The 72089-nt window shown below is 37.8% G+C and overlaps 1 long non-coding RNA gene across 2 annotated transcripts; it reads right to left on the bottom strand.

Moving 5' to 3' along the window:
- Positions 1-15607: 15607 nt before the first annotated feature.
- On the bottom strand, positions 15608-34245 carry LOC113959453. 2 transcript variants are annotated; one of them, XR_003531807.1, is made up of 5 exons: positions 34152-34245; positions 26022-26079; positions 19455-19555; positions 18951-19107; positions 15608-15718 (listed from the first exon to the last, which is right to left on the bottom strand). It is a non-coding gene; the product is annotated as an uncharacterized LOC113959453 (long non-coding RNA). The 2 variants fall into 2 exon arrangements; XR_003531806.1 differs by lacking the exon at positions 15608-15718 and having other exon boundaries at positions 16387-19107.
- Positions 34246-72089: the final 37844 nt, after the last annotated feature.

Raw genomic sequence — 72089 nt, 5'->3', positions numbered from 1 at the left:
ATCTTATTTATCAGATATATTTGCAAAGTAACTTGGCAGCTAAAGGACCATTTCAACCTTGAGCTGCATAAAGCAGAGATATTTATGTCTCTCGTGGAGCAGGAAGATAATAGACCCTATCTGTATGGTGACAATGAAGGTAGAATATTGCACTGAGAGTTTTAGGCACCTTCTTTCTTGAAAAAATGTAGAAAAACTGTATGGAGTTCTGAGAAGAGCAATGGATTATAATCATGAAGATGGAGGGATTGCTGCATAAGGAGATATTAAAAGAAACTCAGCACTCAACTGTAACAAACAATAAAGAACTTCAGAAGATAAATTTTTCCAAACCTTAAGTACAAATATAAACTACCATAACATTCATGGTATTTTCCATTTAGTGTACCAATGGCAAAATAAAAAGTGTTTCTCTGTAGACTGGAAGTTGGACAACAGGCCATTCAGAAACTAATTGTGGGCATCAGAGTAAACTCCAGCAGAAGGACAAGACTTCTTTCCTCCATCACGCCATGTCAGTTAACCTGCAAAGAACTATTACAGTGGTTCAGTAACGACTCATTCCCCGAATGACCTGTAAGCTCCACTCATGCAAGCTATGATAAAGGTCACAGAATCACAGAATATGTTGAGTTGGAAGGGACCCACATGAATCATCAAGTCCAACCCTTAGCCCTGCACAGGACAGCCCCAACAGTCACACCATGTACCTGACAGTATCGTTCAAATACTTCTTGAACTCTGTCGGGCTTAGTGCTGTGACTACTGCCCTGAGAAGCCTGTTCCAGTGCTCAGCCATGCTCTGGTTGAAGTTTTTACACAACGGCTGAGGAGAATGTTTAAATTTGCTTTCTTACCTCTTTTGAAGAGCTAGTCCATTCTTGCTACCTTTGCAACCATAGACAAATTGACAATGGTTCTGAATAGACTGAGGTTTCTCAGGGAGAACAGCTATGTGGGAATTCAGCAAGGTCTGAATTTGAAGTAAAATATGTCCAGAATTACGTACAACTGTATAAAGTTTTATGCTTCATTAGGTGTGTTTTTCCCTAATCTGTTTAAACACGTTTCCAATTTCCTCTGATACATGAGAAAAATTGGAAGATACAATGCTATCTTGCACTGAGTGTCCACACGTAAGCTCACAAATTTATGTAAATGAGCCCTGAATTTAGTAGAAAGGATAATGAACTGACTATTCTTTCTAGGTTTTGATCTTGACATCTGAGAGGCCTAGAGTCCATAACTGATACAAAACCCTTATCTGCAGATTTATGCTCTGTGACATAAATCAGAATAGTTCATTAAATTTCATGAAAGGACACTGATTTTGCATTTGGTTTCTACTGAATTCGGGTATTCAAAATGACAAATGTGTTTGGGAAGTGATTCATGAGAATTATCTAGTGGGAACGAAGCTGTTCACTGCACCTTTAAAACAGAAATGATGGTGACACATGCTGCAGATTCTGTGATGCAGATAAGCAAGTAGGGGAGACTCAAATGAGACAGCAAATCACTTACATCTGAAACTGGGCACTGAATGTAGGGTTCTAGTAGTGAAAGTGGAATTATGTGTCAAAGTCAGTGTTCTGTGCTCTATGCTGTAGCTAAATTGTCACTTTAAATGCAGAAATCTGATTAAATCTGTACTGTCAAAACAGTAGCTGAGGGTGGGTATTTGAAATGAAAAACACAGACTGTTGGTTGCAGGTTTGTTTGTTTCAAAAAGATTGGAAAAAATGCTGTGAAGGAAACAGAGCACTAAAATTTTAGATTTCCACTGGGGACTCTATTACTTGGCAGTTGATATGTTGCTCATCTCCTAGAAATAATTATGTATTCAGGTCCCTCAGTTAAATTGGCACATTAAGATTTCTGACTTAGTGTCATAACTGTAAAGCAGAAATCCTGCAAGCCAATGGGAGGTCTGCCCTTTGGGGTTCTGCCCAAATCAAAATCTCTGCAAGTGCAGTCCCAGGATGAGATCTGTTGCCAGCATCCCTTAGCACAGCTTCTCTGTAATCACCTGTGAGAGACCTGGCCCCAAAGACATACTTACACTTTCTCACTGTTTAGGTGTAATCCTGCAGCTGTTCAAAGACCTGGGGGAGGACACTGGTTGCTGTGCTCCTATGGGAATGTGTTTCACTCTCCTGTTGAAGTCTTTTCAGATGCAATGTTCCTTGCAGGGCCTCTTGGACAAGAGCTGGCACTTGTGCACTGAGCAGGTCAGCTTGAACAGCGGCCTCTGGGCAGGCTGAGAAGCTGTCCTGTTTCCCGCACTGTCTCACTGATCTCAGCATGTGTACCTGGCACTCTGCTGGAGACAGAGTTAATCACATCAAACACACAGCAGGGAGATAATGCAGAGACTGTTGCTCTCACTGGATGAGCGAATAGGAAACAATGAAGCTTTGCCATTATATATTCATCCTCCAGCAGATGCATTGAGAGCAGGGTAGGAGGTTTACACTGAATGGCTTCTGGCAGAAGAGCTCTTTCATGTCTTGAAACAACAAGCAGATAGGGAAGAACCATCCTGCAGAGCAGTAGCTTTGAGGGCCCTGTCGCAGATGCAGCCAAGTCCCAGTATTAACAGTTTGATGCCTCCTCCTCCTCCCCTAGCCTCACACAGCTGTGGAGGCAGACGGTCCTCCTGGCAGCCATCACCCTAGGTGAGAAACGTAGATCTGTGATGCCAAGCTGAGACATGCAAGGTAAGTATGTCCAACGCATTTTGTATCAGCCAGCCATATTTTTGTGCTTTCAGTCAAGGAAAAGGAGCTCTATTTGAGAAAGGGGTAGTCAAGAGCAAGGCAGTTAGGAGCAGGAAGTAGGAAAAAAATTGTTCTGCTGTAGAAAACGTGGCTGAAATGACACATGCATTCCTAACCACTCTCATATCACATAAGGATGTTCTTGAGAAGAAGAAGAGTCAAGAAGGTCTGTGATAAGATAAAAAAGGGATAATGAATGTGTCTCATACAGGGCAACTGAAAGGTTTAGTCCTCTTTAGCCTGAAGGCTGAGAAGAGATATGGTAATTTTTTGTAAGTGCGTCACTGGAGAAAACATCAAGGTAGGAGAAGGGCTAAGAATCTGTAAGTTGGCTGGGAACTTAAATCTAACCAACAAAACTGTAAGGTTCCTGCTGTGGGAATAAGAGGGTAAAATAGGCCCTTCGCTTTCTCAGAAATGAGGGCCAATAAATATACAGTGTCATGCCCACTCTATTAGAGCTCTCTTCTTGAAAACAAAGGAGGCTGGTTAGCTTTCAGTTCACTATTACTGATCACTAAGAAAAGATGAGAGAAAAGAGATGCATGTTGTAGAGCACTATAGTATTTTCTAGGAGGCATCAAATAATCTGAAACTTCCGAGAAATCGCTGGAGCTGGCACAGCTAATGACATTGCAACCTTACATATATGACATGTACCTCTGATAATAACCACAGAGGTTTTGCCTATATGAAGAGCCTAGAATCAGGTCTGTCTTAGTCTGTAGTTGGGTGGAAGGGATGTATTTCTATTGTTTAATTCTTTCTTTGGTTATACAAGTGATTGCTGATTGCAGAGAACATATCAAGTCACCTATGTCACAGTGCAGGTTTCCAAGTTGAATAGAAAAATGAGCATACTGTGGTTTAGGAATCCCAGAATACTATTTCCCTGCTCCCTGTATTTACAGCAGTAGTTTTACTTGAGGAATTGTGCTCTGATAGGAAGATGCTATTTTCTTTCCAAGATTTGGCAATATAATTACAATAGATAGGAGACATTTATTTTCTTTTTAATTAATGTAAGTAGTGTAATCAATGGAACCTGAGTCAGGACAGCAAGTTGGACTTCAGCTGTTTACTAGTGGCCTCAGGGCCTTAGGTTTTAAATGAGCTGTTTTGTGGCTAACACCACTTTGAGCACTAAGGGAGGTGCGGTCTCAGTGTAGTTCAAAGTAACTATTGAGATGTGATAGCTTACACCCCATGAACATAGGCCCGTACTGTTTTGGCATTCAGGGTAGGCAGTTCATACTCATAAGTTAAGGAATATCTGTATAAAACTTCCATTAGTGCCTGCTCGTCATACAAATCCTGCTAATGCCTCTCGATCCACCTGTGTATCTCTGATGAAGGCTGGGATATGCTGCCAGATTAGCATGTAGCTGTCTTGTGTCCTCAAAGCATATCAAATCCTTTAGTCTTTATTCCTTACAGTTCAATAAGGACTACATCTCAGTAAACTGAAGGATTTGAACTCATTTGAACACATTTATTTTCTCTTTAATTTCCTTCTGTTCACTCACTCTGATCGTTACACAAGGGTCTCAGACTAGGTTTCATCAAAAACCATACACAGATGTGTATTGCCAATACACATTTTGATTTGCCATGTGGCTTTTAGTTTTAAAGATCAACATTTTCCTTGTCGTAATAAAGAAGGAGATTCCATGGTTTATTTCATCATTTTATATACTTCTTCAATATCAATCTTCATCACTTCAGGGTCCTTTCACTGACAAATTTTCATTCAGATATGCCTTCATATACAGAAAATTATAGTTTCATTTATTCTCAGGAGATGCCGAATCTCTTCTTCATTCTGTTGGTGACCCAGATGCTACATTTCCATTGTTTTCTTCATTCTGTCTTTAAGTGTCCTGACTCATCCCAGTGCATTTGTCAGTAATCTGCTGGCATATGCTCAGGTGGCCAGTCTCACTAAAAGGCTTTTCATGTCAGTTTTGGAGTTTTCAATGAAATCTCATCATGCATGGGAAGACTTAAAAGAGTAGAAAGAGAAGAAAAGGTGTGGCTTTCTTTCTCAGGCATACTACAGGTTCCATGGGGAAACAGCTTGCCATCTATGGGACAAACACTTGAGATCCCCTTTCACCTGATGAAATGGTAAATTATGGCTCTGATAATGCCACTGGTGCCCCTTATCACAGGTGCTGCAGTCATAACCTACAATTATTTCCCTTTCTTTACTTGCCACAGTAACACAAATACAGTTTTGGAGAGATGGAACTCAACCATCACTGCAGGAGGAAGGAAGATATTTTCTCACAGGCTTTGTCTGGATTGCTAGAAGTATGGCATGGTAGTGGGAAGAAGAAATGATCTATCTTACCAACACCTTATTAGTACAGGTCCTACAGCATCTTGATGCAGAGGGAATAATATTCTTCATACATTAATAGAGTTGGAGATATTAAGAGCTCAGCATTCATCATTTAAAGTGTCACTTGAGGTTCTAAATACAGAAGGATGTTGTGATTATTTCAAGTAGTGGGGTGTTGGTTAAAGAATTTTAATAGTACCTATTATAAGAGAGAGAAAAAGCAGTGACCCATGTTTTTCATGCATAAAAGCAAGTGGAGTGCCTGATAGTTTCCACTGAGAGATCCAGCTGTTGGGAAAATAACAAAGACACTCATGATGCTCATGCTGAAATATACAGAGTCCAAAATCTTCTACCTTATATTCAGTTGCTATAACTTCTTTTAATGAGAATCTCTGAGGCATGAGAATATGTCCAGTGACTTCAATCTTGGACTTAAAAAGACAGCTGAAAAAAAGCTCCTTCTGAAAAATTCTGAAATAAATGTTAACTCTCAAACTAGTCAGTCTTTACATTTGTTGGTACAGTGTTTGCAAGAGATCAAACATTTTCATTTTAAAGCTCTAATCTGCTAATTCATGAATGGAATTAATTTATAGAATTTATAGAAAAAGTAAAGGTGTCTCCTAACTCACCAGCTTAATATCTTCAATAAATTTTATTAGAGGAAGACTGGCTGAGTGCTGGAGAGTTGCAAACATTTTGAGTTTTGAAAACAGACCTCTGAAACAGACCTCTCCAAAATATGGAGGAAATTTTAATGGGGGCTGATAACCCTATCCTACCTATTTTAAATACAACTATTCCAGGTGCAGAAGAGATCCTGTTTTTACAGCTTTGTAAAATATGGCAGTTGCAGACAGTATTAAACCTGCAGCCAATTTGAATCGTAGTATCTTCTCTGCAGAGTACTTATAGAAATGACAACATTCAAGAACTCTTGAACAAGCTGATGTGCAGAGTAATCAAAATGACTGACCTGACGTTAGATCCAAATCAAGATGTATCAGCTTTTCTTAATTGGTTCTATTCATCTTAAGTTGATGTATTTTAATATCAGAAACTTTACTTACATGCTTTGTTTTAGTACTAGACTCCATTTAAATGATCTCCTCTACTTCAGAAGACTCTTAGAGATATATGCATATTTAAAGAAAATTGTGATTTTGTTGAACTTTAGTTTAAACAAGTCTCAGAAGTAAAGTCAAAGCTCCTCCTCAAAAAAAGGAAAAAATTACACAGAAGAAAGACAGGCGTGTTTTTCAACAAGAATTATGTACACAATTACTATGTGACAATATTACTTTTTCTTTCCTTTCTTATAAAATCTGCTGAGTTGAGCCATGGAATTATACAGTTAAGAATAAAATCCTTGTGCCAGTACTCAAACATATATCAGGCGCGTGATTAGCTTGTTTGAGCCAAGTGGAAGCAAGAAAATTTACAAGCAAAATGCAAAACTTTGACACCAGGATAGGAGATCTGCTCAGCTCAGTCCTTGTTTTCCAGGGGGAAAAAGGTGTGGCTAAGATAGAGAGAAGTGCATAAGGATGCAGTAGTTCTAAGATGCTGCAACTTCTTTCTAGGATTATTGATGTTATTTAGTGAACAATGAACAAATTGAATGAAAATACAATAATGTTAATTTCATGAAGTAAAGTAATTTCATTTAGTTATTGGACCAAGGAGTGAAAGAATCATCCCATATAATAGAAATACCTGTAGGTATATCATAGAGCTTGCAGGAGATTCTGAAATTAAATCTTTAAATCAGACAAAATAGAAACTTGAACTTTTTTTTCTGATATTTATTATAGTATAGAGATGGATCTGGAGAGCAGGAAGCAGAATCTGCCTCATATTTTTTCACAGAAAAGGATAAACCAGTACATTCAACACTGGATTTCAGAGCACCTTGTAATCATCGTCCTCATCTTTGCCTAATTGGTACTGTTTTTCAGCTAATTTTGCCTTTTATAGTAATTGGCAAACAGCCAATTGTAATTGAATGGCCCTGAATTTTATAAATAATAGTCACTACTTTATTCACATATCCCCAGGTTTCTCCATACCCATATGCTCCCTTTCCCCTGCTCATGACTAACTTATCTCTTCAGACAAAATGAACAAAACAACAATAGCAAATTAATTAAGTTATTTACTTTTACTATTATTTACATGAGATGTGAAAGGACTCCAAATTTCATTAAGGAGAATAAGCAATTACACGGTATTCTGCTTGGATACTTTCAACAAGCTTGAAGAAATGCACAAAGAACTATCATTTTGATAACTTTAATGATTTCAAGTCTACTGAAACAAATGCAGATTTGTGATTTTCTAACCAATATATTTATTCCATGATGAATAATCTAATATGAAAATCTGATTATAGGGTTCTCTCTCTTCACTGTCGGTTGTGCAGCCCTTGAAATAATAGCACAATGATGAAATAAACTCCTTCCACTGGATTTAAAAGCTGCCTTTGTGCATCTTTGATTGTAATTCAAGTGTGATGTTTGTATTTATATTATTACTGTAAAAGGGCTGGAGCCAAGATGGGTGAATATAGTTGAAGAATATTCACAAAAAACATATTCTTACAAAAATAAGAAAAAACCCCAAACCACAACCAAAAGCTCTTTGATTATGTTAGGAACCTTTTTAATATATTCTCTAGAAGCAGCTTTTTCTACCAAAAATGTTGTGGAAAGCAAGGTTCTTGTATGTACTCACTAATTTAGGCTCTCCCATACCAATTGGTCAATGTGTAGCTCACATCACAACTTTAGAACGTGTTTAAATCCATTTCTTATAAATGTTTATGTGGGACTGCAGGATCTTATTTGTATAATGCAACAGGGCTAATCAGAAATGGAAAGTTACACAAATGCTTAAGAGCTTTTCTGAATCAGGTATGAGACACTAATGCTACACAGGGTTAAGAAAGAGCTGTGGAATATTCCTCCCTCCTACCTAAAAGGACCCTACAGCACAACACATTAAGTAACATTTCAAACCACACTATAACTATTGAATCAACACTCAGATAAATCTGGCTGGTGTTTCTTTGCAAATATCACAGAATAAGAGAGTCCATGCTCTTATAGAATTAATGAGAAAAGTCACACAGAGCTGAGGGTATTAATCACCCTATTCAGATAGTGGGAACTCTGTCCTTTAGCACAGAGCATAAAAGAAAAATTCACAGAACGTGACACTGGAATTAGTAGAAGACACATTTTTCCATGGCATCCTGAAAGAAGAATAATTAGCAATAATGACACCCCATACATTTGGTTAAAAGGTTTCAAATAAACAAAATGTTGCTTGAAATGGTCTTCTAAACTCAACAAAAATATAAACCTTTAAATGACAACAAATATATATCAAACTTGTATTAACAAATATATTTGTCTGCTTCTCTTTCCACTACTAAACTCTTCTACTGAATAGCTACAGAGCAGTAATAGGAACCAAAAATTTGTTGGCAGCATTCAGAACAGTTTCAGCTCCACAGCGCATGTGCAGTGCAAATAGAACAATGTAGATTAATAGAAACTAATTTAGGTATTTACAAACTATCAGTATGTGCCAAATGATGCAATAATCTGTTTTTTTCCTTATTGGAAAGAAAAGAAGTAATGAAAAATACTGCTTTCATTATGTCTTTTAACAATGACTAATGCATTATTTCCTCTCATGTAATTTGAATAACATTTTTTCTTTAATTTAGGAAGCTAAAGGATGCCCACGGACTGTGTATGAGTAAACAGCCACATATCTGGTGTGGGAATAGATACAAAATAGTGTTTTGATTAGTATATCTGATTTGTTTGTTTGAATATAACTTTTCTGTAAGGGTGGACTGAGTTATCAGTGAAACTTGGAATCTATTATTTATTCTGCCATAGGAAGTGGGAACTGCAGGGCTAAATGTATACAAGAACTTGGCTCTCTCCTACCACAGCTTTATTCTCAGAAAATCTACCCTCAAGGGAGATCTCACACCTGTGACTCCCAGTCCAGAGTTCAACAAAAGCTTAGCAAAGGCTTTGGGGAAACCCATTTCCAATAACACCTACAGGGCCAGCTGCACTGCATGGGCAGATTATGGTCCCTTTGGACCTTTGACCTTCCTATCCCTGTTCACTTTTTGTACATTTGGAGGTCTTTCCACCAGCACAGCTCTGAGGAGTGTGAGTCACTTCTGTAGAAACTGTGAAGTGTCTGATATCACCAGGTACAAGCTTCGTATCTGTCCTGCACTGAACAAAGGCATGTCTTGTGTGGATTGCTCAAAATGAGCACCACTGTCAAACTGCACCACTACTGGACTTGTAAGAAATGCTGTATGTAACAACTGCCCAGTGTCGTGATCCAGCTGGGACAATCACATCCTGCAGCAGGGAGTGAGCAGGGGACAGCACAGGTTTACTCCTTTCTAAACTGTGCCAGAGACCAAGTTAACAATGCAACAGTTCTGGCCGTCTCATGCTGGCACTCAAACCGAAGTTCCATCTCTCTGATTAGTTTACTACTGCAGACAAAGACGTAGTGTTTAATAGCCTACAAGTAGATTTATCTTCCTGGTATTTATCTGAATGCAGTTTGAGCACATGTAAATTTGTAGCTTTCAGAACTGATGGGAGTTTTACAGCCAATTTCAATGAGAAAAAAATCAAGCCAATGCCAAATGTCTTCAAATCTCACCATTCATCTTCTTGAATAGTTTAAGAACTCAAGCTCTGTACTTCAAATGGTTTAGAAAGCCTTTTGTTATGTGAGAAACAAACCATACCTGATAATCAGTTAATAACTCAATACTCATATACACAGTAAACTGAATAAAAAAAATAAGCCCAACTATTGGTACGAAAAGGCTATTTAAATGTGTATAGATTTTTAACTAATTGCTAATTTGTCATATGCCATTGGCAGATTATGAGAAAATGTTGAAATTCTTACAGCACATGATATTTTTCAGATAATTATATAAACATTTAGTAGATTGGCATAGATTTAAAATCATTTTGCTATATCCTTTACCATACTTTACATAAAATGAATAGTTATATAATATTTAAAATATACCAGTTGCAATTTGAAATTTGTTAAATAATTACATAAATATTATCTATTAATTATTTAAGCATGCAAAATGCCATTTCATGAATTAATACCATGGATTTAATTTTTTTCTTGTATGTTTGGCCTCTTCAACGACATGACTTAGTAAAAACGTTAGTTTTAAAAAATGTGAGACTACCTTTGTTGTAACAGCTGCCACATTAGTGTAACAGTACAAGAAGGAACCTAAACACGTGTTCAGATATTTGAACAGTCCCAGCAAAATAAATAGAATATCTTTGTGCCTGAAGTTAAGTTGATGACAAAGTGTTTTGCTTGATCTCAGCCTGCAAGTTCACAATTCAATTAAAATTGTTTACATTAAAAAACCCAAGGGTCTAGTGTCTTGACACTAGTTGAGGAAGATGTGCTTGAAGAAAACTCTTACAAGTAGTGATATGCATCTAAAATAGTCTCCTACGTCCCGCCAGTCCATAGCCAACAGAATTTCTCAACAAGAGATGGCGTCTTTGCAATAAATTGTCATTGGTTTGTTTTACTCCATTGACTTTTGTGGTTATTTTTGGAAATTATATAAACTTTTAACTTTGACTGTAAAAGAAAAGAAGGAGGATAATGATATCCCCTTTACATTCTTAAAAACACTGTAGTCTTGAAGGCATTAACCAAGTTGTAAAATGTTGGGAGTTATGTCATATTCAAAGCATTACATCAAAAGATAGAACTAAATTATACAGCAGAAGGAATGCTATGCTATGAAATTATGCTGTCCTTATTTTTTAACAGTGCTCTTTTTATCAGTCTGTCTAGTTTTCCTACTCTTCTTAGCTCTTTGGTGCATAACTGGTCTTGGCAAATCAGGTCCAAATTAGGTTCACAAGTTTCCTTAGCACCTTTTCCTATCTTTCCTCTGAACAATCAAAAGCTACTAACTCTGTTACTCCCGGTAATGTTGAGGACAAATTTTAAACTTCAAGTACTATAAAATGAAGATTTTGTATTTGTATTTGACTGTCCTGTAGTTTTCTGGCTAAAACCCTTTAATACATGCAAGGTGTTGCATACTTTGCAGCCCAATGTTGAAAAACAATGATGTTTTATGGAAGTATTTTCAAAATTGGCAGTTTCAGGAAAAAAATAGGCAATAAAATTCATGTGTATGTGAAAACTCTGTACTAAAGAAGTGGAAAATAATTCTGGATTAATTTACAGATTTTATTGGCTGTGATTCTGTCCACAAAACCATGGCATGAGTTAGTTGGTAAAAGAGATTGGGGAAAATTTTTTATATGTATTTTTTAATGGATTTTTATAATTTTTTTTTTTTTAATTTAAATCCTCTTTGTAGCAAGCTCCCATTCCTCTACACTATGAGTAAGTCACATCTGAAAATTGTTGAACTGGCTATTTTTGAGAAGTTCCCTAGATAATGATCTAATCTAATATATTACTCTCTAGTACAACCTATGTATTTTGACAAGCTAATTATTATCCTGAAATTCCACTTTAGAGCAGTGCATCTCCTCTAATTACCACAGAAGAAACTCACTTACAAAGCTCCTATGAAGGTAACAAGAGCTGAACTTGAAGCATTCCTCTATGCTTCATGTAAAGGTAGGACACACACTGAGGCTACTCAGTGGAAGCATGCCTAAAGCAATTGAAAGACAGAACTGTCCCCCAAAGAACTATTTCTTCTCCCACTTTTACACACTCTAAGTTAAAGGTATCTTTAGTTTTTCCCTTGGTTTGGAAGAATTTCCAGAAAAACTTAAAAGTCCCAAGTTACTCTCACCATCAAATTTCACACTCACAGATTCCTGTTGTTTTATACAGGATTTGCTCTAGGGTTTTATTTAGAGTATATTGCTTTGGCTATTCTTCTCTCACTTTTTGTCCCAGTTCACTGACATGCCGAGATTTGTTGTTGGTTAGATGAGGGAATACGGTTGGCACAGTTTCTCTCAGCAGGGTCATGCATTTTCTAGTCTTTGACCTTGTTCATTAATTCTCTTCCATGATGGAATACATAAAATTCTCTCCATTCCTTGTTATAATAGAGACTATATGCATTTTCATAATACTGCCTTCAGGTAGTATATCGGTGAAATATAAAGTGATGGCAAGACTTGGATGATATACATATATATTACAATGATGCAACCAAAAGATAAATTGACAATGCGATGGTATTTTCACATTAGCCATTTTCTCAGAACATTGGCTGAGCAATGGTTATAGCAGAAACAGAATGTGTTCAGAGAAGGATAACAAAGAGGGGAGAAACACAAAGAAATTCCTTCATATTGCAGGTATGAAGAAATCAGGTTTGTTTACTATAGACAGAGGCACCATTCTCCCTCCATTCCTAGGAAGTAATGTCATAAGACTGAAATAAAAACCTTAAAATTTACTGAGGTGATGACAGGAGAGAGAGGTATTGGTTTTATTTAGAGTACACTTAAGTCCTATTTACAAAGATTTTTCCACAACTGGGACGTGCAAAACTGAAGTTTTTCACGTGATCCTGTAACACGAAAGTTAAAAATAAGGAAGGAAATATCACAAGTATAATTTTAAAAATCATGAAGGATAGGAACATTAGAGTAGTAAATGTATCTCTACAAGAAGAGAAGGGAGAAAATAGGCAAATGAGATTCCACTTCACCTTTCTTGTAATACATGAAGCAGGCTTAGAAGTGGAAGGTTATTCAAAACGCACAAATAAAATTCCTTTCACAAGGAATATTTTTCACAGGAACTCACTACCCTTTCAAATAATAGTATGCAAGGGATTGATTAACTTCACAAAAGAATTAGTCATTTATAGAGAAAAAAGAATATCTAAAGGCACAGTGTATTTTAAAATAAATATAGATTTACTCAGTTAGTAAAAGAGATAGATGGTTATCCATGTTTCAGGACAGCTTCTCAGTATTAAGACTTGAAATAAAACTTGGCCTACAAGCAAGTCTATACATGGTAAATGCTGAAAAAAAAGTATTTTAGTGTTCAGATGTATGGCTTTAGCACACTGACAAGCTGTATCTGCATTTGTTCATTCTCTATGATATGAAAGGAGCAGATGCCCTGAGTAGAGTGATCACAAATAGAGAGTAGGAATAGATTTGGGTCATGAATTGTTGAAAAGATAAAGTCCTGAGTAAGCAATTCTATATCCATACAATATGGAGGTATCGTCGGCTTCAAACAAAGAGTATAAACATGGTTTATTAGTCAGGCTAATTAGCTGTGCAGAAAAATGTCCAGGCTAATTAACTTCGTCAGAGTGCAGTTTGAATATGACTATACTGCTCTGGGAGCCTAGTTACTGTCTCTGTGCTAAGTAATGTAAGATCCGCTTAATATTTATGGTTCATTATTAGCCTTTCCTACTATCTGGTTGCTAAGAGCTTGTATTTTCAGTGAATTTGTTTCACTGCTGTAAGTGTGTGTACTGTGATATGCAGCGTCCAGAGGCTCCCGTTACAGATGACAGGCTGATTCAATCTACACCAGGACCCTCTAAGTGAGGTTGGACTACACAGACCAATTTTGAAAGATCTATGAAAGTCAATGACTAAAGCCAGTTTGATGTCTACTTACGGCTACAAAAATCTAAAAAATTCATAAAGGGGTCTGAATCTTCATTAGCACTCTTTTAGGAAGCCAGTTAAATCTGAAAAAAGTTTAATTGTTCTGCCTGGATTTCAGATCTTCCCACTTGGAAGCTGAACTTCTTTTAAACTTTCAGCACTCCTTCATTCTTAGAATATATTGCTGTAGTTAGAGGTCAGTGGCAGAGGTAATTCTTCAGAACAACCATTACACTAACATAGTGCAATTTAAGACATGAATATTCTTTTTCTTCCTCTGGTTAATATGTGATTGTAGATAATGGGTAGTTTTGTCACTGCCAGACAAGTGGCTTCCCCTCTAGAAGATCTCTCTCTGCTCTCAGAAACTGATTCTTTGAGTTACTTTCTTCTTGTGGGGTGAACCTTAGTAAAACTGAAACTTCAAACACTAGCAAGGAGAAATGGTATTTTATTAGGCACTTACATTGCAGTGACTTAGTAAAACAGAATCAAGTGTATTTTTCGCTGAAGTGCAGATGTTTGGCAACTTGATATTAAGAAAGGCTAAAGATGAATCATAAATATTAAACATTGAATATTAAAATTAAATATTAAATATCATAAATATTAATACCCACAAACTACTATGAAGACAGTAACAGACTGGTAGGTAAGAGCTGGAAAAAAACCCTATATAGGCGTGCAGGTCAACCTTCTGTCAGTACAAAGGCTGAAGAGGCAAAATTTTGAGGAAAGATAATTGTTTACCTATCCTTTTTGACAATAACAGAAGTATTACATTCATTTGTTAGGTCTCTGTCTAGACTAATTTTATGTCTCAGCGGAGTGACCTGATTTTGAGACAAGTTCTACTGAGGCTACCACCAATGGAGTGCTGTAAAATGTTAAGACAAAGGATATAATTGCTTGGAAGTGAGAAAATCTGAATCTTTCCAGGATTACTTTTTCCAAGGAAATAAAAGAAAGAGGTGTGAAGCACTATGTCCTTCCTAATAAGCTGCACAGTGTAGTCATATGAAGGCCACTACTTTGAGGTGGCACAGCCATGGTTATTGTTCAGAATTGCCAGGGATTCCAGATATCCTTGTTTACTTGATTTATAAGCAGGAACTTCTCAGCCTTGGAGATCCTTTGCTACTGGAATCCATAATACAAACATTGTTCCCAGGAAACAGCTTAAGGATGCTCAAAATATTTCTTTGTGATCTCTTTGACAAACATGCAATAGTTTCTGGTACATTTCCATATAAATACAAGAGCCAGTGGGTGGGTAACTAGAAAATATATTATTATTTTCAAAATGTTCTAAGTCACAAATTAAATTTAGCCATTTTAATGACATTTTAATTGAGCAATCTCCAAGAAAATGTACTGGGAAATGGAGAACAGGAGTTGGAGCAAGAGGATGAGTCTTTCTTGGAAAGCAGAAATTCATAGAAGAGCTTAGACACCTCAACATGATCACTTTGTATATTCCTATGGCAAGAAAGACTAATGAAAGCTTTTAGTTTAAATAAAGGGGTAAGATGAAGTAGAACTGAGGCAAAATCATCTGATGAAACCCAATCATCTAGAAGTCAGGGATCAAGCCCAAGCTGGTCATCTTGATTGATAATAAGTAGAGACAGGTAGGCACTTCTAGAGGGCCTAACACAGCATACAAAAATTGAGTATAATGACTCAATGGAATCTGTCAGGGACTGAAGAGGGAACTGGAACAATTATTGTACACATGGATTCATTCATGAAGCTCACCTGTTCTCCATTACCTTCTCTATCCTGTGACAGAGCTGCCAAATATGCAGACTTTATCAGATGTCCAAGCACTATGTGAGATGTATCAGAATCACTGGTTTTGGAGTTGCCAGAGAAAGCAGGTCTGTCTGTCACTGGACTTTAGATTTCTAATTCAGCATAAATGTAGAGACATAAAATATGACTAAGGCCGCATCCAAATAGGATTTTGTAGTATATCAAAAGTACATGATATTGCAACTTCACTCTTGGGTGAATTATAGTGCTCTTGATAGAGCTCAAGCTAGATCACCTGGATGTTCTTTGTATGCTTCAATTCTGGCTAAAAATTCAAAGCAGAATGGCTCTGTTCTTAGAGGTGCTAGAAACATTTTATGGAATGAAACTTTGCTCATTTTGTAGTCTGGGAGGTCTATTTGGTGCGTTAGTGGAATGATAGACATAGAAAACATTAGGCTGCAATCTTTTAGAATTTTTAGCCATTGCCATAAACATTAACGGTAAACACGTCAACAGGTTGGACAGGGAATATGCACTGCTGGGTTTGTCTCTTTGACACATTAGGGAATACAGAGCAAGAAATTAAAAATGAAAGCCAGAACCGTTTAGCAGAAGATTCATTCTTTTAGGTTCAATAAGTAACTCCATTTTAAATGTCTTGCTCTCAATAGAATTCATTTTACAATATACTATCTCAATAAATACTGTTGGCAATATGACTATGCAGCTTTTAGGGATTCTTACTCTTAAGTGAAATAACTTGATTTTTCATTCATGTATTGAATATTTTTATTGATTCCATGAGTTACATTGAAAATACTGTCTCCTCTCTAGACCATGGGAGAAATGACCAAGTATTGTTCTTATTTGGTGAAAAAACCTCATACAATGTATGAAAAATGCAGTAATGAAATATTTCAAAGGTGTAAGATGATTAATAAGGAGAGATATTAAATGCCTTGTCAGAATGATGACATAATATCATTTACTACTATGACCCCAAATAGTAGTGTCAACCACTACAAGTCACTAATCATTTAAAATAAAATTAAGAGAAGGGATAGAATAGCAAAAGGAAAAGGATCTGAATCAGTTTGTAACATAAACATTTATACTGAAAAGCTCTTGACAATTTTCCTGGAGGTTTCAGCAAACAAGCTAGAATAAAATTTTGAAAAGTAGCTTTTTTCCTTTGAGTTTGCTTTTATTTGGTCTCGCTGTAAAGCAAGTGAGAACATATAGACCACTTCAATGAGACTGACTGCAGTTACAGAGGGAAAAAAAGGGTGATAATTAGTAAGCTTGCTGTATTTCAAAACGTGAGACAAATAAATTGATTTCTGCCTTTTGATGGTGTCAGTAATATGCCAGTAACACAACTATTTCCATAATAACAAACAAAGAGATAATGAAAATATGAACAAAAGGAGAGGGTGTATGTGTTGTAATTAAAATGTGTTATGTGGGTGTTGTGCAGAAAGAACACTTATTCATCATAAGTTCATGAGTAATATGACATCTTAAAGCACCAAAAACAAAAGAATCTAGCCTACATGATAAGCGCAAGTTTGTAGAAACATTTACAGATTTGTTAGATGAGAATAGCCAGTAAACAACTTTAACTGTACAGGAAGAATATGAGCTTTTAATAGCCATATTCAGGCAGAGATAATGGGAAAGTTTTTCATTCAGGAGAAAGTGTGTATTATTGTTGTTGTTTTCCAAAAGTGACCACAGCAGGACCCTGTAAGACCATTCTGCGCATCAAAATCCCACTTTGAACCTTCTCAGAGAATTCCACACCCAGACTGGAATACTTACCTCCAACAAAAGAAGGACATGAACTTGTTGGAATGAGTCCATAGGAAGGCCATAAAGATGATCAGAGGACATGAGAATCTCTGTTGCGAATTTAAGCTGAGAGAATTGAGTTGATCAGCCTGGAAAAGGGAAGGCTCCAGGAAGACCATATAGCACTTTCCAGTACCCAAAGGAGGCCTACAGGGGAGTTCAAGAGGGAGTTTTTACAAGGGAATTAGTGATAGGACAAGGGAGAATGGCTTTAAACTGAAAAAAGGGAGATTCAGATTGGATATTAGGATGATGGTTATGATAATGATTATTCTTTTTATTAATGTAATCATTATTTATTGTGAGGGTGGCGAGGCACTGGAACAGGTTGTCCAGACAAGTTGTGGATGCCCCATCTCTGTCAGTGTCCAAGTTCAGGTTGGATGGTGCACTGAGCAACCTGGTCTAGTGGAATACGTTCCTGCCTGTGGCAGGGCATTGGAACTAGAGGATCTTTAATGTCCCTTCCAACTCAAATCATTCTATGATTCCATGATAATTCATCCATGTCCCTGCTGGAATAAGTGACAAAGACATGTACAGTAATGGACTGTGTCAGGATTGCACAGGTAGCCTGTGACAGTCAGATTTTGTAGATCCCAGTCAAAAATTATTCTATTGTAAATGGCCATGCTGAAGGTACAAAAATATCAAAGATATTGTGTGTTACTGTATTACAATGGGACACCTTCTAACCTCACAAAGTATAAAAAGTGAGAGATTACATATCCTATTCCAGTAGGATTGATGCCGTTTTCTTTGGCCTCTCTCTTGCCCCACTGCTATTTAAACATTTTTTTTCAGTCAGTTGGGCATTTACTTACGATGGGAAATGTTTAATATTCTCAGTAAATAGAAAGAAAAAATGTAAATTGGGGACATACTGGAGCAAGACATAAGATGGAAGGGGGTGCATGTTGTGTATCTTTCACTTAAAGCTGCAGAATTGCAGAATTGCCAAGAACAAGTAAGGCTCAGTGGCTGGAAGGGCAGTGAGAAATCCAGTGGGAAAACAGTTATTTCTTTCTTACTGGTCTGGTTATTCGCTAATTTAGTTAAATAGTACAAGACAAACCATATTTATATGGTACAAATTAGGGAAGATAAAATGGTAAAATGAAGATTTGTTTTTTATTTTCAAACCAAAGGCAGGTAGGTTAGCCATATTCCAGGTACTAGTTGAAATACAATTTTACAGAAAATGGTATATCCATAATAGGATAGATGCTTTTTGCCTAAACCCCAGAATATTTTATTCTAGAGCTAATGAGAACTGAAGTGCTTGATTTGGTAAATGGCATAGTATAACATTTTCAGAAAGAAATTTTTGATTTCATGTATCATCTTTTGCTCAAGTTGGCAATGATTTTAGAGGAATTTAAAGCAGCTTAAATAAAACATTTAGTCTCTAATCATTGTACAAAACCATCCAAACAAATGAAGAAACCAGTTAAAAAAAAAAAGCTATAATTCTGTGATTTTCCAGGTCCTATTTTGGTTTGGTCCAAACAACAGAAAAATTTACTCTACCAGAAGATCCTTAGCTTCTCCCAAAAGAAATGAATATTCAGACTTCATGAAATCTTTCAAGAATGCTACAATTCCAACTGCAAAGCAGAAGTATGCATCCTGACCATATTTCCAGTCATTCTGGTGTTGCAGTTTCTGATCATAACAGTTTTACTGCCTGAAAATATAGAGAGTGGTGTTTTTATGTCCTATAAATCATAAGCTTCATCCCTGTTCTGTACTGGATGTTGGCAGAAAGGTGACATTGTACAACAAACATTTTTGTGTAGAAGCTTAGGGTTTCTTAAGTACCCAGAGGTCCCTGCTGAAGAGTTATTGACATTATTTTGGAATTTTTTTTTGTTTGTTTTCTATGAATACCTGTTTTCTTAAAAGTCAGACTGTTCCTTTTGTTCTAGTCAGCAGTTCCTTAGAGATTATAATTAAGTCTACTCCATTACAGCCTGTTAGATGGTGTTAAAAAGCAATTCAGTTTCCTTCCCCAGTCCATGCCAACATAGTTACCCAATTACTTCCACAGAGCTTTAAAGATGAGACTTTCAGAAGCATCAGCATTGGCAAAATGCTGTTTTCAGTAAGTCATGGTCATCCCATTGACTTCAAATCTACAAGAAGCAAAATAGCAAATGTCCAAGTATCTTTAAAAACTCAAAGCTGTCTAAATTATGGGAGAACACTGTAATACATTACAGCAATACTAGTTACTGCTTTTGGTGGCTTCATGTGTCAATATAATTCAATTGCTTAAGAGCCTCTTCCCCATTCTGGTTTTTGGGCAGTAATGGAGACATTTTTATTGTAGTTGACACTGGCAATTAGATTTCAGAGATTACTTTATGAACCTCATTTCTTTTTTTTTCTCTCCTCTGGAAACACTACTTTTGAGAAACAGAAAAACAAATATTGGAACTTATGAGCCTTTCTATCAGGATGGAAAAGAAAGTAGAGAACACGTGAAATTAGTCTACATTTTATAATTCACTAAATATCAGTTTGGAAGGAAAGTAATCAACTAAGACTTCAGTGGTCTTACTGCAAAATATAGAAATCGGATCCCAGATGCATGTTTGAGTGGCAGGTGTGTTGTTCTACTGAACATCCTTTAGCGTTTTCCTCACTTTTTTTTTGTTTCTAGGTTATATACTATTGTGAGGTGTTTTATCTCCCACAGTTTTAACTTTTAATATGTGACGTGTTCCTTTAACGAGAGAATTAAAGGACACCAAAGCTGATTTTTTATATTATGGATATTATTCTTCTTAGTATTTTGAAAACAAAAGAAAAATATTTTTGATAACTAATATTAGAGACTGGACGTAGGTCTGACACACGTAGGATCCAGTATTTAAGAGACAAGATGACCCTCGTGGTTCTATAGCATTTCTAAGAAAGGCTACACAAGGGAGAACAGATTATTATTCTGGCTCCTGGGAAGAAACTCAGAGCCCTCACTCAGCCCATTTTTGCTATTAAGCTTTCCAGAGAGGTACCTCCTCATAGACCTAACAAATACTGAAAAGTCAACCAATTTTTAGTCCTTGTAGAGTAGCAAGGAATAAGCTCTCTAAAGGACTGAAAAGTATTAATCACACATGTTAAGTAAGAGAAGAGACATGTCTCTCTGCTTTGGCTCCATGGCTGATAATCTTGTTCATTACAACATCTCATATCCAAGTCTTGGAATCCTCATTTACCACTCCTTGTAGGCTGGTGTATCAATGCAAAACTGAAAATTGTGGCAGGCTACGCTAGTTTGCTAAGCAGTGAAATGCAGAGACCAACAAACCAACAGAGGAACAATGGCAGCACCCTGGCCCTTGTGGGATGTCCCATGGCAGCTTGGGAGGCTGCTGGCACAGCCCTGAGGTGGGCATGACCCCCCTGCCCAAGCCCCAGGGAAGCAGCTGAGCACTCAACTGCAAGGGACCTGGATGCCATACAACCTTTGGTCATATGTGATTTACAAAGCTGGAAGAACAATCTTGTTAAAAGGAAAACAAGGAAATAAAGACAAAATAGCTACTCAATTTGAGGTACAAGGTGTTAGGCATTGTGCCAACTCCTTTCCATCTGTATTCGGCATCTGTTGACTTTTGCTCATTTTGTTGTGTTTTCAGTACTTTTCATTGATTACAGATTTAGGTGTTGTGATTTCTACCAAGTATGATACCAGAAAATTGTCAAAATATTTGCAGCCAAATGCAAACTCATTCAAAATTTCACAGCCTTTAAACTCCAGAGCTTACAGGCAGAAAAGAAAATGAAATATTGCTTAGATTCATAATTTTCTTCAGAAGAAAAAAAATGGTGGGTATTGCAATGCAATATGATGACTTTTAGATTAAAATTTTTACTGGGATTAGAATTCTCAAAACCAAACTTGTAAAAATGCGTTGTTTCAGATTTTTCAAGGTTTATCAATGAAATTATTTTTTTTTTTCCAGCCTGGAAGGAAGATAAATTGTGGTTTTGTCAACAGGGGAAACTAAGTGAGTTCAGAAACACTTCTTCACCAGTAAAGACAGACAGGACAAAAATAAATTGACATGGTACCTGGATTGCAGTGAATATTAGAGCACTTCGGTGATAAAGCAAAGGAAAAGAGAAAGGGAAGACAGTAATAGACTATGGTGGATAGCCCTTTGCTCTAACATTAAAACCAGGGAGAAATAAAATGTTTTAGATGGAGATCACACACACAGAGATAAAGGAATTACACCTTTTTTTTTTTTTTTCCATTGAAATTTTTTGGTGAATATGCTGTTGAAGGAGACAAACTCTCAGCTTTCTGGGGTTTATTTATTTGAGTAATTATATAAATACAGTAAAAGACAATGCAGAAGAAGCAGGTTGTTAGGTCATTATAGAGTGGACACAGAAATGAAGGATCCAGTACACTTAACAAGGAAGCTCTACAGAGAAAATCCAGCATGATTTTTTTTAAGGTTTTATTTCTTTCTTCTTAAGCTTTTAATGTTTTGTTGCTATTGTTTCCTGTCTATAAGGCTGAGCAAGGGCCTCAGTGAGATTTGAAATCTCTGTAGATTTTCCGGCTGGCTCCTAAACTAAGTACAATATTCCCAGGCTTATCCGGCTCTGCTTTAAAAACCATTTGTAATCTACACAAGAGCAGTAAAGAAGAAACATATACCATATTATTGCTGGGATAATTGCTGCCTGGCTAATCTTGCTTCTGGGTTTTTTTTCTTATTAGCAGTAAATGTTTATAATTTCAAGAGATTGTATAAGTCCTTCTTGCCTCATCTAGCCCCTTTGCAGAAAGAACAGTTGCCCTTGACTTTAAAGCATGATATATTCCACTTCACCTACAATATATCCAAATCCACTCTAAGCAGTCTTTCCATTTCTTGGTGAGGTGCCAGTAATTCTGAACAGTCAGATGCTGCCAGCTATTACTATTGTCAGTAGCCAACTTTCAGCAGAACAGACATGGTGTAAAGCTTTGAAGTAGTTGATCAACTATGCTCAAGTGACTGCTGCTCCCTATATGGATGTAGCTTGGATTTGCTGTACCCACTTTTCATTTCAGTACAAAGATAAAGAAAGAGATCTGAGAAATGTGTATGTTCATCTCCAAAAGCTGAAAAGAAGGTCTACCTTCTGTTGCTTACATATGTGACCAACCTCTTCCAGCACACCAGGAGCTCATGTTTCCTCTTTCCTGAGAAGGGCAGACACTGTGTTGCTTATTTCCCCACCTTTTAATCATAGAATCATAGAATCAGCAGAGCTGGAAAGGACCTCCGAGATCATCAAGTCCAAGCCTTGATCCACTAACACCATGGTTACTAGACCGTGGTACCCTTTCTGGTAAATCTGCATCCTTTCAGGTGAGTCCCTTACCACTACTTTGGAAGCTTCCGTTTCTTACTTTCTAGATCAATTAATATTTAAATATTTTAGAACTGCCAAAGCTTTAGATGGAGGGGTGCCTGTTGCAAGCAACACCATAGCTGCTGGTTGATACATGATCCCCAAAGACAGGACACCACAGGACTTTTTTCAGGCCAAGCTTCCATGTTAGAAAGTGGTGTGTCCCCCCACATTCCTGGGGGATGTATCTGTCATCCACCTGTGCAGATATCAGCAGTATCTCTCAGACGTCAGCAATGGCACAAGATACCTATATCTAGGCACCTGAAACATTTCCTTAAATATTCAATACATAAAGCAATTTTCTGCTGGATGTAACTGCCAGTCATGGAATGTGAGTTAAAATCTCATGGGGAATAAGAACCAAATATAGTGATTCAACTTCCCACATGATTGCTCTAACCACAGTACTATAAGAACAAATCTCCCCTTCCCTCCCTTCCTCTTCCCTTTCCCTCTTTCTCCTCCTCTTTACTTCTACTAGGGTTCAAACATTAGAGTGTTCACCCAGAATTGTCACATTCTTTTTTTTATAATGAAAAAGTGAGAAAGGAGTGTAATCAAATCCATTGTCATTCAGACATAATTGATATTTTTGGCTTGGCAGCTGTCCTCATTAGCTGCAAGCATGCCTGTATTACAAGATGCTGCACTAATAATCCTGACAGATTTCTCATTTCCTTAATTGCATTTAAATGTTCCCTACTGCACTAATAACTCAATAGTGGGGAGTTTAGATATAGTTCAGGAAGTGTGATAAGTATTTACAAATTTTCATGTCTCAGACTGTCCTTCCATCTATATGGAGAAGTGCAGAAAAGTATCTTTTCTACTGGAAAATATTTGGAGAAGGATTGCCTTTAAAATCACAATTTTTGAGTGTTTAGGTGCCTTGTTGTTTTGAAAACAGACAGTAAAAATCACAGAAAATGCATTCCTGAGAGGAAGTATGTCTATGAGTACACTGACTTCTAATCTTTCTCCTTTCTCCTTTTCCTCTTATGCATAAAAAATTCTCAATTTTAAATGCACTAACCAGGTTCTCCATTTCTCTTTTACCTCCTCTGAGGACTAAAGGTTTGTCTATTTTTGCCAGCCTCCTCTAGTGGCAGTATTAATTCAGAGTCCTTTGACAGGATATTCTGAAAATGTGGATGTCAGGGAAAGCTGAATTATCACCATAGATTTATGCAAAATATCTATTGTAATATAAATCCCTATGCCACAGCAATTTTAGCCTCTCATTTAGTCACTTATACAAGATGTACTATAATCATGGTGAAGGCATAACTTATTGTTGCATTGATAGATTCCGTACAATCAGTGCATTGTAAAATATGATGAAAATCAAGTTTCATTCTGGCAATTCAGCACAGAGAATAGAGACACTGCTCCCTTAAATCCTCCACAGTTCTCAGTCCTTTCTTTTTCGACTGGCTGAATCTGCTTTTCCCAGATATTTTGAGATGCAGCCAAGTACCACTGACAGTCCTTTTCAGGAGATGTTCTCCATCTGACTAACAGAGCATCAGCTGGCTCCCTAACTCTTGCCGAGGAATTTCCCCAACAGATTTAACTGAATAAGTCACACAAATACTCCAGCCCATCGTAAAACTATTCATTTTTCCCTTCTGAACAGGGACTACAGGCCACAGATGCCAAGCTAGGGAAGGTCTTCTCTGAGAAGCTGCACATCCCTCTTTGGCAAAGTCCTTATGCTTCTGTCCTGGCATCACAGCAGCCACTGCTGGCTCACACCCGGCTGCCAATTGGTCTCACTCAACCTTCCACCTGAGACTTCCCATCCATTTTCTTTGTATCTCTAAGATACAAGACCAAGACATTTCCCATAACCTCTCACCCTGAAACAACCTTTTTGTGCCAATAAAAAATGATGCATTTTCATAAAATTCCTGACCTTATTTCAGGGAAAGAGTTTGGTTTTGTAGGATCTGTCCTTTGGCTCCAGGAAGACAGACAGTAGCCTTCTTACTGTTTTTAATAAACTTAGGACATTTTGTGATGCTAAGTAACTCTTTCATACTGACAAGTTTTTGGAAAGGTTTCAGGACAGTAGTACAAAGCCCTTTCAGTGAACATGCAGGTGTGATATGACAAATAGAATCTCCTGGAAACATGAACATCTATTTGGAGATGTTACCTTTGTGAAACAAACCAGACTTTCCCATAAAATTTAATAGAGTTTTAAACTAGTTTGTAAGGATAAAGGGACAAAACCAGGCTTTCCAGTGAAAGGCAGTGGGATGGTGCACCAAAACTCGAGGAAGTGAATGCTAGTGGGATCCCTCAATCTGCTCCACGAGGTGTTGGCTACAATGAACCACATCTGAAATGTTTCTATACCTATGCATGCAGTGACTGGAGTGCCTGGGACTGGAGTGCCATGTTGGATGGTTAGAGGCTCTTCAGGAGGAATAGGCAGGCCAGGTGAGGTGGGGGGGTGGGTTTTTTTGTAACAGAAGGGCTGGAGCTTAGAGTTGGCAATGTCACAGTTCAGAGCCTCTGGGCAGATGTCATCATGAGAGTCTACTATGGACTGCCTAGCTAGGATGATGACACCGATGACTTATTCTAAGGAACTAAGAGATACCTCTTAATCATCCTCATGGGTGACTACAGCTAGCTAGAAATTAACTGGGTGCATCACACAGCTGGCACAAACAGATCCAGAAAATTCCTAAAACACCTGGATGACAACTTCATGGTACATGTACTATGAGAGCCAACGAGGAAAGAAGCCCTCCTTGATTTGTTGCTTGTTAACAGAGAGGGTCTCATGAGTGAAATGGAGATTGGTGGCCTTCTTGGCCACAGCGACCACAAAGCAATCAAGTTTAAAATCTGTTGATGGGAGGAAAAGTGCCAGTAAAATTTCAACCCTGGACATGAGGAGAGTAGACTTCAGGCTGCAGAGGGAACTAGTAGGTAAAGTCCGCTTGGAAAATGCTTTTCAAGGTGCCGGGGTCCATTAGTGGTGGTCACTTTTTAAGTATTGCTTTCTAAGAGCCCATGAACAGGCAATTCCTAAATGCTGGAAGTGAAGCAGATGAGGGAGGAGGCCAGGCAGGAATCTTGGAGATAAGGCAAAAATAGAAGATGTATGCCCAGTGGAAGCATGGTCAAGTGATGTGAGAGGGGTACAGAGATGCTACTCACCACCATAGGAAGAAAATTCATGTGGCCAAAGCTCATTTGGAGTTGAAGCTGGCAAGAACTGTGGGGGATAATAAAAAGAGGGGGTTTAGAATGCATTAATGGTAAAAGGCAGTGCCGAAATTACAGGATAAGGATGGTCACCTCACAAACAGGGACAGAGACAAGGCAGAGATATTTAATGCTTTCTTTGCCTCTGCCTTCAACATTGATGACAGATGAAGGGGGTCCCATGCCCTGAGCTGGAAGACCATGGCTGTGAGAATGATAAACTCCCAGTTAACCCTGAAGTTGTGAGGATCTGCTGCTCCAACTAGATCCCTACAAATCTATGGGGCCTCATGGGATTCAGTGCTTAAAAAGCTGGCTGACATCATCAGGATGCATCCTCCACTGATTTTTAAACTATCTTGGCAATCCGGAGAGGTCTTAGTTGACTGGAAACTGGTGAACATTGTCCCAGTTTTAAAAAAGGGCAAGAAGGATGCCCCTGGAAACTATGGGCCTGTCAATCTCACTTCAGTGCCTAAGTTATGGAGAAGATTATTTTTGGTGGATGTTGAAAAAAAAACCTGAAGGGTAATGCAGCCATTGGTCACCCTAATTCATAATGTTAGATGCTAGCATACTGCAAAGGATGTGTACATCTGTATCTTGTCAGAAAAACAGTAAATGTATCTTTATAGTATTTTTTAAAATTCCTACAACTAATTTTTTTTGGTTTTTTTTGTTTTGTTACAGATGCTAAGCCTGAAACAGAGATGATTCAGAACAACATGGAGGTAATCTGCTTTTACAAGGAACTCTGTCTTCATGAATACACATTTCTTTTAAAACAAGACCCATGACAGATGCCAGGTGGAATGATTAAAGCAATGGGTGGATTTTCCAAGTCTCCTCCTTAGCTCTCTTAAAGAATTGACGGACACTACAGCATTCCTTCACAGACTCTACCCTGCTTTTCCATCAATACTTTCACTGCATTTAATTATATAATCCATTGTCTGCTGTCCAAAATAAAAACTTTAGCCAAAATTCAATTCATATCATCATACCTTGCATATTAAACACATGGAAAAAATGTCTGAAGTTTTTCCTACACCCTTTATATTCAGAGAAGCAATTTACATGATGTTTTTTATTACATTATTACTATAAAGTTAGGATAAAAAATAGGTTTAACATTTAACAGTAATGATCAAGTTTGAGGTCATTCTGATCCATCATGGAAGCAGGTTCTAAAATCATGGCCCAGTTGCTGGTTTTCTATACACAAACTTCACTTTTGAGATTGACAGTTGTATTGTTATAGCCATGGGATATCACAACAACATAGCAAGTGACTTCATAATTTAGGTCAACCTCATTGAAGGATTTAAAGATTAACTGAGGACAGTTAGAACATTGTCTAGGGGTGCTTCTTCTTTTTTTTTCCTTTTTAATACTACAAGATGAAACATTGTGACATCAATCATCCAGAAAAATCACACATAGGAGTGTAATTTAAACAGACTAACAAATCCTTCAAAAGTCATGAATTCTTCTGTCACACTAGTGGTACCTAATGATTCAAACGAGTGCTGCACCAAAAAAATTAAAGGCATAAATGACAACTATCATGCTAAGTCAAAAGAAGTCATCTCATAGGGCTTTATAGTATCACCAAGACACGTCAGCAGTATATGCTATACATGCAGTTTATGCCTGGTCTTACTCATTGTGGTGGATTGACCCTGGCTGGGCACGAGGTGCCCACCAAGCTGCTCTATTACTTCCCCTTCTCAGCTGGAGATGGGAGAGAAAATAAGATGGAAAACAATGTATAGGTTGAGATAAGGCAGTTTACTACAGCAAAAGAGAAAGGTTGCACATGCAAGAAAAGGAGGGAAAAAAAATAATTTTATTCTCTACTTCCTATCAGCAAGTGATGTCTGGGCACTTCCCAGGAAGCAGGGTTTCAGTACATGTAGTGGTTGACTGAGAAGACAAAGATTGTAAATAACAAATGATCCCCACTTCTCTTTTCTTAATTTTTATATTTGAGCAGACATCATACGGTATGGAAAATCCCTTCAGTCAGCTGGGGTCAGCTGTTTCAGCTGTGTCCTCACAAGATTTTGCTCATCCCCAGCCTACTGTGCAGGGAAGGGAGGTTGGGGAGTAATGCTGGAGAGACAGTGCTGATGCTGTGTCAGTGCTGCCCAGCAGTAGCCAAAACACTGGTGTGTTATCAACACCTTTCTAGCTATCAATACCAAGCACAGCACTATGAGGGCTGCTATGAGGAAAATTAACTCCATCTCAGCTAGACCAGATATACTAATTTTGAAATCATCTACACATGGAATTTCATAGATTGTGAACAATATTTGTAGCTGAAAATGAAATCTAATATGTCTGTGTGGTTCAGGTCACATCACCAGGAAAAGATATCTTGTCAGCTGCAGACTTTGTTTTCAAGGCAAAGACAACACTATGTTCTAGACCCATTTATGAGGAAAAAAATCCAGTCCTAAAACAAACACATCTGCAGAAACAATTAGAGCCAATGACTTGTAATATATGCCAGGAAAAGGAAAAAAAATTCAAGCTTGTTTTAAATCAAAAGAGTACACTTAAAATCTTCAGCTACACCTGACACAATTTTGTCTCTAGTATTTAAGTCTTTGGTAACTTGATGATACTGTTGTATCATTCAAACAAACGTTCCCTTCAGGCTATTTTTTCCTGGAAAAAAAAAAAAAAAGCTTTAATGATTTGGCTTTTATCAAGATCGAATGAAATTACAGAAAGAGACACCATATGTCCAAGAATCTTGAGTGATTGTTGGGAAAAAATGGCATTTCTTCAAGTTGAGTGATAGATTGTAGGAGGTCAAATACACGGTTAAGCATTTAGAGTTTAGTTGGCTGAAAGAGAGAATGACATTATTGGAGAAAAAAAATCTTCCCCATCACTTTTAATTAATTCAGAACACTTCATTGAATAGTGTGACTTAGTAGCATGACTTGAAATTGATAGGAACATAGATGTTTTAAAGTCTGGTTGAGTTTTTGTGATTCAGGTCCACTAATTTATAATAAAAATGACAGTATTTAGCTTTTATTTATGGTCATTTTAAAAATAGCAAGCCAAATTCTGGTGCTCTGTTTCCATGCCTCTGATATAAATAAGGCAGACCCAGAACAAGTCGCTGAGAAATTTCTGTTATGCGTGTCCCTGAGATACATCCTTTACATAGCACAGGATCAATACTAGTGACTTGCGGAAACAATCCCCAAAACTCACAAAGAGTATTGAAGAAGGTATGTTTATTTATAGTACAGGGTGCATGGGGAATAATTTTGCCAAACATGCCCACCTATTGCCTTTGTTCGGCTTCTTATATGTGATACAATGTTACATATGCATTAGTTGTGTTACATATGCATTAGCTGTGTCAGCAAATTCCTGAAAATTAGGAGGGGAAATCATTAACATACACCACTCCTACAACTCTACCTCGGAATGCCCCTTGGGGGTCTTCATTTGGGGGTCTTTTGGATGAAGTAAGAGCCTTCCTTGGCTCTGAACTCTTCACCTTTGCAAAGAATGATGAGCTGGCACTGGCCACTCACCTCAAAACCGGTTTCATCTTGTCTCTTTCTCTTGGAGCCCCCCTTTATCAATCTTCAAGGTCTCTCTTAAAGCTCCTTATCACAACTCCAAGGTTTTTGCTTCTGCTAGAATCCTCATTATAAAGTTAACCATGTCCTGTATGTAAGTTAGCATAAGCTAGCAAGGCCCTATTCTAATTTAACAGTATTCTATATAAAAATTAGCTCTAGTAAGCAGCTAAGGCTACAATCTTTTATCACTGCTTTGTATTTTGATCACCCCTTGTCACTAGAGGTGATCAGTGGGAGCACGTGAGACTGTCAATGTGTGAAGCCCTCTGAGACACCCTGGACTGCCAAGAGTCTAGGCATCTGGGACTCTCCCTCCACTTCACCTTATTTTTAACACAAGACAATACCATAGTTCTACACCCTGAAAGGCTCAATCATGTACTGATAATTCTCCAGAATATTCTTCCAGAAAATTGAAGTTCACAAAATTTCAAAATCCGGAAGTGGTAGTTTTTTAGGTTAATCATAAAATCATAAAATGGTTTGGGTTGGAAGGACCCTAGAGATCCAGTCCCCCTGCCATGGGCAGGGACACCTACCAGTAGACCAGGTTGCTTGGAGCCCTATCCAGCCTGTCCTTGAACTCTTCCAGGGATAAGGCATCCACAACTTCTCTGGGTAACCTGTTCCAGTGTCCCACCACCTTCATAGTAAAGGATTTCTTCCTAATAAACCAACTCCCAGTTTAAAGAAGAAAATGACCCATTCTCCTATCATTATATCACTTTATAAGAAGTCCCTCTCCAGCCTTCCTGTAGTCCCCTTTAGAAAGAGGAAGCTGCTATAAGGTCTCCCTGGAACCTTCTCTTCTCCAGGCTGAACAATGACCTTGAATGACTTCTATTTCCATGATTCTTCCATCATTTTCTGAACCCATACAAGGATTATAGTTGGAATTTAGAAATAAAACAGATGTGAGTTCTGTTCTGGAGATACAGCCTTGAGAAGAGTTTGCAAATGGCTCCAAGCTACTCTCTAGCATGCACCAAGAGCCACTAAATTCTCCCAAATGTGAAACCATGGCCAGAACAGGAACACATAAGAAACTCAGAATGCTTATTTTCTGACCTGGACTGCAAAAACCTGAGCAGGCTGAATAGGTTTTTGAGCAATATGACCCAAAACACAGAATATGCAGAAATTTGATCTGACATAATCCTTATGCTAACATTTTTGGTAGTGGTATCAATAGTCAAACAAAAAATATATCAAAAGACTGTAATGTTTTGCCATTTTGAGTAGAGAAACATTCAGGAGGTTGAATAATACTGACAATGACCTGGGATTCCATGTGAATAAAGAAAAATTATGTTCTTACCACCTGTACCACATGGTGATATGGATGAAAAATTTTCTTGCGTAAGTCTCTATAGAAGAAAAACATGGTCAGAGAAGCCCACTTTCAAAAATATCTTCATATGTAACACCTTTTCTGTAATTCAATTAAAGCAAGGTCCTTGCTGTACAATGTGGTATGTGCTCCTGATCATTATTCAGTATATTCAGCAATAATCCACTCTTTTTACTGAAGCTTGATTTACATGGAAAGCTAATGTTTTGCTTTTACTAAAGGACTAATTCCTTAGTGACATAGTGCCTCATGTGTGCTCATCAGTGAAACAAAAGAGGAGGATTTTGCTGTTGTCTTTCCCTTCCTTTTATAAAACACAGAAAGAGTGGAATTCAGCCAACCAAATGAGATGTCTACAACGAAGGTGTCCACATCTGAACTCACTCCCTTTTGTAATTGCTGGAGAAAAATAAGCACTTTCTGTGTATCATTCATTTCATCCTAAAGTCTAAAGCAGATGAGGTGCCCCCTAAATGTGTTTGAGGGGTTTTTTCTCTCCATTTATCAGCCTAGTCTGATAAGATATCTATGATGTAGAAATCTGTTATACAAACTGATTCCCACCTAAGATGCATAAATATGTGAATAATAGTGAAAAGTACACCCACACCCCTTGTTTTCAGTCTCATTTAAATTTATAAATTTACAGTTTATTGAAGAAGCCAGAAGAAAGCATGAATTTAAGGTCTGTCCACAGGAAACTGGTATCTTCCTTTCACCACATAGTTTCTAATTTCTGCACTGGATTTTTCAGAGTAATTGGTGATATCACAGTACCCTACTTCTTGTTTATCATTGATCACTTTGAATGTCTGATAGCTAAAACACACTGAGATATCAGTTGTCTCATCCCTCTGTTACATTATTGATCAGACCAAGTAGTAAATATTTGTCTCTCGCTCTGCCAATATTACAACAATTACATCACTGGGCACTTTACTGTAGTAGTACAAACCCAAATAACTATCACATGACAGTAGTGGACAACATTAGGATAGTTTCATCTATGGGATTCTGCATTATATTGAAATTTGTGATAATGCTGGACAAAATGACAAGCCTGAATAAAGCAAGTGATACTCCATGACTAAACAAATTTCTGTTGTAAATTCCATTATTCAGTTAAGATTAAGATTATTGTATGAAAAAATATGCAGCAATTTTCTTAGTATTTTGCAAGAGCATTCATTACTATGTTACCTATTAGTATACAACTTCTTTTAATCCCTGGTTCTAACAGATTTCCTGGGCTAACTTGGGAAATCTTAATTTGTTCATTGAGCATCAACTATTATTTCCCCACAAATAGATTTTTAAGCCAAATAATATTCTAAGATGTCTTACATTTGCATATATGAAGGAGCAATACCTGGTTACTCTTTTCAAGATCAAGGACTTGACTGGAAGATTGAAATTTATCAAAAAAAATTGCTAATATTTTAGAAACAAGACTGAACTCATTTATGCTAATAATATTAGTTTAGTAAGAAAGCATACTAGCAAATTCCAAAAGTAGTCAAAACTATAAGGACTAGTCTGATAAGTGAAGTATAATTAAACTAAATATTTAATTCTCTATCAGATGACTTTCTGTTTTACTAGTACAATCTTTAAATAATAATTTTTCTTTTAGCTTAACTTCCCAACTTAGACAAAGAGTAGTTTATGACTTTAAAAATGTCCCCAAATATTTACAGGTAGAATACTGAATATTTTTAAAATATGTTTTCTAACATTTTTAAAACTTCCTCCACTGAGAAGTAAATTCTCTTTCTTTCTTTAGTGTGATTATTCCAAGGACCCCAAACCTAGTTACTACATTCAGCCACAAAAATACTATATTCTTTTTTCATATACATTTTTTCTCTAGTTAATATACTGACTTTTTGAGCACATATTAAATCTGAAACCTCAGATGAATAAGATTCAGTGCTAAATATAAAAATTCTCGTTCATCTCTGCATATATATATATATATATTTATATTTGTTTCAATTATCCTTGCTAACTTTAAAATGTTTGAATTCTGATATTTTATACCCATATGTTGGGAAATGAGTAGTTCAACTTCCCTTACTGTAATTCAACTTGTGTTTTAAAAAAGATTTTCAACTATATTGATGTAAAATATTTTTAGAGTGCTTTCATAAAATACTATTTGTTCTGTAAAATATTTTGTATGAATCTGATGTGCTTTCTTCCTCTTTTTCCTCTTCCCTTCTTGCTTTCTGCTCTCCACTACCCTCCTTTTGTTGTTTGTTGCTTCAATTTATCTTCATCTACATCAGAACATAGCTCTGTTGAAAATTTGGCCTGTTATCGGTACTGGTGTCTTTTGAAAGTATGCCCTAAGGCACAACTGGGCTATTGCTAATTAATCCTGCATATAATTACATATATAATTAAATTTAAAAAAATTAAAAGAGTCTATTTAATAAATATATTAACTATGAAATTTGTAGTCAAAACAAAGCTTGACTTAACAGAATTAACTACAAATATCTAAATAATTGGTGTTTAACTTCTCTACCACAATTTCAGGGAAATTGATTTTGGTCAAAGCTCATGGTTGTCATGAAGGTTTAGAAACTTTAAGCCTCAGAGGTGAACCATCCAGAACCTATTCTGTAGAATGCATCAGCTGTTCAGGTAATACCAGACAATCATAAAGTCTAATAAACCTCACATGGAACAGGTTGTTATGCCCTAGTCCACTTGGCGGGTTTAGGGGAAGGTTGTTTGATTCACTCTGGGCGGTATGTGGGAGAAACAACAAAATTCTCCGGAGGTTCAATGACAAACTTCTACTTGCAAACTTTAGAACATTTAGGCAGAATAAAGTACTTGGAAAATTTTAAAACAACATTCAGGCTAAATAAGGCGCTTTATAAACTTTAACGTAGCAAACTTTAACCCATCCAGACAAAGTAAGGCACTTCACAAACTTTAACTTAGCAAACGCGAACTTAGCCAATTTTAACTTATCCAGACACAACAAGGGACTTGCTAAGGCATTGACTGAAATTTTTTTAGTCTGGCTTAGAATATATTTTGAGAGGAAGAATTTATAAGAAAGAGAGAGAGAGAAAAAGGATAAGAGTAGAAAGATATTACCTTCTGTGTATCCAGCGATGAGAGTTGATTGTTGCAATTTAGATGTCCCTTGCATTCTTGATCTGTTGGGAGTGAGGGAAGCCCATGAAGCACAAAGTTCAATGGGTTAATATACACTCGGTGGGAATGCCCAGGTACCTCCCCTTGGGGCCGACTTTAACACCTTCTGTTGTAACACTGTGGATCGTGCACAGTCCTCTGGTGGGAAGTAGGCCTATGTGTGAATGTCCCGGTATTTTTACCGGAGGGGGGGGGGGAGTTGAGCCAGTTATAGCCCATGAATAATGTGGATGTCCTGATACTGTACCCGTGGGGGAGTTTTACACCCAGTAAGGGAGGACACTGGTGTGATAAAAAGCACTATCCCACCTCACAGGATCTGCTTCTTATTGGCCTCTTCCCTTATCTGGCTCAAAACATAGCTTCTTGCTAAAGGAAGGTTGTTTTGTTGTGGTCATCCTCTGTATCCGGCCCTCTGCAGCTGGGCTGTTGCCTTGCACATCATCAGCAAAGCACTCACTGCTTTTGCAACTGGCTGACTATTTAAAGCATTCATCACTAACATTTCAGGTACAGATTATATTTAAATAAGGAAAGTCTGTCTAAATCAGTATCTTCACTTAGCAGGAAACAAGGAGACATTTTAATTCCCTGGAAAGTTTCCTTTAAAAAAATCACATGCCATCAAAACCAGATTTAATGCTAAATATTGTGAAACTGTCTGACATCCTTGGAATAATAAATTAGTTGCACATTCTGACTCCACCCCTCACTTCCTCTGCCCCATAGATACTTCCTTTTGACTGACTGTCATTTCGGACACTAACAAAAGGTATTAACTCAGCAGTCTGCTCATCACAGACTGTTTGCAGAGTAAATTATACACTTATTTTATGCAGAACTAAATAAAGAAAAAGATTGGGCATAGCAGGTTTTTGGGTTTAAAGAAGATTATGGTCCACATTCTCAATTCTAAGGAAAAATACCACCATAGGTATCACAATATTGCAGCTTTTTCTGTAACTTTTAGTGATTCTCCTTTTTAAAACCTTTATCAGCTATGGCTCTCAGACACTTTTTTATTTCACTAGAATCATTATAGCTCTATACATCAGTAGTGCTTTTATCTTCTATTAGTGTACTATTTCTATAATACACATAAAATTCCAAGTAGAAATATAAAACACCTATTGGCAGTTTAACAATACTGAAGGTACACATTTATGAATAGACATTTTTACTAACAATCTAGAATTCAATTGTGGCTTGCTCACAAACCCTCAAGATGAAAAAGCACAGAATTGCAGCTGTTGCCAGAGCAGAATAGGAATGAAATCACCAATAGTTTGGATTCCTGATCCAGATGTTAGCTTCTCTTTTGTCTTAGAAGAGACAAAGTATGGAACTAAACACTTTCTAGCAACATTCCTCCTTCAGTCTTGCTTGTTGACACACTAAAAACCCAGATTCACAGAATCACAGAATGGGTCAGGTTAGAAGGGACCACAGTGGATCATCTGGTTCAACCTCCCTGCTCAAAGCAGAGTCATCCCAGAGCACATTGCACAGGAATGTGTCCAGATTGTTCTTGAATACTTCCACTGAGGCAGACTCCACAACCTCTCTGGGCAATCTGTTCCAGTGCACAGTAAAGAAGTTCTTCCTCATATTCAGGTGGAATTTCCCATGCATCAGTTTCTGCCTGTTGCCTCTTGTCCCATCGCTTGGCATCACCAAGGGAGTCTGGCTCCATCCTCCTGACACCCTCCCTTCAGATACTTATAGACACTGATGAGGTCCCCTCTCAGTCATCTCTTCTCAAGGCTGAACAGGTGTCAGCCTTTCCTTGTAAGATAAATGCTCCAGTCCCTTAATCACTTTTGTTGACTTAAAAATTTAAACCAGAGTCATGGGTCACGATGAATCCTTGGAAGAGATTCATAGGAAGAAGGAGAGTGATTTCCAAGATTGATTTCCTGTATCTTGTGATCCAACAGGTGGCAGTTCCTTCTTCACTTTGTAAATTGGGAGCTCTGAAGGAAAAAGTATTGTTAATACAGCCAAATGCCAATGCAGCCTGTCTTCAGAAAAAACAATGTATTCTGCACCAATGAGTCTGTATAGATTTTAAATGTTTTCATGGACAAATAACTCTACACAACTGCCCACTGTACTTTTTTAACAAAATCAGGCTAATGTAAAAATATAAGCAAGTGAAAGGAAGTGACTTGACTTAGACACAAATTTGAGAGAATACTGTGCACTGTTCTGGTATTCTTTAAAGGGTATTTTGCACAAGTTGCAGCATGACAGATTTTTTACTGTACTAAGTTGAGCTATTCAGTAATATGTGATAAGAAGTTATTATTTGTTTGTTTTCAAAATTAGAAAGTGGACAGGACAATTGTTTTATATAATCAAACTCTCTGCTGTTAGGGTGTCTGTTGTACAGAAACCTGGATAGTAAACTCTGTTCATTATTAAACGTTAATACTGCACCCAGTATAGTGCTGACTGTGCCATCAAAAACTGATAAAAAGGGAGGGGGCAAAGAAGACATTATGGCTAGTAGCAAAAGTCAAAAAAGATAGTTTTGCATGGTTTACACTTAGGTGGAGTGGCTGGATTTTGCTTCTGTTTGCTGAAGCATATTAGTACATAAATTGCCTGACTTCTGCATAATATCAGAGTTTTAAAATCATTTAATATTTTAAAGATTTGTGACTTCTGGGCAGTCTTTTCCTGCAAATACATTAATGTGTCTGACCTTCTGCTTCTGCACATTAATGCACTGTTAATTAAGACAGTATTGCACTTTATGCAGAGATCCTTTTCAATTCCATTCATTTGAATAAAATTACATTTTTAATAGCATTAACTTGAAGGTCAATACTTTGGCATAAACTTTCAAATCCTTGATAACGGGGTGTCAGTTTGCAGAGCAGGGAGGGGCAGCAAAAAAAGCTATTTGCAAATAGTACCATTTCCATTCCAAAATATGTTGGTTTTATCAGCTGAATAATATAGCTCATTTTTTATCCTTTACAATACTGTTCTGTAGAAGCTGCTGAAATCTACTGCTGCCATGTGCCTGTGGGTGACTCAGGGTCAGGTTTTGTGTGAAAAGAAGTGTCAAATATCACACCTGCTTCTGAGAAGTTAAATATTATCACAGTTTAAAGAGCGTATCCCAGAAGATAATTCTGCTTGCTCCCATAACCTATTGGCATTCCTTTCTGTGGTCTTCCTTTACCACCTCATAAAGCCTCTGAGTTTTCCACAGAAGAGAAGGGTTTATTTTTCTTTAATTTTAAGATGTCTCATGAACAACTAGTCTTCTAGTTCTGAATTTGTAGTTCAGAGTAATTTAAGCTTATTTATTCAGATAAAAGTGCCAGTCAGAGTAATTTGAAAGGTAGCGCATTTGAGCAGCTCTTTTGTTTTTATACTCCAAGAACAGTGTACTGTCATCTCTGTTCCAAAACACTCTTTCGTTTTGAGCCATTCAAGCCATTACCACAACATCTTAAAGGTTCATTTTCCTTAAACAGAAAAATACAGTGGTCACTGCACAAACAATGCCTCTTTTGATTATTGCTATAGAAACAAAACCATTCCAAACCTTTATGTGTGCACATCTGTAGACACAGGTATGTGCGTATGCTTTCGAAGGGAAAGGACTCTCATATGTAGAACTGACAATTCTTAGATTTTTGTGGAAAAGCCTCCAGGAAATGATGAACAAGATCCTGCTGAGGAGAGAAATCATGAAATAACCATGTGTATATTTCAGAAATAAAGTACAATTTCACAGAGTTGTGCAAACCTTTTATGGTGAATGCTATTTTTAATAGCATAACCTAATACCCAGGTCAGTAAACAACATGGGTCTGACAGTGCAATTGATTTTTATTGTTGTTATTGGGTGGTTTTTGTTTGGTTTTGTTTGGGTTTTTAAGTGCTAGGTTGGAGAGAGGAAGGAGAGAGTCGCTAAAAAGGAAGAGAAATGTAATTTTAACAAAGACATTGATGCTAATCTCTCTTATGTGTATATGGAATTCTTAGCACAAGCACCAGCTCACTACTTTGAGGGAGCTCACTATTTTGCCTGAATATAACCCTGACCTTGTTTTAACCAACTTCAGAGAAGCAGGGTTAAAACACAGGAAGTAATATTTTCCCAACGCACATTTTTATATCTAGACAGTTTTTCTACACTGCCATGGCAAGACAGGGTTTGTTTACAGGGGGAGTTTGTCTAAGCATGGGACAAACTGTCAGAATAAAATAGTCTATGAAATGAGGCCTGACAAAAGGTTTTATGATCACCTGGAGTGTGTCAGTGATTCTCAAGATATTATCTGAAGAAGGAACTTCTGAAGATGGGCAGAAAGAAACTGAATTTTAAACAGCTAGGATAATTCAAGATGCAGTTCCAACCCTTTCTGGAAACACTACATCTAGGTGCAGAAATAAATGATGTAGGATCATGGGGAAGGCAAAGGAAAACCAAACCTCCCCACAGATTTGATAAAAGGGAGGAGACCGAGTGTTTAAAATAAAAATTCTGTTCTGCAGTCAGAGCCTAAAGGTGAGGCAGGACTCAGGGATAATCCTGTAGGTCAAGGTCCTGCCAGTAGGATAAAATGTGAAAAGGAAATTGCAATGGCAACTTCCAACATCAACAGAGAGTAAGTTTTTAATTGACTTTATGTTTAGAAATGTTTGAAACGGTACAGGGTTGGTACATGACAGCTGGTGGACAGAAATGTTTTGGGTATATATGCATGGTAAATAAGAGGAGCTATAGTGAATAGAAAATGGAAACAGGATGGAAATAAAGTGATGAATTCAGCAGAACAGTGCATGAGAGACTTATTACATGTGCCTGAAGGAAATGCTTTGTCTTAGGGATATTGACCACAGTGCCTCATTATTGTTGTGTTATGACCTAACTTCAAGCAGCCAAGTTCAAAAGTCTTTGTCTCCATATTTACAACCATAAGTCAGTAGTAAAGTCCAGAAAGCTTTAAAAATGATTCCACTAAGGTCAGGATCCATCCCAATAAACATAACTTGTTATTACTTCTAACACTAAGAAGGGCATCCTTAAGAGCACCCACCACCTTCCCTGTATGACTAAAGTTAGAGAAAGGAAGCTGGATTAGGTGGAATTATGGATCAGAGGTAATATAGAGCCTCATAACCTCTTACATTTAATGCATTAGGCAGAAGGAAATTCATGGCATATACAACCAAAAGACTGTTGTTAGTATATTTGAAATCTAATTCAATAGTCAAATTAATTTAGATCTAGTTGTTAAAGAAAAATGTAATAGCACATTAAGAATACTTCTACAAAGAAAAAAATCAATAACAGTAACAATACAGTTAAAATTGAAATACACACATTTAGTTTTTATCCTTTTCCTGAAGTTGTACTCATCCTTTCATTGCTCCAGTGGGCTACAAAGTTGGTAGCTCCATAGTGCTGGAGGTGGTGTTATTAAAAGGAGATAACAACTGATGTCTCATCAGGAGGCATATGGTGTTGATAGTTTCTCCTTTCCCCTCACTCTAGGATTCAGATTCACTTGGGATAATTTTTAAACATTTGGCAACACGCTTTTGCAGCCTTTTCTTCATCAGTCTGCATCCACATTTACTATATGTAGTAACTTTTATGTAATAGATATTTTTTCCTTTTTTTTTTGTTACCTGTAAAACCAATTTTGTCCAGTTTCAGATATGCATTTCTTCAACTGACCATTGCTGAGTTGTTTATAAGCATGTGGTCTCCTGCATCAAGTTTGTACTCCATCTTTTACCATTCTGTTCCTGCAGTCTTCTATGCCACATATCCTCTAGCCTCACTTCTCAAAGCTTCTGCTATCATACTAAAGCTTCTGCTATGTCCATATTACTTGCTACTTCTTTATGTTAGAAGTGACAACATACAAAGATAAAGAGAACAAAACCAAATCACAGTAGACACTTGGTCAAGTAGAAAAAAAATGGTCTTGGAGTTAAACTAAGCAAAACAAAGCTGTAGGCAGGTCAAGAAAAGGTCAGTAAGAGTGGACCTGACAGATTTGTCCCAAGGCCTTGCAAACTCTATACGGAGCTTATTGCCTGGTATTAGGAATGGCAAGGCCTTATTACAGAACAACACAGTTACAAAGTTAAGTGGAAAGAAAGTTGAATTTATTCCTGTTAGAATTTCTTAAAGCTTTCTACTTCTGGAATCTAGAGTTTTTCCAGCTGCAACACTGAAAACGTAGAAATATTCTCTAACTGAGACTTATTTCTGAACTTGATCTAGTTTGTAGTATTAAATTAGAAAGTGGCCTGTGAGATCTTTTGTCCAAGATCTATAAAAGACACAAACTCTTCTCATCACCCTTACCTATGGCTCTCCTTAACAGAAATACTTTTTTTCCTCTTTGATCTCTCTTTTGTCTATTTTCAATACAGGCCTATTTTGTTTCCACAAAATATCCCAGGTAACACAAGAATTCAACATTTTATATCAATTGGATATGAACACCATTTATTGTGAGATTGCTTCTTTCTGCTGTGTTAGGTGCCAGCACAATCTATGTCTTTCTTTGCTTCTCTCACCAAAGATCAGGTATTTCACAGCTCTGATTTATTTCAGTTTGGAGACTGCCACCATCAGGGAAGGGTACCAAACACTCCTGTATTTGCTGTCTTCAGATTCTTTAGATTTTATGCTGAAATAATGATTTCAGCCTATGGACTGAAAAATGTGACGTAACCATCTATTTTTCACTTATTCCTAATGCACAATGTTCCTGAATACAGATGTTGTTCACTATTTTTTCTCTGGAGCCAATGACCTTTCTTCTAGTCCTTTCCCACAACTCATTCTGGATTTCAAAAACTTTGAAGTTGTTGCTTCACCCATTCAGAGCTTCAAGCACTACAAAGTGCTATTGCTGTAACACAGCATTAATTTTGATAGTGGAGCTGATGATATAACATTATTTTTCTCCTTACAAGAAATTTCAGACAGAAAATCTTATCCTCTCTACACTCACCATTTTTTTTGCTTGGTTGGATGATTGGGTTTTTCAGATAAGCAATTCATTACATCAATATTTTCCCTGAGTATAATTGGAAGTGATATTTTTCTAGGGTGAATGTTGATTTGAATAAGACTACCTTCTTAACTGGAAAAATCTTCACAGTAAAATATCTACAACATCTGGTTCATATGTTTTTGCTGCTTTTATTTGTGCCACAGTATCTGTGTGTGTTGGTTTAGTTTGGCAAGGTTTTGGTAGGGCAGGTCTACAGGGGTGGTTTCTGTGAGAAACTGCCAGAAGATTCCTTCATGTACAACAGACCCAATGCCAGCCAGCATTATGACAGTGTGGGGGACCCCCTGGTGCAGTCTGTTCCTGAAGGACTGTACCTTGTGGAAGGGACCCATGTTCTGGCCTGTGGGAATAATTCAGGTTGAAGTCTGTGGAGGACTGTCTCCCATGGGAGGGACTCCACGCAGGGGAAGAGTGTGAGGAGGAGTCCTCCTCCTGAGAAGGAAGGAACAGCAGAGAAAACGTATGATGAACTAACCACAGACCACATTACCTGTTCCCCTGCACTGTTGAGCATGGAGGAGGTAGGGAGAAAATTGTGAGTGAAGCTGAGTCCACGAAGAAGGGAGGGTTGTGGGGAAGGTGTTTTCTAAGATTTAGTTTTATTTCTCATTACCATACTCTGAACTGATTGATAATAAATTAAACTCATTTCCCTAAGTCAAGTCTGTTTTGCCTGTGATGGTAATATTGCTGAGTGATCTCTCCCTGTCCTTGTCTTGACCCAGGAGCCCTTGATTTTCTCTCTCCCTTGTTCATCTGAGGAGGTGAGGCATAAAGTAGCTTAGGTGGGCACCTGATTTCCAGTTTGGGTCAACTCACCACAGTATGACACATTCCATCAAATTTATAAGAATCTGAACCATCATCCACAGGGCAACTTCTGAGGGCATTTTTATCTTTATTCTTTTCTGAGACTCTTCCCACCAGCAGACCCTATCATTAAGCCACAAGAGACACCTCATTTCTAATACAAGTAGGAATACTTTTTTTAATTTTATTTTTTATCTCTGGCTATATTACCAGAAGTTCAAGTATGGTACTTTCATTTTCCTAGGTAAAATGTGTAATGGCAAAACTGAATTGTTACCAACAAAGTTGTGTTCATTCTCTACTTAAATGAGTTGAATAACAGGAAACAAATACACAAAACCACCAGCCAATCAAAAAGCCAACATTTTATTTCAGATTCCAAAAGAATAGTAACTCCAAACTTCCTTGAATTTAAAGGTTCATAACTAAATAACCATGAGGTGACCCCAAATCTGTGCAATTTTTTTAATTCTGATTTGCTCTGTTTAACTTACCAAAATCGTAGATGACTGCACCTTGGAAATCTGCACCATTTAAAAGCCTTTAACACAAAAGCTTCAACATTCACATAAAAAGATACAGCTTTAAAGCTATCTTCTACTTAACATGTCTGCAGGTAGTGTAAATTCAAGCAATATATTACATGTAGTTTTGGTGAAATGGAAAAATATAGCACAATACATTTTTGCCTATAGCTTAAAATAACCTATTATGTAGCAAAGACTATATGATAAGAGACTCAGTTTGCAAATGTGTAAGTGTAAAAAAGAAAAAAACCTGGGCCTTAATTTGTTTGAATTTTCTCACAAAATTCCTGTTTGAGACTAGTGGTTTTTGTCTGTTTTGTTTTGGAATAAAAAAGTAATGGTGTAGACCACTTTAACAAGTGCTAGGCTAGACTAATGCATAGGCTAGACTAAAGGTTTCAAAATCCCTGAATAATTAACAGGTATTTACAGGAAGTAGCTCTACAAGGAGTTGATTCACTAAAGGAGGTTTATTCAGCCTTAATAAAGGTAGGGACCTTGGAGGGTGATTGCAAGTCAAGTAGAACATTGAAACAAGAGCAGAAAGGGAAACAGCAAACCAAAGTTGATTGCCATCCCCTACTGAACTTTGCAGGAGAGAGAGCCCACGCAGTTCTGCCTGTCCAAGTGTCTTTCCTGCTGTAAGTACCTTATCAAAATGCTTATAACTGTATTACTTCGTGGAAAGAAACTGCTTCATTATAACTGGTGGTAAAGCTCAAAATACTATATGAATGTTAATTGGTCTTAGGTTTCAACAATGTTTCTTCCCAGCTAAATTACCTGAGTGTCTATGAGTCTTTTCAATTCCCAAACTCAGGTTTTAAATCCAGTACTCAGGCTGTGTTGATTCAGTTGTTCCATGTGATGCTGCTCCAGATTATACTTAGGAAAAACTATGTATATTGTAAACAAATTTACAATGTCTGTCTGTGTCTCCTCATTTCCCTCACATAAAGGAAATATCCTGTTCTTTGCACTCAGGGCATTCTGGCTGTTTCAAATTCCTGACAGAGTAATTTACTTTGTCTGATCTTTGCAATGCTTGTTTGGTTCACATCACTTGGCAAAATGTCCATACAAGGCACTGTGGAGAATTTCACCTCCACCACCAACTCGTGGCTTACCAAATTTTTAGAAATATGGTAGCCCTGAGGTTGACTTCTTATTTACATTTCCTTAAGAAGTAGGCAATAAACTAGAAGCTAAATTAAACCAAACAGCTTCTCCATTTTTCTGTCCATTATCTTCTATAAGTTTCAGGAAAACACAGCAATGAGTAATTTACTTGATTAACTTGTTAGACAACTAGAAGAAATGGCTAGTTAGCTATACTTAATGTATTGATAAAGGTAGGGTTCCAAGACATCTCTTCTGTGAAAGAACTACAGTTATTTCAAAAACTATTAATTCTGAGATAATTCTAATATCATGCATATACAGAAGTAATAAAGCTGTTAAAATGGCATGAAGACAAGACTTTGACTCAAATTCATCCCTGGGGTAGTTTCAACTATTAGAGAGGCGTCATGCTAGGAATAAGGCTGACCCTCTTGTTTTAAATCTCAGTGATTTTTAAAGGCACTAGAAAAGACTTAGTGATATTAAAGATGTTATTTTAATAACACTGTGATTCAAAAGGATGTGAACATAAGCTTAAGCATTCAGTTAATGTTATGGAGCTCAAGACCCAGAACAGAGTAAGGACTTCAACGACTATGAGTATTTGGCAGTTTATTGAGGTTCTACTCAGTAGACTGTGGTGAATATCAGACAAGGAAATGGTGATCCGAGCTTATTTGAGAACAAATTAAAACTAAAATAATTCTGAAATAAATTGTTACAGGGAGAATTATATGTTATAGACACAATCCCAAAGAAGACACCATTTAAAGTGCTTCAGAAATATTTTTGTGTTTTCTCTTTGGCTAATTTTGCATGTAGGCAGGATAAGAGGTTTCCAGGAAGCATCAGAGGTGGAAAGATTCTAGTAGGGATTGACAAAGTGGAAAGTGAAAAACAGAGACTGTCCTGAGGGACATATTGGAGAATGCAAGGCACTATAATTCAGAGGCAACTTTTATTTCATTGTTTGCATGAGGAAAAACTTAGTGTAAGGAAGGGGATGGTTCAGGTAGATTGCTCTCAAGCTCTCTGCCCAAGTGCAGATCTCTTGTAGGTCTTTTAACTGGGCATACCTTCTGCTGGATATTTGCTTAGTCCTGCTGAGCATTTCTGAGTATGAGTTGTGGTTTGCTTTGTGTCTTCCCTGCAGTACGGCAGTAGCCATCACTCAGTAGCAGAGGCTAGTGCTCTGAGGAACAGTGAGCTTTGGTGCCCATCACTTCCCAGGGCTGGCTGCTCTAATGCTGGATGCCCCACAGAAGCCTGTTTAATCTACCTTTTGTTTGAGGATATATGGGTTGGCAAACATGACTGCCTCCCGCTAGTTACTGCAGAAGGTGGATCCCACCTGAATGCATCATCCTCTTGCTGGAAAAATACTGCATTTTGATGCTGTGACCTTTTCCTTTCATTTTTTTCTTTTTTTTTTTCTTTTAAAATTGTTTTCATTTTCTACTGCATCTACACCTTGATGATGTCACAAGCTTCATACTTAACATCTCTCACACACCCTATTTCAGCCCTCAGGCTGGAGAAATACCCCCCTCCATAGTCACTAAACATACCTCTTAAAGGCACGCAATTCATGGAAGAGGTTGCATTTGACAAGTACAGAGGCTGCTAAAGATTCTGAAGAATTTTGCCAGGAACCAGAATTTTAGAAGCAAATGTAAGAAATTTTCATACACATGCAGCTGGAAAATAGGCTGTGTGTTTTATCCTAAACCCTGGTAGGCATTGGACAGCTTAATCGTTCAGTTATCAGAGTTTTTCTCCCTCATAATTACCAGCACTTACTGCACTGAGGTTCAGTGTTATCAGAGGAACTACATAAGACAAAACTGCACAAATATCTATCCATCCAGAGGGAAGGTTTAATCCTGTGAGGTAATGCAGACCATGGAGTCCAGAGCAAAGTGTAGGCTGGGCAGATAAAATATCTTGCAGCTGATGAGATCTGCTGGTATAACTCGTTTCTAGACCAAACTGAACATATCGGGAAGCTAAACAAGTTTATGTAAGGGTTTTTCAGTATAAAGTCTGTTAGAGATGACTCATTTTAGGAGGACATGTGCAAAATTGTTACTTGCTCCCCATTTGACAAGGCCATACCAGAAATAGGATTTTCTATTTATTCTGTAAGAAAGAAATTTCAAATAATGAAGAAAACCCAGCAGAACTTCTGCTTTTGATGATCTATTTTATGAAAAATTGCTCAATTGGAACCTGCAAAAATACCATTATTATATACAAAGGAGTTGTACAGTTATGTTCAAAAATAAAGTCCTATCTGCTATAACAAGAGATAATAATCTGCTGTTCAGAAATACAAACAAATCCAAAACCCAACCCGAAGTGAAACCTACGGTCACTCCTATAGAGAAAAAAGAATGACAGAAGCCTCTCTATGAATGTCTGTCAGCTTGAGGTTGAAGATGTGTAAAAATGCTGCCCAGGCACAGCAGGCGTGTCAGAAGTGACCATTAAAAAGATCTCAGATAATGAAGTATCCTCTTCCCCTTGACAGAGATGATGAACATGAATGAATGACCTGGCTGATATTACTTGGTCTGAAAGAGTTGAGATCTGCCTGCTGAGCTATTGCTTGTTAGTGGATGTCATGCAGTAAAACAGGATCAAAATACATCAGCCCCATTCATCATAGGGTTCTACTGAGAGCATTTAAAATGTATTTGCCTCCAAATGCACCAGATACTTCCATTTTAACAGTTTATATGCTGCTTTTTTATAAGTATGGAATACCCTTTTGATCATAGTTATTTTAGGACATACTAAAAGTTGTAACAGAGGTATGGAGTTACTTCTAACCAAAAAGTGGGGTACTCTGACTACCCCACATACTGGAAAAAAATATGTTTAGAAGTATTTTAATAAAACTCCTATTCACTCTTCTCTTATAAGCCTTTAGCATTTTGTTGTGCTGAAGAGAAAAGAAAAACACATTATTTCAGGGAATGATATAAAAAAAAATATGGGAAAAGATTTGATGTCAAATGGGAAAGCTTGTGAATTTATGTGTAAAATTTCCCACCTGAAATTCCATTTAGTCATCTTTTGTTCATTCTGGAAAGAACTACATAAGATATGTTGCCTCTATTTGTCTTTCTGCTGAAAAAATTAAACAGTTGCATTATAGAATGAAAAGGAAAAAGTACAATTCAGTTTCACTTCACAGAGAAAGTCAAAGATTTAAATCTATGGACTGTCTCTTAAACAGGCCTCATGTTTAAAATACGGCTTTTGCATATTTCGAACAAAATTTATGTGTCAATATACTATTCCCCAAAACAGATAGAAGACCGTTCTGCAGATAGAAATGGCTGGCGGTAGAAATGTCCAATAAATATCTAGAAACTGAAAATAGCAGGACCATTTTTTATGTGTAATTCAGTACATTTTATGAAGGAATGTTTTTGTAACATATACAGAATTACACACTATTTGCCCCTTAGTGTTAATGGAAGCTGTTCATATAATTCCCTGCGTGTTACACTGAAAGTAGTTTGCTCTCCCAGGTCTAGCAGTTAAAACAAATTTGGTATTATAGACTTTCAACTGATTTAGAACAACAGAGAGATAAATGGATGTTTAACACAAAGGCATTGCAAGTCACACTGGACTCCTGATCCTAAAACCCACTGAAGTCTGTAGGAAGATTTCCATTGCTTTAAATGGGCTTCAGATGAGGCCTCCAGGGGTTCACTTGGCAAAGCCACATTTAAAATATCTGACAATGTTTGTATTACAAGCATCCACTTTCATAGGGCTATAATCTCAGTCATAAATATTCTTGCCATATTCTGTAGACCAGTTTTCAAAAGTGGGTTTGATAGTTCATAAATTATTATCTGCACAGGTTGCATTCTTTTAATAGGAATATACACATGGCTCCACAGAGACTTATTCATGTGTATATATATGTGTATGTGTATGAGTGTTTGCATACTGCCTGCAAAAAGACATTCTGCACAACTCACCACGGTCTGGAGATGTTTTTCACCACATTAGCCTTGGAGCCTCTCCCTATTTTTTTGTTACATGAACACTTTGACCACCCCTGTATGGCAATACCCCTCCACTTCAGCTCTCCTCTGTTCTTGAGACATGGGAAGACACCTGAAGATGTCTGTGTTCAATTGTGCATCAGTACCTACCTGTGAGTGAGTACCTCAGGCACCCATTACAAGCGAAGGAGATCGTCAGTGGGGTCCATGACGCCGAGAGTGATCCGTCTAAGCCTGAGATATCAGATAGCAAAATGCTCCCAAGCCTTCACAGATGTATTATCTAGATCTTTACTGGTTATAATGGTGAAGTGGATTGATCCTGGTTGGATGTTGGATGATCACCAAAGCTGTGTTATCCCTTCCCTCCTCAGCTGGGCAGGGTAGAGAGAATATAATGAAGGGTTCATGGGTTGAGATAAAGACAGGGAGAGATCACTCCCCAGTTACTGTTAGGGACAAAACAGGCTCAATCCAGGGAAATTACTTTAATTTTTTATCAAAAAAATCAGACTAACACAATGAGAAAAAAAAATTTAAAACACCTTCCCCCCACTCCTCCCTTTTTCCCGGGATCAACTTCACTCTCAGTTTTCTCTACCTCCTCGCCACAGCGGTGCAGGGTGGTGGGGAATAGGGACTGCAATCAGTTCCTCACATTATGTCCGTGTCTCCTTTCTCCTCAGCAGGAAGACTCCTAACATCCTTCCCCTGCTCCAGAGTGGGGTCTTCCTCAGGCTGCAGGTAGATCTCTGCTCCACTGTGGAACTCCATGGACTCCAGGGGCACAGCTGTCTCACCATAGGCTGCACCATGGGCTGCAGGGGAATCTTTGCTTTAGCACCTGGAGCATCTCCTCACCCTCCTTCTCCACTTACCTTGATGTCAGGAGAGTTGTTGCTGTCATGTATTCTCACTCCTTTCTCCCAGCTGCAGCTGCCAATTTCCCCCCCACACCCTCCCTTCTTAAATCTGTTACTCCAGAGCTGCTACCACTCGCACTGATGGGCTCTGCCTTGGTCAGCAGCAGGTCCATCTTGGAGCTGGCTTGCGTTGTCTTTGCTAGACATGGGGGAAGCTTCTAGCAGCTTCTTACAGAAGCCATCCCTTGAAGCTTCCCACCCTACTCCCCCCCCAAAAAAAACCCCAAAAAACCTACCATGCAAAAACAATACACTATAGCGGGATCATAGAAAATTAGTTCACAATTTTAATTTATGTGTCTTAATCTTGAATGAACTTCCAACTGTGATGTTTGCATCTGTAGCTGGAAAACTGGCTGGAGCTATTCATGTTTATTGTAAAGAGGTACAAAAACCTGGAAAACAGTGCACTGAAAAACTTTTTACTCTCTTCTCCATTGCCCACATTTTTGTGAATTCCTGCTGTCCCATTCTCTCTACTTTAAAATGACCTTTTCTAGGGAGCACTGAGGTGTTGTTATTGCTTCAGTCCTGACATCGATTTCATAAAGCAACTGATTTGGATAATGGAGTCCGAAAACTCATAATCCTCCAGACTCAGAGCAAGAGCAGCAGTACGTTGCCCCTGAGGGGACACTTGGGTCTCAGAAGGAGGGGAAGAACTGTTCAATTTCTGCTCAGCAACCTGTGCCATCTGCTAATGTCACTCCCTCCAAGTTGCAAGTAGATTCCTGTCTCTTCAAGAGCCCCCTGTAAACTGTAGTGAGCATCTAGGAGCAATGGCTGACTGCTGAACAGTGAATAGTCGCCCAAGAGTGTGCTCTTCCTCAGGGGTAGACCAGGACAAGTGTGCTGTTGGGAAGAATTGGGTCACCTCAGCTGCCCACAGAGGCCCAGAATCACTTGGCAGATTGATTGTGCAAGAAGTGGTGAGATGTCCACATGACAACCTGAGTAGCTCAAAATCTGGGAGCAAGTACCAATCTGTCATAGCAAATGTCTGGTAGATCTGTGTCAGATACAAGCCAGCAGCTCTGGCACACTGACATCATCCTGTCGCTCTAGTCAGTGCTTGTCCCACGTAAAGAATGGCCTGGAAACCGTTCTCTAGAATTGGAGTGCCAGGATGAGCTGAAGGGGAAACGCATCAAATTAAGCCTGGCTGTGAGAGACCTACACATCCCAGGAGACAGAGTTGTTGTTAAAACAGAAGTATCATTGGACCCTACTGTAGCCTTAATTTATTCCCTCAGTTGGTCAAGAATGGATGACTTGCATTTCTTTGTCACATTTTGTTATGACAACTAACCTTCCAAAATGCCTCGGCATCAGCTGTTTTATTTGACCCCTGTTTCGGTGGCATGTTGACTTGCTCTATTCTTTATCAAGTGTCAGTACCCATATGAACATTTTCCAGATACACCCATCAAGCTCCTTTTCTCTTTCATGTCTCACTAACTCTGTCCTTGGGATAAAACTACCCTGTTTTCTCCTCAGTCAACTCTGGGAATACACATTAGCACAAAATTGCATGACCTGTGCTTTTGTCACCTACCTGGTTAAATGAGGTAGGGTTAGTTTAATTGCATATCTCTGAGGGAAGAGCCTTGAAGCACACACCTTGTAATGTGTAAGTTCTCAAGGTTTTAAGCTCTTTATAGCCTTTCAGTAAGGCCTGTAACAATGACTTTGAATTGACTGACAGTAATATGAGCTGTACAGCAAAATTAAAAGTGTTGCACAAATATTTTCTTGCTTTAGTTTAAAACTGATCATTGGGTAGAATATAAATATTTAATGTAAACAAACTTTAAATCTTAAATATGTATAGCAATTAAAATCTATAAAGTTGAGTTTTAAAAGGCCAAATTTCCCTTATGAACACTAGGCTCAAAGTTGCAGAGGGCAGGGTTTGGGTTACTGTGTTGTTCTACTTCAGTTTTGGCCTTTACTTAGGAAAAAATTACTTCAATGATGATTCTCTACCCAAAATCAGGGGCAGAAAGCACACTTATAGGATTTCAGGGACCTCGTTGTTTAATGCAATAGATGATATTGTGCTCTGCGTGATTAAGCAAAAACAACCCTAAGCATCTTCAGTGCTTATATAGCACTATCTATTCTGCATCAGCCAATGACTTAATCAACTGTGACTATACCCAGGCAGTAAACATACATTATTCCTCCCTCAAGAAGCAGTAGATCTACCCTTGTTTGTTGATTCAAGCATGGTGTACACTTACACGTAGACATATCACCCGTGCTTTTAAATACAGAGATCTATTTGCTTGCAGAGAGAACTGCAAATACTTGCAGGGTAGAGAAGAGACCTGAAGAAACAAGGTGGCAATTATCCACCTGCAAATGGGAATTATTTGCCAGCCTGTAACTATACTATTAGATTTTTACAAGAACACTTTTGGCAAGAAACTAGTGCCTTGTTTTGCTCCCAGAAGCATAGGCTGCTGGAAACTACACCGTGGAGCAATACTGATGCTATAACATCATTTTCGGGGAAGTCACTTGCTTGAGGGCATGTTTCACAGCATGGCACTACAAAGCAATGGTTACTTTTGGCGATATGAGTATTACATATAAATACACTCAGCATGCAACAAACTAACCACAAAGAAGATAGACAGGTTCATTCTCCTTCAATATTTTTGTGTTTTTCTTTCTTAGTGTTTCTTCAATTCACTGAGGTGCTTTATGCTCTCTTTATTGCGCAATTTGTATTCCTTTCCCACCCTTTTCTGAACACAGTGTTACTTAATTGCTGGCTCTGGCATAAACAGGGACCAACAGTAAAATTTTCCGGGGCTTGAGCACCTAACTCACATTGATTATAGGTTATATCGCTGCAGTGAACACCATGTCCTGCATTTTATTCCAGCACTCCTGGTGCTCAAGGCCATGCTAAAATTGGTGGGGTTCTTCTGTCACATCAAATACTGGGAGCACCGAATCTGTCCTCTCTTCTGCAGTAATTTTAGTAGCAGTGGCTTCACTCTCATTCTTTATATCAGACTCACAAGCCACATTAAATCCCAGTTGCTGCATCATATCAGAGGTTTGTTACCATTTTCCCCCTCTTCACCTCAGTGGGCCTGCCAAAGCTAAGATCCACATCTGGCAGAAACTGGAAGCGCAGTCCTAGTCTTGTACCTACGAAATGTGAACCTCCGTATATACCCTCAGAGGTGCTGAGTCCTGCACTATGGTTCTTCTTATGGTTGCTCAGCAGAAGGGCCAAGTAGAAGGTCCATTAACAAAGTGTCATCTCAACAAGTGGCCTATATGCCACATACCAGGAGAATTTCATTGGTAGCTATTTTGGCTTAGCCTTTAAGGTGAGGTTTGTCAGCCTCACTTCAATTGCTGTGAAGGTAATGAAGCAAATCCTCCTGAAAACCATCTCCAAAGATATTAAGAATAAGAAGGTGAATGAGAGTAGACAGCATGGATATACAAAGGGGAAATAATGCTTAACCAATCTAACAGCCTTCTGTGATGAAATTATTAACTTAGTGAATGAAGGGAGAGCCCTGGATATTGTTTATAGTGAATTCAGAAACAATTTTAACAGTGGACACTGCTGTAGCATCCTTATAGACAAATTGATGAAGTACAGACTAAATGGACAGTGAAATGAACTGACAATAACTGCTGACCTCAAAAGGTTGTGAGCAACGGTGCAAAGTCCAGCTTGAAGTCAGTCACTGCTGGTGTACCCCAGGGGTCAATACTTTGAGGAATACATTGTAGCATCTTTATTAGTCACCTGGGTGACAGGAAAGAGCATTTCTTCAGCAGGTTTTCTCCCTGAGTTTTCTTTTAGGCAATCCTTTCCTTCCACTCTTCTACTCAGCCCCGGTGAGACACATGTAGATTGCTGAGCCTATTCCTAGGCTCCTTAGTACAAGAGGGACATAGAGATACTGGAACAGGTCCAGTGAAGGGTCAAAAACATGATTAAAGCATGGAGTACCTGATACAAGATAGCTGTGACTCTTTGCCCTGGAAAAGTCTCCAGGGATCCTACCCATGTAACCAAGTATCTGATGGGAGTAAGGAACCAAGACAGAGCCAGGGTCTTTTCAGCAGTGTTCAGTGACAGATTAGGAGGTAATGGGCAAAGAAACATAGGAAGTTTCTTCTCAACATAAGAAAACTTTTTTTTTTTTTTTTGAACTTCAGGATAGCTATGCAATGGCACAAATTGCCCAGAGAGGTTGTGAAGTCTCCTTTCTTGGAGATACTCAAAAGCTGATAGGAGATGACCTTAAGAAACCTGCTGTAGGTGACCCTTGCTCTGAGCAAGGGGTTAGATTAGAAGTTCTCTAGAGGCCCCTTCCTTAACTGATCTTGGACTCTTCTTGATTTGAGGTGGTAGAATGTCTGTTCTGCTTTGAAAAGCCATGTCCCCTCTCCTGGCTTTCACTGTTATGGAAGGAAAAATAGGTTTAAGTACTTTTACTACTAAAAACTGTAATTATTGTGTAATATAAGCAGTATTTTTCTCTTCTGTGGTTGTGCTAAAGCCCTGTGTTATGTATCACAAAAAATACCACCAAACAACAAAAACTAGAAACAACTAGTTTTCAAATGTATTTCACATTTTGGTAGGAAATCAATGTCAAACAGCTGTCCTGTGACAGCTGCAGAACTTGTCCAGGTATGCTAAAACAGCTCTGAGTGGTCAAAGAACATTTGAGTAAAAATTGTGGAGCTCATCAAGCTTTGTACTTGCAGGGTTGCACCTAAGTATCTCTCTTGCACTTACAACTCCCTTTAGGTATCTCTTTTGGCTATAACTCTTTATCCCTCTCATTCTGAAAAATTGTGAGGCACATTGTGAAATCCCCAGTTTGCCAGGGGATGATGGCAGGTTTGTACAGAAAAGGAGTCTGTCAGGCTGCATACTCAGGATTGGAGCTGGTATCTGGGCTGCAGGAAGTCTGTGCTGGAGCAGCAGCTTCTAACATCCATACCAAGTGTTTAGAGTCCTTGGGCCACTCTCTGTAAATATAACTCTGCTGATCTTTCTTCTGACCTTACTACTTTCCCTATTTATTTTGTGTCAGTGTGGAGACTCTTTCAGCAATATTTCTTCGAAGTTCAGGCAAATCAGTGTCACTACAAGGGCTTCAACAGAGTGGTGCTGACTTTTTGTGGAGTTGTTCGATCCAAAAGAAGTGTTTCTGGCCACTTCAATGACTGAATCATTTTGTTGTTCAACCAAGTCTTACTCCGGAGTTCACAAACTACTTTCCTCCAGCATCTTTACTAGAAGTGTAATAGCAAATGGCTCTGTTCTGAAAAGTTTAGTGTGTGGTCAGCTAAAATGTGCTTTCACAATGCCTAGTGAGAATGGTGATAGATAAATCTCCAGCCACTTGGAATATTGAACCCTTATACTGAAGTTAAATATCTTATCAAAATGTTAGACCATGTTAATCAATATCATATAAGAATAAAAAATATTATATGAATGACATTCAGAATGCTCCATCTCAATCAGGGAAGAAAGGGGAAATGTGTACTAAACAGTTTCTCCCTTAAACGGAAAGATTAATTGTACTGTTAAGTAAAACTTGACAGAAAAATGTGTCAAAATGACTCATTCCTTTCTACAGTTAAGAGCACATTAATCATTGTAGATACTGGATTTTTGGTGAGTCTAATTAGCAATTAGATAATGTTTCCAATGTATTTTCTTCAAAGTCCATTGCTTTCCTTCCTTCCTTTTCAATCGTATACATACATTTTTCAGTGCAATATGGTATATGGTATTAAACCAGATAAAGTGTAGATGACAGCTGGTTATTAGTATTGATGTTCACTTAATTAAATATCATAACCCTGAGGTGTTAATTTATAGCATCCTGAAAAAAACTCTAACAGATTTGAATGTATTATCTACCTGATAGAAATAAATCATCCTCACAGCAGTTTGGTAGCACTTGGTCATTTGAGGAAACTCAGTTTCTCAAAAATACAGTTTTACACGAATTAATTAATTTATGACTACGAATTGAGAAAGTAACTTCTTTCTGTGCTGCTGTGGCACTTCAGTGTAGAAATCAGATACTTTTGTGGTTGATGGTTAGTAGGAAATACTGGAACTTACAAATTACAAATAATGTCATATCCCACAAATGATTTAGCACTTTGTCATTTGCAAGTTTCATATCTGATATTAGATAAACCATATATTTGCAGGAATAGTTTCTCCTATCTTTTATTTCCTGTTCTATAATACTAGATATCAGCTCCTCTCCAACTAGTCGTTTGCCAGGCCTATTTACATAGCCCAAAACTAGGCATACTCTATTATATCTGAAATGCAATGCAGGGCAGATACAAAAAATGCTTTTCATTGGGAATAGTAGACTGAGAATGCTGTATGCCATGATGCAACAGTTTTTATTTTCAATCAAAGGGTTGAGACTGCCAGTTCAGATTCAAGCTGAACATATTTCATTCAGCCTCCATTCCCCGGTGTAACACAACAAAGACAATTGCAGTGTTCCAACCCGTCTCCCTCCTCCTCTCCTACGAATCAGTTGTGTTTGTTCACTTATCACCTTCTGGATCATATTTCATTGCTATTTTGGGACATCAAATGTGATACAGAATAGCTGCTACCTATTTGTTGCAAATTGTTTCTTACTGCAGATTCTTATTCCTTTGCTGTGTAATTCATATCAATTCTAATCTCAGGGTCTAATAACACATCAGAGCTTTTCAAACACACTAGACCAAATATGTAGTTTTCTTCAGGAATCTGTCTGGAGTCTGATCCTCTTAAATACCATATAAATGCAGACTGCAGTTGAGTTCACCTTCCATCCAGGATCTGATAGAGATTTATATTTACTATGTATTTTCCTATTTGGCCTGAAAGTTAAGTGCCTTCATTGGCAGGTCACACTCATGATCTATTGTGATCATTTTTAGGTAGGCAGGCACTTGAACTCTTTCTTTGTTCCCTGAGAAAGCAGAAAAATTAGACCTGAGGAGAATATAATTGGCTTTACCTGCAAGTGATGGAATATTGCAGTTGGGGAGATTTGACAGCAAGGGCTTCTGTCACTGCTCCCAAAGCGAAACTGTTTAGGTGACTTTTTTTCTGACCAATGGTAATCTAACCCATTTTAAGGCAGCAAGCTCTTGCATCATGAACCTGACTTCTTCAAGCAAATGTAACAACTAAGATACAGTCAGACTTCTTTTATCTAACTTGATGATGTTATGAACACATAGAAGATACGAAGACAGAAAATTAAGAAGAATTTTAACCAACATATCAATCAGTTGAATATTTAGTCTGCAGAAATCATATTTAAGGAATTTTGGAACCAAAATTTTGTGTGTTGAAGAAATAGTTAGCAAGAAAATAACTAGATTACTACTTTTTTCTCCCTTTGAATATTATTTCTTTTCTATAAGAAACAATAGGTAAAGCAAAAGTATAAATTAATATTTCTCTGTTAGGATGAAACATGCAAATTTAACTTTTTAGTGATTTTTTGTTTCAAAAATGACCGAAAGAATTAAGTTTTTAATGTAAAAAATAACCTTCTCAAACAGTATTTTCCCCACACATATGCTATTCTGAGACTGAATATGTTGTCTCAGTAATGTCACTGTCAATCTGAAAATTTAATACAGAACCAGTTCAACTCAGGGACCTATGAGTCAGACCACTAACTAAAATAAAACCAAATTGAAGAGTGTTTTTAGATGGTCTGATGCTGAGGATTGCAATCTCTGTGCTGAAAATGCCTGGCTCCAAACTGGAACTATTTGAGCTTCTTGGTTTGCATTATTACAATTAGGTACAGCGAGGCACCTTGAAGGAAGCTCCAAAAAAACTCACACATGTTTAGGAAAGAGAAACTTAAATCTGAAGCAATGTTTAAAGTTTTTTAATAAGAAGCACTAAGCATATGGACCAAATATAGACTTTCATAGCAATTTAGATGCACCACACTCTCCCTGGTGTTTGTAGCTTTGAACCCTCTTCCAAAGGAAGGCCTTCAGCTCCTTTCGAAACTCCTTTCACAAAAGGAGGAGGAACCTGTCTTACCCTCTAAAACCCAGTAGCAGAAGGATATGTTATTTTCCACATGAGGATTGAGTATCCCAGTTATTGAATTTTTTTTTTAATGATATGACAAGAAAGAAGAGTGTATTCCTGTGTACAGGGGCCGAAAACTAGCCTGCCTGTTCTGCAAGGCTAGTTATCCTGATCAACAAGAGAAAAGCTATTCCAGTGTTTCTTCACTGGAAGTGAAGAAACTGGAAGTGTGACAAACACTGGTTCTTCTCCTTCTTCACCCACATCATACCCACAGCTTTACAACTGCACATCAGCACTGCTACACAACAGAGGTTCAGCCCCATTTCTGTGGTTAGGGTGCCTTTGAGAGGGACTGACAAGGTGCCAGCTCTGAATCCCCTCAGCAGGCGACAGAATTAAACAGATAGTATCATAGCTATAACAGAAAGTGTTATAGCCACTCTACTGCTGTATTAAGCAGTTCCTCGTACTTCATTTTCTTATTCTCTTTTGAAGAGGAAGCTCCCACTTGATTTAGTGAAGATCACAGTGCACTACTCTGCAGATAGTCTCTAAAAGAAACCTAGGCCCTGAGATCAAATGAGGTAAATGATACCTGATTTGATTTAGTGCTGCTTTTCTGACCTGGTAAGATAAAGGTGTATCAGAGAAATTAAATATTGGGAAAATGTGCCTAGGGAATGTAAATTCCCTCAGGGCATTTCGGACACTGAACACCCATACTCAGGATTAGTGTTCAGGATTTACAGAGTTAGATCCCTGTTTAGGTCAATAATCATATTTTGGATGTAGCCCACTGAACCTTTTCTACACGCAGCATCTTGAATTGAAACGAAGCCTAACACTGCTTAAGGCTTCTGAGAGGATTTCTGTCAAGTCACAGAGAATAGATATGAAAAACATTTTTTACTCCTTTAGGAAATTCTTTGCTTTATGAACAACACAACATTTTCAGTAGATGAGTGCTGAAAATGATAGGGGCAAGATATTGATAGTTCAGAAAATGAATCCAGAGCAATGACCTGCTAAACAACCAAAAAAATGGGCTGGGAGCTTGGAGTTCATTCTCCCTGTCAAAGTGGCAAGCAGCTTTCTGTACGAAGAATGAGGATTACAGCATATTCTCTTATCTGTAAATGTATGGAGGAGGAGGCTTTCACAAAGACATTTTTAGTAAACCCACCAGAACAGAATTATAATTATCCACTGTGGACACATCAAATGAGAAAACTGTCACTGATGCAGTGTTTTTGCTGTGACAGCAGTTGGGATCTAGATGGCAATTCCAAATGCAGAGCCTTAACTGAATGAGCTCAATTACAACTTCTATGCATTTTCTTGATTACATCAGGCATTAAAATATGCAGAACAGCATTTTATGAAAGCTAATTTTCAGGTGAAGACGAAGAAAAGGCAGCAGAAAAAGGGTCTCCTATTTAAGAGGAAGCTAGAAATCATTGTTTCAGAGTTGAAAGCCAGAATATCACATATAAATTTTACGTTTGATATATACATTTTTATAAATAGACTTCAAATAAAGCAGGGCATTTACATCAAAGCAGATAACCATTTTATTAGTCCACAACAGATTTTTTTGTTTTCTTTGAGAGTGGTAAATCTACAATTTAGAAATAGTATTGACAGACTGGGCTGCTGCTGTTAATGGGGAGAGAAGGAGCTATATGATGAAGGGACAACATTGCAACAGACAATTGCAACAAAGAAGCCACAGACTTTTAAGAAAACACTAAGTCAGTATTATGCTCTTCATTAGGGATAAAAGGTGCTGCTGTTTGCTTAAAGAGCTTATTATCTTCAGATAAAGTGCCAGGCAAAAATAGTGAGCAAATTTTAGTTTGGGGATCACTACTAGATATGCTAGAGCTGAAACTCACTCGTGAAAGCACTCCTGTCTTTATCGGCCAGTGATGAACTGTAGTTCTGGTCAGTCTGTACATGACTACCAGACAGACTTGTTTGAATAATCTTGTCTGTGAAGACTTTGACCTGACACAATGCATACTGATGTCATTGTACCTAGCCTTGCCATGAGAATTTTTTCTTTGATATGTGGTAACCTAAACTGGCTCTAAGGCAAGTGAGTCGGTAGTAGGTGAAACTGTTCCCAGTGAGCCATGAAGTAGATATCCCATCCAGTTCCCTCCTGTCATATAATGCTTATTTAATCTATATTTACACACTCTCACATGTCATAGGAGCAGTGGAAGGGACATTCTGAGACTCTTAAAAGTAATATTCTTCCTTCAAACCAGATAGATTAATGAACTTATGCAATAATCTTTAAAGTGAGAGTTTAACCTCTAATACACCTTGTAAATAGCCTTCTGCTTTCTCTGTATAGGTTGTAAAACAGTGAGTCTTACCACCACATACTTAAAAAAGTCAAAATATGATACCTTCAGTCTTTTCTCTCTAGGTTTGTAATGACTGTCCAAAGCTGAACTGCAATTTCCACAAACAAGCAACAGAGAATAGAGTTGGCATAGGTATAATATCCAAACCACAGGTTCTTAACACTGTTTGAGAGAATTGCATCTCCCTTGCCTGGGTGATGACACACAGGAATCCAACCTCTCCTAAAGTCATTAATCCACCACCTTCCACGGTCACCTGCACTCAACACACACAGGTAAGCAGATAAATCTGTTGATGGGCTTTTGACATGCCAGGTCTGCATCTTGTAAGACACTCAGCTAAATGTCTCTCTATGAGAAGTGATAGCAGTTGACCTCTATTAGCTTGGAAGAAGCTGTATTTCCAACAGCAATGTTATCACTTTTGGCACCATTGTTTTATCTTCTAATTACACATATTTTACAAAGCTAAATCAAAATGCAACTAGATCTCTAAAATAACGGTCTCAGAGGATTTTACATCCTAAACTGAATAAATAGAGATCAAAGAGGCATTCAGAGAAATGAGACACTGAATGGAGGCCAGGGGTTCAAACAAAAACAGCCTATGCAATAGTGAATCACCAGCTCTGATAGCCTTATACAGAACTGTGTAAGGCTATCAGAGCTGTGTAAGAGAGGTAGATTTCCTGCTAGTTACAAAACAATTCAGCTAGGAAATTCTGTTCACTGTAACAGCCTGCAAGGCTAGATTCTTGAGGCAGAAACTTTCTTTCTCCACACATATTCAGTTCTGACATAAATGTATTTCAGTCCTTATTCAGGTCTTTGCCCTTTGCCAAAATAAAGGTAGCAAGTAAAACTGAAATTGGGGAACTTCTCCTATTCAAGACCTGCTTCAAATTAGAAAAGGCTGCAACACTGTCTTTTGTGGTTAATCCTTCATGGCTACTGCAAAATGTCACTGGTCTCTGCTGATCCTAGTTTCTAGTAAAACAATGGGGATAACGCATTAGCTAATATTCCAAAGTGTTTTGCAAAGTCCCAGGTCACTTACCATAAACCTCTGCCCCAGCTCCGTTTGTAATTCTTCTAGGTGTTTTCAGGTCAACCTTACACCATCTTGAATAGTGGTTATATAAAATAGGTCAACGGGTTAATATTCTAATGAATCCATTGCAAATAGTCAGTCCTATAATAAACCTTTGCAAAGGTCCACTTGTCAGTACAAAAAAAAAATTATCCAAGCTAAGAAAATAGATCTCAAAATATCCTTTCTTATTGGGTTTGCAATAGTGCTTTCACTCCAAGATGACGAGAGATTTTTTTTGAAATAGGTCAGTGCCAAATAGATAATTCTATGAAGACAAAACAATTTTCAAAAATCTACAGGAACTCAAAACAGAATAGCAGAGGCAGCTAGGTAGCTACCATGGTGTACACAATGCCAGTACACCAGTGCAGTACAGTGTGTTCTATAATATCTGCTCAGGTGTGCAATACATGAAATAAATGGGAGGAAAGTTTTCTCCAAAAGTTACCTTGTGGAACATAGTGCTTCAGGATGGAAGGAACCCTTGAAAACTTTCAGAAAAGGAAAACAGTTTCCCAAATACCTGCAGATCACTATCAGTAGGAAAACAAAAACTCAGAAAGTTCAGAAAGGGCCTAAGAAGAGGCACTACAGGGTATTGCTTAGCTAGAGATGGTACCTTTGTGTTCTGAAGAAAGAAACCAACCTTAGGATTCCAAAGTATTTTATCTTATGAGTCATGAAGCAGTTAGTTGACAACTGCAAAGAGACTGTGTGGGATGGCATCTGAAGTCTATCAGGTCCAGTGACTCCTTGTGCAAATCCCTCCATTCATCTCTTAACAATGCAGAGACAAGTAACAAAAATTTGACTAGTATAAACATTAAATACTGAAATTGGGGTGACATCTCATTAGGAAACCTCAAGCCAACTCTGTAAATATAAATAATCAGAATGCAAATCACAGAGAAGCAGTGTATGTATAAATATGCAAATTGTCAGAGGATCTTCCAGCCCAGAGTATGCTCCTAATCCAAGTATAAAATACTGATTGCTAATCTGAGTCAGGAATGTCAGGATTACTACTCCTTTAAATCGACTGTCTCCCTGAAGCAAGAAATTAATATTTGTGTGTTAACAAATATTAAATTTTTTTGTCTAATAAAAAACGGGGTGACATCTCCCTGCCCATATCAAAAATGCTTAGAAATGTGATTATGAAAAATATCTGTACTGTACAGCACAGAAGTCCGGAGAGGAAAACCAGTAAATAAAAATGTGGATGTCAGAAAAAAATCCTTCCTCCAAAACATTTCTTGGCACAGCAAGTTAACAGGTGTGCTGTAAATAGTCTAGTAAATTTGCTCCCACTACAACTGAGAAAGTACATTTTTCCCCATTACAAGGAAGGTAGAAAATCACTTCTGAATGAGTGAAGAACAAAGGGTGTGGTTTTTTCTCTCTGACTTTATTTCTAGTGCTTACTTGTATTCTGAATGATAGATTCTCATTTCAATCAAAGTTTGGAAAATAATTAGAGAAAAAGTGTACTACAATTCATCATGTAAGTAGCAAAATAGTGCACACACAAGTTGACATGGTACAGTGCATGGTGGATAAGTTTTTTGACACCATCAAATCCAGTGTTATTTCAGTTCAGTGCCAGTGTAGTACCACTAAAACCAGTGGACTTAAACCCAATGAAATAAACAGGAAGAAGGGATTAGAAGCCCCAAAGTGCGTGTACCACATAACAGAATCTTTAATGTCTCCTTGTAAAGAGCTGGAGATGCCTGGTCCTAGGCAAATCAGATGTTAAATAAACGCCCAGAGCAATTTGACATAATGGGTTCTGTTCTGTGCTAAACAGTAAAATTGCTCTCTCTTCTTTCCTCCCTGAGAAGAGCCCATTCCAGCTGCCCAAGCAATTTTTTATCATTCTTAACCAGAATACACTTTCTGCACTTCAGCACCATGGATTTTTCTCTCTGATGTCCTTTATTCCCACCTGGAACTACAGATGGCAGAACTGCCTCCAATGCTGCCAATGTGGAGCAGATCAGAGATGGTGGAATACTGTCAGTCATTTGCCATGCATTCCTCTCTGATCTCTAGCATGAATTTTGTTTCTTTTTGCTAAATTATTTCCTTCCTTTGAGCCTCTTCCTTGTTCTGAAGGAGCTACTCTTCTGTCATACGTATGGGTGGTAGTTAGGAAAGAAGGATGTTCTGTGCTACAGCAGTGACGGAAATAATTCTAAAGGACAGGTGACCTGAAACAATAAATAATGGGCAGATGCAGGCAAATTGCCTCAGTAAGCACTGTGATTGTGTATGATCCTTTCCACCTGCTAATGAATATGCATGGCGAAAATAAGAAACTCATTTTTTTTAACTGTGTTGAGTTTGCATTGGTAGTGAATAAATCAGGACAAAAAAACATGAAGTCATCCATATTTAAGACTCAACAGAAAAGGACAGTTATAATCTGCCCTGGAATAAAAATAGGTTTAGAACCAGAAAGTTTCTGAATGTCAGAGAAAGGAGATCCGAAACACTCAATAAGCATTCAGGTCTGAAACAGAGGAAAGGGTGGTTTTCAGGTAAATTTACAGATGGTATGCAGTTGTTTGAGGCCATAATTTCCAGAATGTCAGTGATCTTGATGCTTCTTTTCAATTCTACTGATGAATCTGGCAGGCTGAAAAGATGTAATTAGCACCAAAAATAAATTAATCTGAGAAGACAAAGGCTATCATCAAAGGGTAACATAGTAAGGAAAAAGACAAGGCTGATGATAAAACCATAATGGGAACTGGCAGAAGAGAACCTCCACAGCTGCAGATTTTGGCATAATCTTGAGCATTATTAGAAGAACAGAGTCAGACTGTGTTTTGTTAAGAAATTTGCTTCTCTTAAATTTCCTAGAATAAGGATCATAAATAGATATAATAAACAAATTAATAAATAAAATAGTTGCATACATTGTCAGCTACTACATAATCCTGGGCATGGTTAAAACACTTTGACACTTAAATATTGACCCTTTCCTAATGTCAGATCTGGTTTTGTCACTCATCGTATCATGTATTGCACAAGCTCTGGCAGTAGTGACTCAGTTGTGATCTTTGGACTCAATATTCTCTTGATCATTGCACTGGTAGAGTCATATTCAGAGCAGTTTTCAAACCAGATCAACTAGATCAAGCCTTTGAAAAAACACAGAAGTTGGTAGCTGCTTGCTATGTGATGTGTCCTCTCCTCTCAACTGTATACCAGAATAGTTTAATGCATGGATTTATTTGTTAGCATGGTTGGCTTGAAACAACAGCTAAAAATCAGGTATATCTGTGTCCTATATTATTTTGATTTCAGTAGCTCTTATTTTTATTTAAAAATTAGGCAGCTGTTACATTTAAATACTGTTTTACTTAACAATATGAATATGCCTAAATCTAATAGCTAAGACACTTGTATAAAACAGGGAAGCAGCTGTTTAAAGTCCTTCCTCAAATTAAGGAGTATAGGGATTTTAACCCGAATCTTGCTAATTGGTTATTTAGGCATGAAACCGGTCTCAGAAAGATAAAGCTTCTTGTTTGACAGAAATGAGTTTTACATGTTGTACTACATTTCCCTCCAGTCTGATGTTAGTCAATTACATTTAACACTAAAGATTTAATGCTCTTTTTTTTCTTTTCTTTTCTTACTCTCTGTTTATATTAGTTCTCCTGCACTCTCTTTGTAGTGTGCCTTCCCTTTATTGGGATCCTAGTTTCAGATAATAAATCTGGGTAGCAGCAGAGCAGTTCAGCAATAGATGGTGCAGCTCTGTGCCTTCCTGGGCATTGCTTTAGAAGTTTCGCCAACAGTTGTACACGGACAAAAATCAGTCTTCCATCAGAAAAGATACTCTGTACATCAGGGTTGTGTCTTGATGTAGTAAGAAGCTGAGCTAATACTGAATGTTACAGTGGTTTTGCAGTGAAACTTCAATCTGACAAAGTGTGCACAGCAGCTGTCATTGTTAAAATCAGTGATTTACTGTGAAGATTAAAAATGATTTTTTCTTTTAGTCAGGATCTTTGTTCACCCACACGGCCCAGTATGAAATTGTGTAAAAGTGCTTTGCCCTAAATCTGCCTAACCAAAGACTACAACCAAAAGTGATGTTGTTGTACAAAGCGATTCCTCACTAGGCATAATGAAACAAGCTAACCCAACAGCATTGCCTTTGGGAAAAAGTAGCTTGCCTTGATGTGATCGGTCAAAATCATCTGTGAGACCTCTACCCAGCAGTGAATTATTTCTTGTGAGTTGCTTATGGTATGTTTTAGCCACTGGGTTGATTTAAAGCTGGACAGAATTTAGGATTTTGGAGTCTTAAAATGAGCAAGCCCTTGAGGGCAGTCAAAGATGCCTGTTTTCCAATGTCTGTAACCTCCACCACCCTATATTCACTGGGTGCTTGCCTGCTCATCTCAAAGGTCTTTAGGTGAGACTGAGCCGCAGGAGCTTACAGTGGCCATGTGTTTGCCACACTCTAAAACTTTGCTATGATCCAAGCTTAAGGTGACCTACATCATGCCCACAGCTTCACCCCTGCTGAAGTTAAAAATTCCCTGGGTTTAAGAAAAGTGGTTGTTGACTGACAGGCAGTAAAAGCACACTGCAATGCAAATAAATTTTGTCTTAGCACACAACTGACTGCAGAACAAAAATGGCAGTGTGCTAGGGATATATGCCAGGACCCTTAGTTTCACTTTGTTCCCAAACAAGTGGCCTAGCTGCCATATCGGAGTAAAACTCATTTTTACCCTATGTTAATGTTGCTCGACTGGCCTCTTAAGGCTTCAGTGCCAGCTTGTCTGTGAGGGGGAGAGCTGCAGGGACAGCATGTGCTCCTGCTGGAGGCTTAGCTGCCTTCTGGGTGATGGCAGATGCCTGCTCACCACTCCAAGGGGGTGCCCTGATCTCCGGGAAAGAAGGATTCCCAATTCTGGAAGTTGTATAATCCATGAGTAGAGTATTGAAAATGCAGCATCACTTTCTTCATTCAGTGGCTTTTTTCAGAAAAGGCTTAGCAGACTGGATCAGCAATTTGCTATTCATCCTGTAAGCTCTTGGTGGAAGACAGGTTCCTGACTTAAACATCTTTGACCTCTCCAAAGACGCAGTGCTTCCAAAACAACTAAAGGAGACAAAGAGTTCCCCCAAAGAAAGAATTTTTACCTCAGGCCTCCAGGGGAGTCCACTTTGTGCAAGAAGCAAGGGTGGTCAACATGGGAGGCTAAGGATATCTGTCATTGGATATCCAGGGATGCAAATTTTCTTAAAACAGGATTTAAAGTAGGCATCTAAATAACGTGGGCTTGATCTTAATTTAAGTTTGTATCTGTACAAAATATTAAGCATAACGTGAACATACGGTAGGTCTATTTTTAATATCCAAGTCTGTGCAGGTTTGCTTCTATTGAGTCAGAGATAATAAAAATAGATCTTCTATTCACCTCTAAATAACATGATTTTTAATATATTTATTTAAGCAAAAAAAGCTTTAAGAAAACCCCACTCATAAACTTTTGAAAAATTGCAAACAGGGAAATACAGCTCTGCATGTTTATTTAGTGATCTAAATGTTACTCAGGGAAAGTCTATTAATCTGGAGAAGCACTGGTTAATTTTTATTATCTGGAGAGGAGAAAACTTTCAGCATCAATATTTAAAATTAAACTATTGACCTAAACACCTGTTCCACTTTTTTCTTTTTTTTTTTTCTTTTTTTTTCTTATTTTATTTCAAGAGTACTAATTTTCTGTGCATGGCAGCACTTGGAACAGGTGCAGTGAAGCAGAAGTTAGAAGAATCTGTTTGCTCTGATAGCTGGCCAGAGGGCAACACAGGGCTACATAGAATGCCGAGGGCAAATGAGCAGCTCTTTCAAACTGATCAATCTGAAAACCACACAACTTTTTCTTCCTGCTTATTTCTTTGTCTGTTGCTGTTTTTTTCAAAGAGCTGAAAATATCAACGTTTTGAAACTTTCTAGTTTGAACATTGAGTCAGTGAGAAGTCAGGTTTATTTTAAGCACACGGGCTTAAAGACTAGAACAGTGCACATGCGGGTGAAATAAATGATGCCATAACAAGCTACATAGCTCACATGCATGCATAAAGAATGAAACTATTAAGTACTGTATTAAAAAGCTTCATGGAAATTTGCTTTATAATTTTTTAATTTAAACTTCTATAATCACTCATTCATTATAACAGTACAGATTTTGCCTTCTATTTCAACATCCCAAAGTGCATTGTGAACATTTTATGAATTAAAACTTGTAACAGCACTGTAAGGTAGGAAATCAGGAATAGCATCATATGGTTGATGGAAATCAAAACAAAAAGCACAATGTTGCTAGCACTCATGTCTCAAATGACCTGGTGCTTCTCTTTAAAAAACTCTATTATATTCCTATGCTCCTTTTGCTTGGTGATGAAGCTGTCCCAGGAGTTTCTGCTTCTTTTCTTGCCCTCCTTTGGATGTTGTCCAATAGCTTAATATCTTTCTTCTATTGTGGCACCTGAAACTGCACACAATATTTGAGGTGAGGCTGCACCAGTGCAGAGCAGAGTGGGACAATCCCCTCTCTTGCCTGGCTGGCGATGCTTTGCCTGAGACCCCCAAGGACACAGTTGGCCCTCCTGGCTGCCAGGGCACTGCTGACTCATTGTTGTTACAGCACACTGACTATCTCTGCTACACATGATTGTGTAGAATGGCTTCTGCTTTGGCTCTGGAAATAGCTTTCATCATGCAGTAAACAGACACAGGTTAATAAGTAGGAATGATCACCACTTTCCTAAGAGGAAAGATAAAGGGTGAAGCTGTTGATGTACTGAAACTGAACACAGGCATGCTATTAAGTTCAAAGGACCCAGGATTTCAACCAAGAAATCAAAAGCCCTCTTACCTTTTGCAGAACAGAGGAAAGCCAGTGTGAGAGAAAATGTGACAGAACTAGTCACAGAGGTCTCATCATGATTCTTAAAAAATACATCGTCTGAAAATTATTAACAGAATATTAGGCAATAGTTAAAAAGTCAGAAAAATATTAAATCAGATCAAAATTACACATCAATCAAAGATGCTTGTTTGTTTATATGTATTATTGTTATATAACATGAGAATGTGTATTTTATGAAAACTTTGAAGATTTATGTGAAGAAAGTTACTTGTAAACTCTTTAAAAAAATCACAAAATGGAGCAGTGTTGAAATGTCAATTTTGAGATTGGAAAGGTGAGTTTTCTGACTCAGTCTTTTACTGAAGACTTCATTCCAATCTTCAGAAACATCTGTGGGAAGAGCTGTTAAAATCAACTGCATAGAACATCCTTTGTTTTTAGAAAAAAGGCTTTCCTGACATAAAATGATCAGTTCGAAGTGTTCTCACCAGCTCTAATCACTGTTGTTGTTCAGCTGTGCCAGCAGCACTGAATGCTTTGCATCCAAGGGAACTTCTTGCTTGTGCTCCAGGATCTCAAAATTTTAAAAGCAAGCAAACAAAATAGGCCAAGAAACTAAGAGAGATAAAGGAACAATGAGAAAAGAGAAATTAAAATAGTCATGGAACAAGGGATTATGTGCCAGAGAAGGAAAGGTGGGAGAAACTACAGAAAATTAGCTGATCAGTGGTAGGTTAACATGGTATTAACAACCCCTAGAACAAGTTTTGTTCTAGATTAAGAGCATTAATACTTCCAGTCTGTCTCAGTAAGCCTGCAGTTTTCCTCTCCTTCTATGTTTTCACCATTTTCCCTTACCTTTCTCTGACAGACTGGCAGGGAACCAACACGCAAGGCAGACCCGAAATACTAAACTGACTACTTTTTGCAGATCCAATGGAAAAAGTGGAATATTTTGGTAGAACCAGATCAGAAATAATTGTGTTTGTAGGTTAGCTGAGGAAGAGCTCACCATCTGTAAAATCCAAGAAAGCTCAGGTGGCTGTGGGCAAAGAATGTCTAAGCTCCCTCACCCCACCCTGCTTTCCCCCAAACTACTGGCAAGAGGTAAGGGGCAAACCACTATGTGAAAGGGTGGGCAAGAATGGGCAGGATGTAGAGTAAGGCTTCTTCACCTTAGATCACTGGTTTACATTAAGTGCATATTGGCAGTTAGACACCCTATGACCAGGTAGCTGTTTGAGGATCTAAAGTCAATTGCTCCAACTTTTTTTTAAAGACACTATGCCACAGTAGCAAGCCAAAATATATTACAAAGTACAATATGGTTTTTACTGTAGAGCACTGAAGGGCTTATCTACTGCTCAGATACTCCATTCAGGAAAACAAGAGCACAGTCTGAGAGAAGTTGAGCTTAACAGTTACGAAGACTGTTCTTTGCTCTGAACTTAAACAGATGGAAGTGGCCTTTAATGACTGCACTTAGAGTAAAACAAGTTGAAAGAGATGACATTGATGCCAGAGGTTACCCTGCATGCATTTTCACAATGAACAAACTAATATTTATCATCTTTGTTATCATACCTTCCACATTGGTCCCCATTCACAGTAGGTAAGGCGACTTGAGAAAGTGATGAGGGAGAACAGTAGGAGAGTGGCTTTAAATATTATAATTTCTGACTATTAAATTGCAGCATCCAAATGTATTAATGGTTTTCTTTAATGATGTAGACCAATAGGCTTATGATTCCTTCTGAAGAATAGTACTATTCAAGGGTATGTCTCTTAATGTGCTTTCATAACACACTTGTTTACTATTCTAGTTTGTTTTATACAGTAATGTACTCAGATCAACAGAAGAAGAAAACAGTGCCTGTGATAGTTTGTGGAAGACGAAAGAGCTTGTGTTTCATTTCAGAGTGGCCCTACTGTTTAAAAGCGAATTGTAAACTGCTTAAAATCTGGCCAGGTGGTATCAGCTAGATCACTCTAGCTGATGAATATAACCTGCAGCTCAACTACTTGATGCCCAAAGTCCAGTTGGTGAAAATATAGATGGAACGTGCTGAGAAACTAAGTACTGTGGAATTGCTTGTTAAGGTAATTTGGGCCAACAAGAATGTGAACTGACCTATAGCCACCTGTTTTGTGTTTCTACAGCCAAATGCTGTGTTTTTCCACAGAACTCATTCCCACACTCAGAGCTGCTGGAATAAAGCCTTGCCAGTAGTTTTCCACTTCATCTGTGATTTCTTTTCTGGAAGGATGAGATGCTTATAAGAAAGCTGAGGCTAAGGAAATGTCACAGTGAAGCATTATGGAAATTCAGTATCACTGAAAAGGAAGGAATAATAATAAAGAAAGTATAAATGTTGGATGAATGCCCTCCATGCTTCAAAAGGTTAAAGTGTAGCTAGAAAAGACCTGTTTTCCACTCCTGAATTTTTCTTTCATCATTAGATGGGAAGGAGCCTTGCATGCTTTAATATTTTCAACTTTCTACAGAAGCTGTGTGATGCAACTCTTCTTTATACTTAAGGGTTCCAAGTGTCTCTGTCTTATTGCTCCCACTTTCTGTGAATCTTCAGCTTATAACATGCTCAAATTTAGCTAGCCAAGAGGGAGTTGTTTGGAAGACTATCTGAAAATTATGTGGCTCGTGCACCACTCATCAGTGGAGGAGTTATTTGCAAAGAGGCAGTTATTTTATTTCTTGTCTATTTAATTGTGTTAATATATAGTAATGAAATTTTTGTCTGTCAGCCCGAAAGCTCCATTACTTTCAGTTAGAGAAAGGAATCTGAAGTTCTCAGATTGTCAAATGATGTTAAACTCCATTCTTTCAAATGATTCAGTGTAAGATTGATTTAAATGGAAAAAGAAACAGGGCAGAAAGGAAGCCACTCTACACAAAGAATGACTTAGCTGTTGATGTCAGAGCAGGCTATACAATTTGAAATTAAAAAAGTAGTTGATGGGAGGGATGCATTTTTGTGAAAATTTTCATGACAAATGTTCCCATTTTTCACCTGTTTTTCCTTATATTTTTCACAAAAGCTGACACTGTAATAAGCCTCAGCAATTCTAACTGCCAGTGAACATAGGGAACAGAGATTACTTTCAAGAGTGGTCATTGCCAGACACAGGAATTTGAAGAAATGTCAGTGCCATTGCCTACCTTAGAAACATACATGTTCTTCTCCAGATTTTTCTTGTTTTCCTCCCTTATATTTTCACACTGAAGTCCATTAATTATTATCCAGTGTCATACACTTAGCAGACATCTCATCTTTTTCTTAAGGATATTATATAATACCTGAAAATCCTGAGAGTTTTTCTTTAAATGAATATATTTTCACTTGCATTTTCAAAGATGATTTTTTTTAAGAGGTTCCATTAACACACACACAAAAACTGTGACAAAAGTGTATAACAGACAATTGCAAGCCAGAATCTTGAGTGATGGCCCCTCCTTCTTTCTCAGGAGGTGAACAAGAGATGCGTCTTGCTAAAAGGAATCTCCTGGGAAATCTAAGTTAAACCACCTCTGCCTCTCCTGGGACCATTGCATTCCTGCTTATACCACTATAACTACCATGCATGACCCAACGGCTTCAGTCCATGCAGCACCTAGGAGAAGCTGCCTGCAATATTGCTGATAGAACTTGTACTTCAGAATCAAAGACTAAGTTTTGTAATTCTGGCCTATTTTTAGCCCTGCTTAGGTTTAAATTATGAACCCATTGTCAAAGTCACTCATTCAAACTCTTTTTCTCAAAATATTGTCAGAATAGGGACTGAGCCTAATAACTCAATAATTCTCTCACACAGCACTTTGCCTTATGTAAGTTTGATCTCATTTGTTTGGAGTAACTTAAACTTCTGTTTAAACTTAAACCCTGACTTGGGCTAGGAAGACACTTGAGTGATCAGTGAGTCAGAGGTCCTGCCAGGGGGGCATGGCCACAGTAGATAAGAGAAGCACACATGCAGGCTCCCTCTTGCCCTGGCCTGCCCTCCTGGAGTCTGCCAACATCTGACCACTTGGTCGTAATTATATTTTTCACTCCTGTCTTTATTATTTCTTCTCTTAATTGCTCTTCCTTTACTCTTTTCTTCCTCTTGTGGGTAACATAAACACCTGTTTTCTGTATTTCACTTAAATTGTAATATTTCACTTGTAATATTTCACCCACAAGTTGTGGGTTGGTGTTTGCCCAGTAGCTTGCTATTAAGTACAATGCTTTTGTAAAATATTTTCCTTGGTTGTATGTTGTTCCTGTAAACCCTTTTTGTCAAAACCCCTATTTTCTCACCAAATTAAATGATACGTTTTAGAGAAAAGTGTGTAGCTTTTTCTCAGAACATGAACTCAAGGTATGAAAGAACCAAAGGCTTTGCAAGAGTTGATGTGGGCAAAATCTCTTGAAGTCTGAAATTAAAGTGTACACCCAGTAAAGCTTGGAGCTTCTGGACTGGGGTGTAACAATGCTCTAATGCTCATAACTTAATTCCAGCATTACCTTTGTTTTTACACACATTTGTATCTGCACATTATTGTCAGTAGGAAAGTACTTTCAGTGATTTATCCTAAGCTAGGAATACCAGAACATTAGCCTTCCTTCATTACTTGGTCTATGCATTTTCTTTGTACCCTCCATTTAGTGCTTTGCACATTGCTTCTCACTGTAGGGCCTTTGCAGGTTAAAAGGAAGTAGCCATTATGGAGGACTGTAGGGAGGAAGGGGCTAAAGCCAGAAGATTGTCGAGGAGAAAAGAGAATAAGTTGTTTTTAGAATTGTTTTTGCTCAAGAGATTTTTGCAGCTGGGGAAGCCTGGAAAAGATCAGTGTGGGAATCTTTGTACTCTGTGTTTCCTTTGGTTTGTTTCCTGTCAAAAGAAATGAAATTCTCTCTAGGAAGATAACAGAATGTTGTTAAAAACT

This window comes from Corapipo altera, unplaced genomic scaffold (assembly GCF_003945725.1).
Source record: "Corapipo altera isolate COAL_440 unplaced genomic scaffold, ASM394572v1 1, whole genome shotgun sequence".
NCBI lineage: Eukaryota > Metazoa > Chordata > Aves > Passeriformes > Pipridae > Corapipo > Corapipo altera.
Note: the sequence above shows the minus strand (reverse complement) of the source record. Positions and strands in the feature narration are given on the sequence as shown.